The sequence below is a fragment of the Dasypus novemcinctus genome, chromosome 24 (genome assembly GCF_030445035.2).
Source record: "Dasypus novemcinctus isolate mDasNov1 chromosome 24, mDasNov1.1.hap2, whole genome shotgun sequence".
Taxonomy (NCBI): domain Eukaryota; kingdom Metazoa; phylum Chordata; class Mammalia; order Cingulata; family Dasypodidae; genus Dasypus; species Dasypus novemcinctus.
The window spans coordinates 806,475-878,563 of NC_080696.1; the positions used below are offsets into that span (position 1 = coordinate 806,475).

The 72,089-nt window shown below is 41.4% G+C and overlaps 1 protein-coding gene across 4 annotated transcripts; it reads left to right on the forward strand.

Moving 5' to 3' along the window:
* The first annotated feature begins 11,119 nt into the window (after positions 1 to 11,119).
* LOC131275863 (zinc finger protein 709-like) lies at positions 11,120 to 56,802 on the forward strand. Of its 4 annotated transcripts, XM_058287424.2 has the most exons (6): positions 11,146 to 11,233; positions 13,421 to 13,481; positions 24,424 to 24,509; positions 26,579 to 26,705; positions 36,643 to 36,734; positions 37,180 to 53,752. In XM_058287424.2, exons 3-6 carry the CDS (start codon positions 24,477 to 24,479, stop codon positions 39,223 to 39,225), a joined length of 2,298 nt encoding a protein of 765 aa, XP_058143407.1. In that variant the 5' UTR covers positions 11,146 to 11,233; positions 13,421 to 13,481; positions 24,424 to 24,476; the 3' UTR covers positions 39,226 to 53,752. The 4 variants fall into 4 exon arrangements, with proteins under 4 accessions (XP_058143406.1, XP_058143407.1, XP_071067604.1 ...); XM_058287423.2 differs by lacking the exon at positions 13,421 to 13,481 and having other exon boundaries at positions 11,120 to 11,233; XM_071211503.1 differs by lacking the exons at positions 13,421 to 13,481; positions 37,180 to 53,752 and adding an exon at positions 56,491 to 56,802.
* Positions 56,803 to 72,089: the final 15,287 nt, after the last annotated feature.

Below are 72,089 nucleotides of genomic sequence, written 5' to 3' on the forward strand. Positions count from 1 at the left end.
ACTGTGGTTTGTGTTAAGGGAGTTTAACCCGTATAACTTGGTTTTGAGTCTATGGTTCAGAAGTCAAAGGAAATTGAAGGATTCATCAGCAGAAAGATTTGACAAAGAGCACCATCTGATGTCCAGACAGGAAAGTGAAGAAAGACAGACTTTGTTGCCCCTGATTCTTTCCCAGTCAATTTGATCTATTCTATGCCACATTATTGGATCCCTGACCCTGTTTTGAGAACTTAAACTGGGAAAAGTTAAAGTTTTAGAAAAAATTGTACCAGAAATCAAAAAAGAGCTGTGGGAAAAAAAAAACACTAGACAAGAGAAACAAGTTGATGAACAGAGTAAGATCACCAACATGATTAGATGCCCAGATATTAACAAAAAGAAAATAACAAAACATAAAAAGAGGAATATATGGCCAAGCAAGGAAACAAACTAGGAATCCAGATAAGACAGAGGAGTAAAGATAACCAATCAGTGATGTTAACAAAAATCTTCTTAACCAATTCCAGAAGTTGAAGAAAGATGACTAATGAGATAAAGATATTAAGATGACACTGTTAGGTGCATAAATGTTTATGATTGTTCTTTCTTCTTGAAAGATTATCCCTTTTACTAATATGTAGTATCCATCTTTGCCTCTCACAATAGCTTTGTATTTTAAGTCTATTTTGTCTGATATTAACCTTTTTTGTTTATTGTTTGCTTATAAGATTGTTTTCCAGCCATTCACTTTCAACCTCCTTGAATCCCTGGCAGTTTCTTGTAGGCAGCATATAGATGGGTCATATTTCCTTATCCATTGTACTAATCTGTGTCTCTTGACAGGTGAGTTTAATCCAGTGATATTCAGTGTTAATACTTCCAAGGAATTACTTATATTAGCCATATTTTCTTTGGATTTGTGTATGTCATATTTTGTTTTTATTTCTCTTTTTGTCTTTTTACTTGTTTTTTTTTTACACTCTCCCCCAACTCTGTCTCTCCTGTTTTATTCCTTCCTCCTGCAGAACTCCCTTTAGTAATTCTTGAAGGACAGGTTTCTAATTGGCTTACTCTATTAGTTTCTGTTTATCTGTGAATATTTTGAAATCTCCAACATTTTTGAATGACTGCTTTGCTGGATAGAGTATTCTTGGCTGGAAATTTCTTCTTTTAATACCTTGACTATGCCATGCCACTGCCTTCTTGCCTCCATAGTTTCAGATGTGAAATCAGCACTGAATCTTATTGAGCTTCACTTGTGCATGATGGTTCTCTTTTCTTTTGTTGCCTTCAGTATTTTTCCTTTGCCTTGAGCATTGGATAATTTGACAAGCATATGTCTTGGGATAGTGCTGTTGGCATTTATGCTGTTTGGGGTATGTTGTGTTTCCTAGACATGTACATCCATCTTCCTCAAAAGGTTTGGGAAGTTTTCAGCCATTATTTCCTCCAACACCCTTTCTGTCCCCTTTCCTGTCTCTTCTCCTTCTGGGATGCCTATAATGTGTATCTTTGTGCATTTTGTGTTGTCATTCAAATCTTCAAGTCCCTGTGTATTTTTTCTATCATTTTATCTATCAATTCTACTATCTGTTTGATTTCAGATGTACTGTGTTTCCATATCACTAATTCTTTTCTCTGTCTCTTCAAATCTGATGTTATTTGCTGGGAGTGTATTTTTTATTTCTTTGATTGTGCCATTCATCACCATCATATCCATTATCTTTTTGCATATGTTTACAATTTCTTAAGTATGCTTTCCAAGTATTTTTTTTTTTTTATATTCTAATCTGTTCCTTCACTTCATTAAGTTGGACCATGATATTTGTTTGGAGAATTTTGATCAGTTGTTCAATGATTTGCTCCACTTCCTGGTTTTTAGCTTGTTCATTGTATTGGGCCATGTCTTCTTGATTATTAGTATGGTTTGTGTTTTTCAGTTGCTATCTGGTCATCATTTTATGTTGATGGTTTTTTGGTTGATTATCTTCTCTCTCTAGTCTCAGGTTTTATTTAGGTGCTGTTTCTGTGCATGTGTTAAGTCTTCCTTTTGATAATTTGTTCTTTATTTTCTATTTCCTTGTTGTTGTCTAAGTTCCTTAGACCAAAGGAAAAAGATTAGGGCCAGGGAAAGCAACAGAGGTAAGAAAAGAAATAGTATAATAATAGTATTGATAGTAAATACTAGCAGAAGAACCATATAAGAACTAAGTGAATGAATATTAAACTCATGTGCAACACAAAGAGTGAATCCTAATGTAAACTATGGACTATGGTTAATAGTATAATTATTTTCATCAATTGTAACACAGGTACCACACTAATGCAGTGCTAATAATAAAGAAACCTCTTATATTTTTAATGTAAAAAATAAATAAACTCATGTAAGTTCTGTAGAGTTACAGTAATAAAAAGTGGAGTTCTTACAATGAGAATGGAAACTGAATATTGAGAAGAATACAGTGTGAATTAAAAGGCCAGTGTGATCAGGAGAGAGGGAAAGAGTAAAAAAAGGACAATAACATAAAGAGTGAATAAAAGTAGAAAACAAAATAGAGGAGCTGGAAATAAAATGCCAGAAAATTTGTGGCTAAACAAAGAGAGGTGGAATGTAAGAGCAACAACAGAAGATGGAAGATAGAAAGATGTAAAGGAAAGGAGATAGTGTTGGTAGCCAAAATCGGTACACACAGAAAATTGAGGGAGTGTTGAATTCCCATCCAGGGGAGCTTTTTTGCATTCCCCAATGGAAGAGAAAGAATCCCCCAAGTACAAGGGCAAAGTGAAGTGAAGAATGATGGTCCAATGATGGTCCATTCATGCTGATAAGCCCATCCTTATGAGCCTGTGTACTTAAAATTTCTATGTGTCCTAGAGCTGCTGTGTGCCTATGATTTACCTCCTGAGAGCTTCTATGTAGCTCAAATGTGGCCACTTTCTAAGTCAAACTCAGCATATAAATGTACTACCTTCCCACCTGCCTATGATATGACTCCCAGGGAGGAGCCTCCCTGGCACTGAGAGACTACTACCAATCCCAGCTGGTAATGCAATGAGAAAAAGACCTTGAGTAAGAGAGGTAAATGGTAAAGAAAAATGAGTTGATTTGGTCAAGATACTTCAAAATGAGTCAGGAGGTCATCAGAGGGGTCACATTTATGTCTCAGCAGGATCCCAGAGACAGCCAAACAAATACAATCCAGGGTAGTGCTGCTTTTGAGAGTTACAGAGATACACAGGTTCTACAGTCATGGCAGATGACTCTGGAGTTCAGTGCCTTGCCAGCGGGCCCTACTTTGGAATTTGTGCTCCTCAGTGTGAAGGGGTTGGACTCAGATGAGACTTCTCTACACATGCCTCTTCTGTCACATTTACTGAACTTGTGGTTGTCACTGGAGTTGGTGTATGCTCAGGAGACTTGAATCTCTGCCCTGTGCATGTGCCACTGGGCCCTGAAGCTCAGCAGAGTTGCAACACATACTCTCTTGTTCAATGGACTTACCCAAGTCTACTAACAGGGAGGTGAGGATAGTCAACCACTACACCAGGGAACTGAGAGTGCCCATAACTCCAAGCAAGAGAATCACATCCATCAGTCATATGGGACCTAAGTCCCCTCTTGATTTATAGGTGGAGTGGGCATCACCATCCCAGGGTCCTCAGGATGGAGGAAGAAAATATGGATTAGAGTGGACTTCCTGGTATTCTATTATAGAACTATTGTGACTCTAGCAATGGAAGAAATTGCATCATTGATGTGGAGACAGTGGCCATGTGAGTTGCTGGGGGCAGGGAGAGGGAAGAAGAGGTGTGATATGAGGGGATTTTTGGGACTTGGCGTTGTCTTGAATGATACTGCAGGATCAGTTGCAGGACATTATATATCCTTCCATAATCCAATGAATGGACTGGGGAGAGTGTAAACTACAATGTAAACTATAATCCATGTGGTGTAGCAGTGCTCCAAAATGTATTCATCAAATGCAAAGAATGTGGCACACGATGAAAGAGGTTGTTGACATGGGAGGAGTGGGGGGTGGGGAGTCAGGTATATGGAAAACTCATATTTTTAATGTAACATTTTGTGTGATATGTGTATCTTTTTAAAAAAGACAACAAAAAAGAAAGGAATTTTGAATAAAAAAAAAAAAAGACGGTACTGTGTGAGCATAAAGAACAATTTTAAAGCCTGTAAAGAAAAGTACATAACATATAGAAATGAAAGAAAAAATAGAATAGATTAAAAATACATTAATGTCATATAATAACAGATTTGATTTGGTTGAGGACAGAATTAGTGAAGTAGATGACAGAGCATCTGAACTTAAAAAGACAGAAGTACAGAAAGTGAAAAGAATTGAAAAGATTGAACATGGTTTCCAGGAATTGTATAATAGCATGAAACACACAAACACATTATAGGATTCCATGAAGAAGAGAACAGAAAATGGAGAAATAATTTTTATGGAAATAATGGCTGAAAATTTTCCAAACCTTATGCAAGACATGAATATCAATATTCCAGAATTACAACATATCTTAAACAGAATAAATCTGAATATATTTAATCTGAGACATATTCTATTTAGAATTTAGAATGCAAGAAATAAAGAGGTTTCATAGAGCAGCAAGAGAAAAGCAATTTATCACTTACATAGAAGCCTCATTAAGTCTAAGGACTGATGTCTCCACAGAAACAATGGAGGTAAGGAAACAGTTACACAATATATTTAAGGTACTGAAAGAAAAAATTTCCAGCCAAGAATTCTGTCTCCAGCAAAACTACCCTTAAGAAATATTTAAAGCCTTCACAGACAAAGAAAATCTGAGAGTATGTCACCAAGAGACTGGTTCTACAAAACATACTACAGTGTATGTTACAGGCTGAAAAGAAACAACAAGGGTGAGAGACTTGGAGAAGAGTTTAGTAATGAAGATAGTAATTAAGGGTTACTGGAAGGGTTAAAAGACAGAAAATAGTAAAATATGACAACAGAAATCCAAGGGATAAAATGGACAAGATAAGTAAAGCTTTATAGTAATATTGAATGTTAATGTGCTGAATTTCTCAATCAAAAGACATAGAATGACAGAATGGATTGAAAATATGAGCCATCTGTTTTTTTACTGCAAGGGGCTCACTTTATTATTATTTTTTTTTTAGTTTTTTAAGGAAGTCCTGGGGATTGAACCCATAACCTCATACATATGAAACAGGCACTCACCCACTGATCTACACTAACTCCCCCAAAGACTCACTTTAGATGCAAGGACACAATCAGCCTGGAAGTGAAAGTTTGGAAGGAGCTATTCCATGCAAGTAGTAATCAAAAAAGATCTGGAGTAATGACATTAATATCAGACAAAATAGATTCTAAATGCAAAGCTGTTACAATGAATGGAGAAGGTAACTATATATTAATAAATGGGAAAAGTAAACAAGAAGAAATAACAATAATAAATATTTATGCACCTAACTTAGTTCCCCAAAGTACATGAGGCAAACACTGGCAAACCTGGAGGGAGAAATTGGTGTTTCTGCTTTCAGAACTGAATAAAACACCTGGATAGAGAATAAATAAGGAAAAAGAGAGCTTGAATAATATGCTAAATGAAATAGATCTAACATACATTTATAGAACATTACACCCCAAAGCAACATGATATACATTCTTCTCAAGTGCTCATTAAACTTTCTCCAGGACAGGCTTTTTGTTGGGACATGAATCAGATCTGAATAAATTTACAAAGATTGAAATTAAAGAAAGGACTGTCTCTGATCAAAATGGAATTAAGTTGGAAATTAATAACAAGTTGAAAAAAAGAAAATTCACTAATACATTTAGATGAAACAATACACTCTTAAATAATCAGTGATTCAAAGGAGAAATTGCAAGCAAAGTCAGTAAATATCTCAAGATGAGTTAAAACAGAGACATAGCATATAAAAATTTATGACAGGGAAGCAGATGTGGCTCATACAACTGGGCTCCGGCCTACCACATGGGAGGTCATTGTTTCAGATCCCCATGCCTCCTGAAGAAGACAGCGACCTGGCATGATAGATGGGCATGGCCAGCTGACATAACAAGAGACACAAGAAGAAAAAACATGTTGAGAGACACAAAAAAGTGTGAGCAGAGGTTCCTGGTGCCTCCTAAAGAAGACAGTGAGCTGATGTGATGGGAAGGCATGGTGAGCTGATGCAACAAGATGATGCAACACGAAATGTGGGGAGGAAAAGCAGAATAAGAGACACAACCAAGCAGGGAGCAGAGGTGGCTCTAGCAATTAAGCACCTCCCTCCCACATCAGAGGTCTGGGGTTTAGCTCCCAGTGCCTCCTATAGAATCAAGGATGATGAACAGGCACAGTAAGTGAAAAACAACAGGGGGTGGGGAGAAATACATAAATAAAGGAAATTTTAAAAAAACTTATAATAGGGGAGCAGATGCAGCCCAATTGTTTGAGTAAATTCTTCCTATGTATGAGGCCCTGAGTTCAATCTCCTGTACCTCCTAAAACAATTATGGCACTGTTCACAATGAAATTTATATCCTTCAGTGTTTACTTTAAAAAAGAAGAAAGAGCTAAAATTAAAGACATAACTGTACATTTGGAGGAACTAGAAAAAGAGCTGCAAACCAACCCAAAAAGAGTAGAAGAAAAGAAACAATAAGATTAGAGCATGACTAAATAAAATGGCTAATAAAAATAGACAAAAGAGAGAATCAACAGAACCAAAAGATGGTGCTTGGAGAAGATTAGCTAGTTTAAACAAAGGAAAAAGACAGACAATGTAAATAAATAAAATTAGAAATGAGATGGGGCATTAATGCTACCTGAGCAGAAATTAAAATATCAAAAAAAGATAATATTAACTGTATGCAAACAAACCTGACAATATTCATGAAATGGATGAATTCCTAGAAATCCATGAACAACCCACACTGACCCTAGAAGAAATCAAAGACCTCAACAAGCCAAACACAAGTAAAACAAATTTAACAGTCATCAGAAACCCCCAAAATGAGAGGCCCAAGGCCAGTTGACTTCACAGTGAATTCTGCTAATCATTCAAAGATGATCTGATACTGATCTTTCTCAACCTCTTCCAAAATTTGAGCAGGAAGGAACACTATCAAACTCTGTCACTGAAGCCATCACCTCAATACTAAAGCCAGACAGAGGTATTATGAAAAAAATTATAGACAAATATCTGTAATGAATATAGATGCAAAAATCTTCAAAAAAAAAAAACAACCTTCCTGACCAAGTTAAAAAGCACATTAAAATTATGCATCATGATCATATGTTGTTTTTTTTGTGTGAGGTACTGGTGCCAGGGATTGAATGTAGGACCTTGTATATGGGAAACCAGTACTTAGCCACTGAGTCACATTGGCTTCCCTGAGTTAGTTTTTTTTTCATTTGTTTGCTTGTTTGTATTAATTTTAAGAGGTACTGGGAACTAAACATGTGGGAAGCAGAGACTCAACCATTTGACCAACATCTACTCCCTGATCATATGGGTTTTATAGCAGGTATGCAAGGATGGTTCACTGTAAGAAAATCAGTGTATTACACTTCATTAATAAATTGAAGATAAAAAGCACTTGATTATTGCAATTGAGCTGAAAAGACTTTTCACAAAACACATCACTTCTTGATAAAAACTCTCTGAAACATAGCGGTAGAAGGAATCTTTATCAATAGGATAATGGTCATATGTTAAAAAACCCAAGACAAACATTGTAGTGAATGGTGAAAGACCATTCTTTTCCCAATCTCATTGGGAAAAAAACAAGGATGTCCACTATTTCTTCTGTTAATCAGTATTGTGCTAGATGTTCTAACTAGAGCAATTATGCAAGAAAACATACAAAAGGCACCCAAATAGAAAGAAAGAACTAAAATGTTCACTATTCCCTGATGATATGGTCCTCTCTTAGAATATCCTGTAAAATACACCACCAAATTACTAGAACTAATAGACATTTTTAGCAAAGTGGCAGAATAAAAGATTAATATGCAAAAAGTCAATACAGTTTCTATATATTACTAAAGAGCAAACTGAGGAGGAAGGTAGGAAAAAAATTCCATTTACAAGAGTGACTAAAAGAATCAAACACTTAGGAATAACCAACCAAAGACATAAAGGGCCTGCATTCAAAGAACTACAAAATATTTTTAAAAGAAACCAAGGAAGTCTTCAATAAATTGAAGAACATTCCATGTTCATGTGTTGGAAGACTAAATATCACTTGGATGTCAATTTTACACCAACTGAACTATAGATTTAATGCAATGCTGATAGCTGACTTGGACCAGTGGTTAGGGTGTCCGTCTACCATATGGAAGGTCCGCAGTTCAAACCCCAGGCCTCCTTTACCCATTTGGAGCTGGCCCACACGCAGTGCTGATGTGCAATGAGTGCTGTGCCATGTAGGGGAGCCCCATGCATAAGGAGTGCTCTCCATAAGGAGAGCCACCCAGAACGAAAGAGAGTTCAGCCTGCCCAGGAATGGCTCCACACACACGGAGAGCTGGCACAACAACAAGATGATGCAACAAAGAGAAACACGATTCCCGTGCCGCTGACAACAACAGAAGCAGACAAAGAAGAACACGCAGCAAAACAGACACAGAGAACAGACACCTGGGTGGGGGGGGGGGGTGGGGTGGAAGGGGAGAGAAATAAAAAAGAAAACAATCAGTGTTCTTAAAAAGAAAAAAAAACCTTTTTAGTATAATTGGAAAAGCCAATTATCAAATTTATCTGGAAATTATGGGCCCCTGAATAACCAAAACTGTCTTAAACTAAAAGAATGAAGTTGAAGGACTCTCACTTCCTGACTATAAAGCATATTATTTACCTAAAGTGGTTAAAAAAAAAAAAAAACAGCATGTACTGGTGTAAAGATAGATTGATGGGATCAAATCAAGAGTTCCAAAATAGACCCTCTATCTATGGTCAAGTGATTTTTGACAAGACTGTGAAACAAACCCAGATGAATCAGAACAGCCTGTTCAACAAATAGAGCTGGGAAAACTGGATAATCATATCTCAAAGAAAGGAAAGGATCCCTATCTCACACCTAATACAAAAATTAACTCAAAATAGGTCAAGGACCTAAATGTAAAACTAGAACCACAAAACTCCTAGAAGAAAATGTGGGGAAACAACTTATAGATCTTGTGTTAAGTGGTGGTTTCTTGGCCCTTACACCCAAAACACAAGCAATGAAATAAAAAATAGATTAAAAGGACTTATGACTTCCTCAAAATTAAACATTCTTGTGTTTTAAACAATTTTTCAAGAAGGTTAAAAGGCAGCATATTCAATGGGAGAAAAACCAACAAGGTTTTTATTTCCATGTTTTATAAATAGATCACAGAAGTCAATGACCAAAAAACAACCACATTTAAAAATGGGCAGAAAAATTGAATAGACATTTTTTCCAAAGAGAAAATACAGATGGCCAAAAGAGCACACGAAAAGATGTTCAGCATCACTAGCTATTAGGGAAATGATCAAAACTGCAATGTGATAATGTTTCAAGCCATACAGAATGGCCATTATTGAAAAGATAGAGAATTACAAGTGTTTGAGAGGATGTGGAGAAATATGAACAATCTTTCACTGTTGATGGGAATGTAAATGGTGTTGCCTCTGTGGACGATGATTTGGTGGTCCCTCAGGAAGCTAAATATAGAACTACTCTATGATCCAGCAATCTTACAACTAGGAATATATACAGAAGGACTGAAAGAAAGAGTGCTAACAGATATTTGCACATCCATGTTCATAGCGGCTTTACTCACAATTGCTGAAAGATGGAAACAGCTTAAATGCCCATCAAACAATGAATGGATAAACAAAATGTGGCATAAACTTGCAAGATAATACTCTTCACATGTAAGAAGAAATGAAATCAGGATGCATGTGACAACAAGGATTAACCTTGAGGATACTATGTTGAGTGAAAGAAGGCAAAAACAAAAGGATGAATATTGTATGTTCTCACCGATATGGACTAACTACTATTAGTAAGCTTATGTAATTACACTATAGAGTACAGGTTAGTAGGAGATAAAATGCTGACTAAAAAGGGGAAGGTGTATGGAATGTACGTAAAATGTTTAATAAAGTCAGTTGTAAATATGTTGCAATGGAGAGAGTTGAAAGTAGCACATTAAAAAGGCTATTGCATACACTGCTTATTTATAACTTGTGGTTGTAGTTGAGAGAAGTAGTCTAGGGAGGTTAATGTTAATTGAAAGACAGCTATAGGATAGTCTACATAGTGATTTTGGTGGTAGATGAAGATTCTGTTTAATAATATAAATGCAAAAATGTTCTTCAACTACAAGATATTAAGAATTTGTTGATAAATAAGAAAAATACAACTAATATAGACTATAATTACACAACAATATTGTAATATTTTTGTAGGAAAGGCAAAGGAGGTACTATATCAATGCTAGAGGTAAAAAAAATGAGTTTAGTTTTATGAGAGGTGAATATGAGTAAACACTTTTTTCTTCATTTCCTCCATTAAAAAGGATATGTGGGTCATGTCATTTAACCAATCTCTGCTCATTTATGTATCTTTCTGAACACTGGAGAAATAATTGAGTTTGCTTTAGGATTAAATATGATAAAAGTGACCGGAGAGAAATTTTTAGATTAATGCTTTCATAATTTGTTAAGCCTCCTTTTGTATATTGTTTTATTTTTTGAAGTAGAGATAAAGTTAGAAAAAAATTAATGAGGGAGTAGATGTAGCTGAAGCGGTTAATTTCCTGCTTCCCATGTATGAGGCCCTGGATTCAATGCCTGGTCCTTCTAAAAACAAAACAAAAAAGTGAAATAAACCAACTCTCATTGGAGAGTGGACGTAGCTCAATGGGTGAGTTCTTTTTTTTTTTTTTGTCTTTATTTTTTTTAATGTTATATTAAAAAAATATGAGGTCCCCATATGCCCCCCCCCCCACCTCCTCACCCCAATCAGCCCATAACAACAACCTCCTCCATCATCATGGGACATTCTTGCTTCCCACGTAAGAGGTCATGAATTCAATCTCTGGTACCCCTTGAGAAAAAAAAAAAGCAAAACTGTGGCGGCGGGGTGACGTCATCAACCAGCGACGGAAGCCATACCCTGAAAACACCTCCGCAGATGCTCTGGAGGATGGTAGAGACTGGAGAGGGGCTCCACAAACGCGAATTGAAGACAGAGAAAAGTGTCAGGTAGGAAACTTCTACCCGGGACCAGCTGGTCCTCTTCGCTTCCCTCTCAGCGGGGGCCCTGCAAGCTTCTGGGCTCTGCAGCAAGCGGCCTGGACCCCTCTCACCCGGGAAAGAGATTTTCAAGGAACTAACAGCAGTGAGCTGGGGCCCCGTGCGTATCCAGGCACAGAGACCCAGTGCTGAGAACAATTTGCTGCGGGGTGCTGGAAGAAAAAGGGCCCCCATTTTGCGGGGGGGGGGGGGGGGTAGGGAATAAAATCTTAGCAGACTGGCTGTGGCTGAGCGGTGCACTCAGTATATCCAGTTTCTGCGGGTTGAATTCCCTAACTGCAGAATGGACCTTTCTGAGGGTCCCACCTTTCTGCAATGACGCTGTCTGAGTATCCGAGGCAGGATAACCTAGCAGGGAAGAAACTTTAGGCAGAAAAGTCTCACAGAGGAAAAACGGAGAGGGAGGATTAAACTGAACACCTACTGGACTGGAGAGTTCCAGAAATGAAAAGTGTAAGGAAAATGGGGCACTGGGTGAGGGAGATTAAACAAATCTTAGGATCAGGGGACAAAATTCTATACAGAAACAAAGAGAACAGATCAAGATTCCTGAAGAAGGAAGAGAGGAAAAACTGGCAAATTATGGCAGGCTGTTATGTTTCTTGTACTGGGGAAAGGAGCGCTTATAAGAGATAGGAATTAAGTTATTCAGTTTGCTGATGTAGGGCTTAGCATAAAGGTCTCCATCTAGGGTCTACTTAATTTATTTAACTTACCCCAGTTTGATATGGCTGTCAGCCATTGGGAGTTGTGATAAAAATTTTAGGTGTTGAACCCGTTTTCATTTACTGCCTAAGGCCTTGGGGTAATATTTGCTAGTTGTTTTCATGTTGGGCTCATAGATGGTCATGATATCAGTTTTAACATGATCATGATTTTTAGGTCATCCCAGACATAAAGAAACCATTTGCTGGGTCACAAGTGGTTGGTGACACACATTCAAATCTTTGGGACAGTCCACCAGGGAGATTATAATGAATATTATGAGTGATAAAAGGGCCAAATGCCCACCTCATAGTATATGCCTAAGCCCAGTTGCCATATTTTGACCCAAGTGAAATCAAAGTGATCAAAAGAAAGGCCTTACCTGTTTAAGTAATGTAGTGCATTTAATTATTTCATTTAATTTTACCTTAACTTCCACAGAAGTGTGTACCCAAATACAACAGGTGGTGTTGGCAATGACAAAAATGCCTCCTTGTTCAACTATTAAGTAACAAGTTAAGCTATTAAATCTAATGAGTTGTTGTGCCCCTATAGCTTTAGCAGTAGATACAGTAATTTCTCCTATTGTGATTCTAATCCTGTTTTCATTTGTGTTAGCCCCAAGCCAAGGTAGCAGCAATCTGCCCAAAGACCCAAACCCAGAATCATTACCTCCCTGGGTAAATTCTCTTTCCTCTGAGACTGTAGCTTGAGGAGAGTAGTACAGTGAGAAGTTTCAGATTTGTTATAAATTCCTAGGGACTGTGAGGTGACCAAATGCACATTGCCCAGGCATTTTATCAACTGTAAAGGTACAACCCAGTCAAGTATCTGATAACATTTCCAAAACAAAAATACTGCCTGGGGAAATGGATATGGCTCAAGTGATTGTGCTCCCACCTACCATATAGGAGGTCCAGGGTTTGATTCCCAGGGCTGCCTGTTGAAAGGCAAGCTGGCCACAATGGTGAGCTGGCCTGAGTGGAGTGCTGAGAACTGGCCCATACAGAGAGCTGGCACAGCAAGGTGATGCAACAGAAAGAGGCACAGAGGAGAGACAATAAGAGATGCAGCAGACCAGGGAGCTGAGTTTGCACAAGAGTTTGAGCACATCTCTCCTACTCTTGGAAGGTTCCAGAATCAATTCCCAGTGCCACCTAAAGAAAAGACAAGCAGACATAGAAGAACACATAGAGAGCAGACAGTAAGTGCAAGGCAATGGGGTGGGGGAGAAATAGATAAAGTAAATCTTAGAAAAAATTTTAAAAAATTATTGCCTGGCAGAACAATGTAAATACAGTCAATGTGATGTTGTTTATATTTTTATTAGTAGGAATACTATCATTTGTCCTTAGTATCCAAGGGTCTGTCTTATTGAGACTATAAATGAAAAGCTTACTGGAAATTATTTGTATTTTGAATATTTTGCAGATCCAGTAACCTAAACCTGGAAGTAGACATGCATTGTTAATGTAACTTGTAGTTTGTGGAGGTATGTGGACTATTATGGCAAGTTTTCCAAACTCTTCTATGATATCTTTATAATTCTCTCAATCAGTTGTGTCTATTGTGTGGTTTACACTGAGCAAAAACAGGTTGTTTCCTTCCAATACACTTTAAAGACCAATTCCTGAGACACTGGGTGTCCAAGTGAGAACGTTTATTTGCTAGGCAAGCAGAGAGATCATTGGTCTAGCAAGGGCCCAAAAATCTGCCCCCTTGATTTTGAGGAGTTTGGGGTTTTTATGGTTTCAAACAGGGAGGGTGGAGTAGTTATAATCACAATAGTAAATATACACAAGCCTAGTTTTCAAATAACCATAAACAAAAGATCAGACTGTAATAACCATCACAATAGTATGTGTACACAAGGGTGTGCCTAATTTGAAATAACCATAAAGAAAGGTGAGGTTGACCTAGCCAGTTTCGGTAATTTCAGGTATTAGCTTTAGACTATTCTATAATATAGTGAAAAAATAAGGGAAAAAAACATCTGTATAATGATTCATAAATTTAAATTTAAGCTAATTCTTAATTCTTGGTTACAAGGTTCCAGGTCCAAGAAATTTTGAAGCAGAGTAAAGAAGAGTAAAGAAGACTTGGGTCTAGTATTCATATCTGATATGAAACATGGTGCAGTTTGATCTGAAGAGAGTGAACCATTTGGGATAAAAAAGAAATTTGTTATGGGTAGAACTGTGGGGTCCCTTGCAATGTGCATATATCAGGGTTTATAGTGACAATTCAAACAGTCTATAAGGTTACATTCCTTTGAAAAGTCCTTGTAGAAACAGACAATGACATTGTCTTTCTAAGCCGGTACGAGGGCAAAGCATAATGAAATATAAAGATTTTATATGAATATTAGTAAGGTAGCATCTATGCTATTATTTTATCTGTCACCTTGTGAATAGTAGTCTACTTTGTGACATTGCCTACTTCCCTTCCTGGCTAGTTGAATTTTTAACTCCCCATAATTAGTCCAGGAGTCTGATAGAACATTTTTTTTGTTGAGTAATGTGGACCCATGGCTCAACACCCTGTATTAAATTTGCATTACCAGAAGATAGGACTACTTGGCAGGATTCCTTTTAGTCAGGATCTGTATTTGTATGTGTGATTTCCAGTAGATCCATTATCCTGGTGTCATATTATGATTAATGGAGTGTCTGTCATGTGAGACAGGAAAAGTGTCCTTTACTTGTTGAAGGTAATCTTTGGCATAATGCATTAAGGATTTTCAAATTGGGTCATGTCATTGTGTAACAGTGTTCTCAATTTATTCCCAGAGATAGGTCTGCCAGGAAAAATTTCATATGGGGAGAATTTGAATTTCCTAAAATAAATGCTATGAATAAACAGAGGGCCTAAGGTAAAATTTTGGGCCTGTAAAGGCTAGGTTCTTCAGTTAATTTAGACAGCATTAATTTAAGTTTATAATTATACCTGTTTTACTAGTGTCTGTTTTTGCATGAAAATATGCAACTGCATTTTTAAAATATTCACGCTCAGTCCTTTTTGCTTAAGCCTTTATCTTAATGATAGCAACAGTAGATGGGAATAAAATGGCAGAAAGGAGATAATTCACTTGTCAACAATTTTCAACTAGCATGCCAGATATGAGGAACCCTCTTTGCTTCCAGAGCATGCTGAAAATCACTGTAGATCAGGGGCTCTACACCAGGGTCTGTGGAGATTTCAGGGCAGGTTTTCAGGGGGTCTTTGAGTTTGAATTGAAAATTTTAATTTAAAGACATGGCGATGTTGAGTGTCATAAAATTATCTGCTGCTACATTCTGAGTAGGGATCCATGGTGTTTACCTGACTGGCAAAGGGGTCCTTGGAACAAAAATGGTTAAGAACCCCTCTTATAACTGGTTACTGATGGAAGGCAGGGTTGGGTAAGAGTACAGAATTCATCCTTTTTGGTGGAAGAAAATTGTGGATGGCTGTCTTATTTAGTCAGTATGTGGTTGATAGTAAAGTATACACACTCTAGAACAATAAAAATTTTCCTTGTTTCTTTAGCACAAATATTTCTACTTATATAGTCACATGGGTGACTCAAAATATTGGTCCATTCCCATTCCTCTTAGATATACAGATTAGTAAGGAATTTTTTGTTATAGGTGCTTTAGAGTAGTTGCCCAAGACAACCAAAATCCATAAAAGTGTGACATATCTTAGAAAAAGCAGAAAGGTGTTTTTTTTTTAATCTTTATTTTTTTAATGTTACATTCAAAAAGTATGAGGTCCCCATATACCCTCCACCCCCTTTCCCCACTCCTCCCCCCATAACACCATCCTCCTCTATCATCATGAGACATTCATTGCATTTGGTGAATACTTCTCAGAGCACTGCTGCACCTCATGGTCAATGGTCCACATCATAGCCCACACTCTCCCACAGTCCACCCAGTGGGCCATGTGAGGACATACTATGTCCAGTAACTGTCTCTGCAGCACCACCCAGCACTACTCCAGTTCCCCAAAATGCCCCCACATCACATCTCTTCCTCCCACTCCCTACCCCCAGTAGCCACCATGGCCACTTTCTCCACACCAATGCCACAATAGTTCATGAATAGAATATCACTAAGTCCAATCTAATCTGTACTCTATTCCTCCATCCTGTGGACCTTAGAATGGTTGTGTCCACTCCATATCTATTATCAAGAGAGGGCTTAGATTCCACATGGATGCTGGATGCAATTCTGCTTTCAGTTGTAAGCACTCTTGGCTCTCTTATGGTGGTTGACCTTCTTCGACTCCATATCAGCTGAGTCGGGTAAGTCCAATAAACCAGAATGTAGGAGTTGCAAGTCTGTTGAGGCTCAGGGCCTGGCCATCTCATGGTCAGTCCAGAGATTCAGGTCCCCTGGGTATACATTAAACCCCAGCACCAACTACAGTTCTGGTAAAAGTAACAGGAGACACTTGTGGACAAAGATCACATCTGAGTCCAGCTTCATCACACAGAAACACAAACTCCAAAGTAAGGCTAACTGACATGGCACTGAGCTCCATCTGCCATGATCATAGAACCTGTGGGTCTCTGTATCCCTCAGAAGAACCAATACCTGGGGTGGTATCTACTTTATCTGTCTCTGAGACTCTGCTGAGGTGTGCATAAGGGCAACCCCTCTGATAACCTCCTGGCTCTTTTCGGAGACTCATAACCATATAAACTCATTTATCCTTTCCATTTCCCCCTTTTATTCAGGTCAAAAAGCATTTTTAACTCCTGGTATTATATGTAGACTGAGATATTCTGCTAGTCCGAGTTGACCCTTTTATTCAAGGTCATTTTCTAGTTACATCATCAGCTGGTACTTGGTAATAATCCCTTGGCACCAGGGAGGCTCATCCCCGGGAGTCATGTCCCATGCTGGGGGGAAGCAACACTTTTACATGCTGAGTTTGGCTTCGAGACTGGCCACATTTGAGCAACACAGGCTCTCAGGAGGCGACTCCTAGGCACCCTGCAGCTCTAGGCCTTGTTCTTATTTCAGGTGCACAGGCTCACAAGCGTAGTCATTAGTATCAAGGGCTCATTGTTCGACCTTCCTTCTTTTTTGGTCTTTGCCATTGCACTTGGGGGATTATTGCTGTTCCTTTAGGGACTGTGATAGAGCTCCCCTAGTTAGGAACTCAGCACTCCCTCAGTTGTTCTTATTAATTGTAACCACTATGAAAATATCCAAACAATTTTATGTACCCTGGATATATACCCTGTAGAACTCACTGCCAAACATGTGTCCCCTGTCAATATACTGGGCTTCACTTTTGAAGAAGTTTTGGATAACAGAGAGTTTCAACAATGGCAGGGAAGGGATACTGGTATGAGAAAGGTTGTTTTTGAGAGTTTTAGAAGGAAGTGAATGATACAAGGTGTGTCGAGTAGATTTATCTTAACTAACATCTGTGTTAATCTAATTGTGTCTTTTGAATTATAGGACTGATGCTATTACAACTACATTGAAAGAGAGTTTGCCATCAAAATGGTGTTTTTCTAGAGACAAAGAAGCTCTGAACTCCACTTGGAATGAAAGGAGCCTCATTAATACTTGGGCTCCCTGCATTCTCAGTCCATTTGGATTCTCATGAATAAGGGAGAGAATTTTAACCAGTTGGGAGAGTCCTCATTTATTTTGTAAATGATTTACTTTTTAATCAGAATGTGTTATTTAATTTGACTGCAGGCAGTTGGATAAAGGCTATCTGAGGTCAGGTAAAATTATTGTGGATATATAATATTTCTGGATTTATAATTATTTGCTCATGGCCAAAGGGAAACTCGTTTAATATATTACCACTCAAGGAAGGGTTTTATGCATTTAGACCAGGGGAGAGGTCAAAATAGGAACAAACAAATGAATAATTTTACAATGAAAAATGATATGAGTGACCAGAAGGAACAGTAGAATTTTAATATAGGCTATAGGAAGGGCAAAAGATACTTTTGGTTGGGGTTCAGGAAGAGATCTCTGAGGAAATGACAAAACAAAGACTAAAAGAACATGAGGATGATGTGGGAAATTTTTTGAAGTGATTTCCACAGAAATGAAGGGTGGTTATAGTGTTCAGTGCTGAAATAATAGCTAATATGAATGTGTTTGAGTGTTTCTGAGAAATGAATTCTTATTCAATCCTTGGATGCCTAGAGGAGTCCTAACTCAAAATTACTTAATTTGAAGGAAATATTTTGTTAAAGTGGCATATCTCGATTATATTCATCTAGATTGACATTTAGGTTAATCAGAGAGTTAACTCTAGAAAAAGAGAATTTATTTTAAATTTCTGGGCTCATGGTGGTAGTATTGTCTTGAGTTATGTTGGTTTTTTTGCCTCTAGCTATGTAAATAGAGATGTACACGCTCAGTTTTGAGCCACAGTGGAGTATATTGAAGTAATTGAATACATATGTGATTGTCATGATAGTGTACAGAAGTGGGAGAGAAAGGGGGCTACATACAATTCAGCCTCGAGATGCTCTAATAATACTATTTGAGTACGGCCATGCAGAACACAAGAAGAAGGAATACACTCAGGGGACTGAGATGTCAGAGAAGTCTAGGAAAAAGAAAGTTCCCAAAAGGTCCAGTTCTTTACTTCCAAGTTATAGACTGAAGCACACACATTGAATTTATTCATGGGGAGCTTATTGGAGATGGTAGCATGATTTACGTAAGGGGAAGCCTGTCATGTTACTAACTCATCCTTTAAGGTTTGTGAGTAAAGCATAAAAGTGCTCATGTAGATTGATTATGAAAGAGGGAAAAATAGATAGGCACAAGGGGCATTTGGGTTCATAAAAGAAGAGAAACAATAAGGTTAAATGATGAGGTGATTGAGTGTGATAAGAGAGAGCAGTTGCTGGTAATGACTTAAAAAAGAAACAGGAAAGCCTACAATTCAGTTGGAGAGGTTAGTAATGTGCTATGTCACATGCAGTAATAAACATGACAGAAAATTAAAGTCACCTCCTATGTGGGCAGATATGGAAAATAGTAAGTTATCTATTGACACATCAGGCAAATACAGTGACATCAGAAATGTTCTTGGAAGAAGACCTTGACCAAAAGGGGGAAAATGTATAAGACAAATGAGTTTATATGGCCAAGAGACTTCAAAGTGGGTTGGGAGGTCATTCCAGAGGTTATGATTATGCATGTCTCAGTAGGATCTCATTAACTGCCAAAGTAGATACTTTTCCAAATAGCAGGGCTCCTGAGGTCGATGAAGACATCCAGACACTATGGTCAGGTCAGATAGGTCAGGAGTTTGGTGCCTTGCCAATGTACCCTATTTTGGAACTTATACATACTCTCCAAGGTGATAGAGTTGGACTCAGTTGTGTTTTCCCTATACATGGCTCTTCTGTCCTTATATTTGAACATATAATTAGTATTAGAGTTGGTAGGTATACACCCAAGAGACTTAAATCTTTGGTCTGTCCTGTTCCATCTGGGCCCTGAATCTCAATGGAGTTGCAACATTTACTCCCCAGTTCATTGGTCACACCCAGGACAACTAACAAGGTGAGAATGGACAATTTCCGTACCAAAGAACCAAGAAAGGCTGCAACTGCAAGCATGAAATTTCCACTCATCAGCCCTACTGGATCACAGCCCTCTCTTAATTTGAAGTGGAATGGACATCACCATCCCAGAATCCTCAGGATTGGGGAATGAACTATGGGCTAAAATAGACTTACTGGTATTCTATTATAGACCTATTGTGATCCTAGCAGTGGAAGAAATTATATCATTGCTGTGGAGACAGTGGCCACTGGAGGTTCTGAGGGATGGGAGAGGGAAAACAGATGTAATATAGGGGCATTTTTGGGAATTGGGAATTGTCCTGAATAACATTGTAATGTCAGAACAAGCTATTACTTATCTTGCCATAACCTACAGAATTGTGTGGGAGAGAGTGTGAATAAACTACAATGTAAACTTTAATCCATGCTTATTGGCAGTGCTACAAAATGTGTTCCTCAGTTGCAATGAATGTACCACATTAATGAAGGATTTTCTTAATGTGGAAAAATGTGGGATGTGTGGGGATTAGGGCATATGGAAATCACCTGTATTTTTTATGTAACATTTACATAATCTAAATATCTTTAAAAAAATAAGTGCAGTATGGTGGCATTTTTGGGACATTGGAATTGTGCTAAATGATGTTGCAGTGACGGATACAGGCCATTACATATCTTGTGATAACTTACAAAACTTACAAAAATGTGTGGGACAGGGTTTAAACTATAATCCACACTTAGTGGCAGTGCTCCAATATGTGTTCATCAATTGCAACAAATGTACCACACTAATGAAGGATGCTGTTAATGTGGGAAAGTGTGGGAGGGAAGGGAGTGGAGCATGTGGGAGTCTTCTGCATTTTTTAAAAAGATTTATTTTTTATTTTATTTCTCTCCCATTCCCTCACCCCCAATTGTCTGCTGTCTGTGTCCATTCACTGTGTGTTCTGTGTGTGCTTGTATTCTTGTCAGCAGTACTGGGAATCTGTGTCTCTTTTTGTTGCATCATCTTGCTGTGTCAGCTCTCCGTGTGTGCGGTGCCACTCCTGGGCAGGCTGCACTTTTTTTCATGTGGCATGGCTCTCCTTACAGGGTGCACTCCTTGCGCGTGGGGCGCCCCTTCACTGGGGATGCCCCTGCATGGCATGGCACTCCTTGCGCATAGCAGCACTGTGCATGGGCCAGCTCACCACATGGGTCAGGAGACCCTGGGTTTGAACCCTGGACCTCCCATGTGGTAGATGGACGCTCTTATCAGTTGAGCCAAATCTGCTTCCTTCTCCTACATTTTTTATGTAACATTTATATGATATAACATTTATATGATATAAGATAAAAATTAAAAATTTAAAAATTTAAAAATTTAAAAAAATATTCTCATGAAACATGTGCTGAAATATGTGTGCTTGGAATACATCTGTCAGTAAATACTACATAAGTTGGGAGGTAATGTTTGGGAAGTAGATTTGAAGCAGGCAAGTTAGGGAATCAATAGATGGATCTGGAACCTGGCAGAAAAACCACCACCATTGCACATGTGGAAATTGGTACTCCCAAGATGGCTGCTGGAGAAACTTGCAAGAATCCCATTCTAAATGAGATTTCCTCTGGAAGCTAGGAGAAGCCCTGGGTATTCTCCAGGGGCCTTATCATAGGTCCCTCCTGGGGGATTGGTTGGTGGGGGAGTCAATTAAAACAGCAAACAGCTGGGACTACCTCCTGTCATTAGCAAAGGGTGTTATAATTAATGGTTCTAAAAGCAAATGCAAAGGCCAACTGACCCTTTCTTGCCATTTGACCCCTGTTCCTGCCTTCTGCCCCCTATTCTAGCCTTTTTCACCCCTCAGCTGGATCACTACACAAGTAAATCTGGGGATTTATGATCTGTAATGGGGAATTGTACTCTGTCAACCCTTTTTATCACTCTTCAGCCCCTTCCTCTTTACTTGGGCCCCATGATCTGTTATTTTTACCATTTCCCTTTTGATCATTCCCTAATAAGTTACTGGCCTAACTAACCCAGCTTGCTCTTGAAATTAATTTCTTACAACTTAGCCAAGAACATAGAGAAAATCTGACAACAGGTTCAATGAAAAGGAGATTTCCTTGAACAGGTTTGCTCTTCATGGGTGTAAGTAACAAACTCTATGAAGAGGAAGTTTTGACAACAGGGTGAGGATCTGAATATTGAAATGAAAGGTGACATTCCATGTAATAACTGGGTATGATATGTAACCCTTAAGATATTTGAAATTGGGATACAGGAAGAAAAAATTCAAACTCAATCTGTGTTTTTCAGTGGCCATATAAATTTGTCATTTTACTTCACCTCCCTGAGCCTTAATGTAGGACATTTGTTAAATGAGTAAATTAGACTTTATCAGTTGGGTTACTGAGAAGATTAAATTTAAAAATATATATAATTCTCCAGACATGTTGAATATAATCATTTTCTTCCTGGAATTGAGGTACAAATGATTAACCTTGGGTCTGATCAACCTCATAATAATATATATATTCTTTTTTTCTTTTTTCTTTTATTTTAATAGTATATATTCTTAAGCTTCTTAGTTGATTTCCAAATATATTTGGGTGGGATGTAGAACTCAGTGTTGAATGGGCTGCATTGTACATATGGAAGAATAAAGATGTTGTAGGACAAATGTATCCAGAAGGTCAGGTTCATGGTAGAGCAGGAAGGGGGAATCCAGAAATCAGAAATGCATGTGAGAGAGCTGTTGGAAACTGAGGCACAGTGGCCTCACAAGGAGAGATGTGCTGTCTCCATGGCTACACTTGCAACCTAAGGAATGCGGTAATTAAGAGTTCCCAGCAAATGGGATGAAGCTGTTAAAGGCTGAAAGAAAAGATGAGCACATACTTTTTATAGGGAATAAAACACTTAGACTTTGTTCCTTGAGATAAGAATTTTTAAAAAATTCCTTAGACTATGGGTAATGCTAATAGTTAATGCATGTTGCTGCCTGTTGTCACCTAGGCTACATGTTGCTGCTTGTTGTCATGCAGGCTACGTGTTCCTGCTTGTTACGTAGACTAGGGTATATAGAGAGCCCCTTGTAAACAATAAAGTTGTCTGCTGAGTCTCTACTTGCAGACCCCCTGATCCAGCTCTCTCGTTCTTCCTTTTTCTTTCTTTCTCTTTCTTTAACTCTCTTTTTCTCTTTCTTTCATTCCCAATAACCTTTGGGTCCAAATCTCCAACAGAGAGCCAGTGCTATTTCCAAAAATCAGTAATATTTATAACAGATTCCAGTATGCTTCCTCTTATGATGAGGACCCAATTACAGGTGTGATTTTGGTTAGGGATACCTATGTTTTGGAATCAGCAATGAATTAAAAGTCTCCAGTGAACCAGAGAGCAGGTGTTACAACTGTGCTGAGGCTCAGGGCCCAGCTGGCACTGGACAGTCCAGAGATTCAAGTTTCCTGAGCATACACCAACCCCAGCACCTACCACAGGTTCATTAATGACAGAAGAGGTATGTGCAGAGAGGTCACATCTGAGCCCAACTCCATCACATTCAGGAGCACAAGTTCCAAAGCAGAGCCCACCTACAAGGCAATGAATACCATTTGTCATGACCGTGGGACCTAGGTGTCTCTGTAGCTCTCAGGAGCACCCCTATTTGAGGTTGTATCTACTTTGGCTTTCTCTGAGATCCTGCTGAGATGTGCATAAATGTGATCCCTCTGATGACCTTCTGACTTATTCCAAAGTCCCTTAACCATATAAACTCATTTGTCTTTACCATTTCCATGTTTTAATCCAGGTCTTTTTCCAGTTGCATCACCAGGTGGTATTTGGTAGTAATCCCTTGGCACCAGGGAGGCCCATTCCTGGGAGTCATGTCCCATGCTAGGGGGAAGGAAATACATTTACATGCTGAGTTTGACCTCAGCAGAGTTGTAACACCTGCTCTTAGGTTCATTGGATTTACCCAGGTCAGCTAACAGGGAGGTGAGAATTGTTAACCAGCACACCAGGGAACTGAGAGTGTCTACAATTGCAAGTAGGAATCCCACACAACAGCCATGTAGGAACTAAACACCCTCTTGATTTAGAGGTGAAGCGGACATCTCCATCCCAAGGTCCTCAGAATGAATGAATAAAATATGGATTAAAGTGCACTTACTGGTATTCTGCTACAGAATTGTGACTCTAGCAATGGAAGAAACTGTATCACTGATGTGGAGACAGTGACTGTGGGAGTTGCCAAGGCTAGGGAGAGGGTGTGATAAGGGGGTATTTTCAGGACTTGGAGTTGTTCTGAATGATATTGCAAGGACAGATGCAGGGTATTATATATCCTGCCATAACTCACTGAATGGACTGGGAGAGAGTGTAAACTACAATTAAACTATAACCCATGCTGTGTAGCAGTGTTCCAAAATATATTCATCAAATGCAATGGATGTGTCACACTGACGAAAGAGTTTGTTGATGTCGGAGGAGTGGGGGTGGTGGGGAGTGGGAGTATTTGGGAACCTCATATTTTTTACTGTAACATTTTATGTGATCTAAGTATCTTTAAAAAAAGCTGTTACAAACAAAAAAGGAGTAAAACTGGCATATTTTTAAAAAAGTCTCTGAACATCATGGGCTAATTAATAAATGCAATTCATGGATTTTCATCTTCTTATCTATATAATATGAAGATAATCATATCTTTTTTAGCCAGAGAAGATAGGATCTCCAACATCTTGACCCTGGGAAAGGAGAGTCCTTTATTATTTCTCTTGAGCATAACTTATGTTCTGTTTTGTTTGGGCAGAGGATACTCCTAGGTGAAAGTTTTGGTTATTCAAGATGGGGGGGCCTAGAAAATTGTGGTCAAGATTTGAATCTTAAGATTTCTTTCTCCATTCTCAGCTTTGCTGTCCTTCTGCTTATCTGGTTGTGAATGAAAATCCAGAGGAAGATAGATGCCAGCTAAGGTTTTGGCAATGCAGTCCCATGTGAGTAGGTAATTCTTCTTTGCACCTCTGTTGCCAGCAGATGGGAAGATTTCTCCTATTGGTGTGACTATTCCAAGTGTATGCAAGAGTTATTCAAGGATCTTAGCTTAAGTTTACATAGGACTCTTTATTACTTATGGTATGTTAGGTACAGATCAATGAGTAATCTTCCAAGGTAATTACAAGAGTTGGTTAAAGCTACTATTAAAGCTGTGTATTCTCTGAGAAGATTTTAGAAGTTTTCTTTTTCTCACCCATCCCATGGCCTCATTGAATAATGAAATCACGGATCATGTTATTGCCTGAATTTGGCCTGGCCATATCATGAATAGTGGTGACAGGTGAGTAAGAAGAGATGTTTACAGTCAGAAGGGATGCTGAGTTTTCAGCTGTGCATGCAGTCAGCCCAACATTACAGGTACTGGGGTGTAGGGATAGATATATTTGTCAGAAGTACATGAGAAGTTTTGTAAATTAAATGAAATTAGGAATAATGTATTCGTTTCCTCCAATTTTAATGTTCTTAAAGTTTTGATGGAATATATTTTACATTTTGAAATACTTTTTAAAAAGATTTTAGAAATATATTCATTAACTCCTCATTGTTTGCACTCACTAACTCTCTTTGTCTTTTCATTGTGTGCTCATCTTCTATTTAAAAGAAACCAGGAACTGAACCCAGGACCTCCCATGTTGGAGGGAGACAACCAATGACTTGAGCCACCCCTTCTCCTGCTGGTTTTATCTCTCACTGTTTCCTATTTGTGTCTCTTCATTGCATCATCTTGTTGCATCAGGTTGCCATGCCAGGCCGTCACATCATTGTCTCTTCATTGCATCATCTTGTTGTGTCAGCACACTATGCCAGCCCATAATGACAGCTTGCTGTCTTGCTCATTTTCTTTAGGGGTACACCAGGAACCAAACACAGGGCCTCCCGTGTGGTAGGCAGGCACCCAACTATTTGAGCCACATACACTTTCCTTGAAATAATTTTTAAAAAACTGCAATTCTCCTTACCACTCTTGCTCAAATTTCCCCACTTCAATTTTCTAAATCAAATTTATTCAAATTTTATAAGTGGATGCTATGTATAGGAATTATTTCTTCCTTCATTTTGTCTGTGGTTTCAGAAGCTGTATAATAGGTAGAATAAAATTTATGTCTCAGTGAAAATTTTTAAAGATTAGTAAAGGCCAGAGGCAACGAACAGGATTGTTTTAATGTTTCACAGACAAATGAAATGAAGATAAAAGTGAGACAATGAAACTGGTCTTTGTACACTCCAGAAAAAGTTGAGATTGGGTGGTCTCCTACCACAGGAATGGTCAGTCTAAGGCCATGTATCAGTACAACTCTCTCAGAAGTCCCTGGCTTGTGACACTGAACCATCTGTATTTATGCATTATAATGAATACCTGAGCTATGTAGCACTGAGGAAAGCAGGACTTACTGATTTGAATCCTATTCAGTTTTGCAGAATTCTGGTTATGTTTTCAAGGGTCCCTGCCATTTTAATGAATAATAGACCTGTGAATTGAATTTAGATAGAAAGCATTTGATACCTGAACTTACATTTGCCAAAATGTACAAAATATTCTTAAATTATTTTATAGGTGAGAGGAAAGTGAGCTCGTCTATATAGGGGAGTAACCTAACCATACCCATTTTTCAAAATGATATGTATATAATGCATATTGCTTGCCTTATATCTGTAAATTTACTTAAAATTTACTAAAATATTGATTTATTAATGCTCAAAGGAAAACAATAACTAGAAAGAGGCATAATTACAAATTTAGTGGGATACTTCAGATGTATGTCATACTGTATGTCATGTGATTTTCTTTTACAATGGGGTATTTTGGGTTCAGAGTGTGTCTGTGCCTGTGAGTGCATCTGAAAGGCAATGGAAGTTCAGCATAGATAATGATGTTACTGGAACCCCAACACCTTTCGAGTTTTACATACATAGTTTCTGCTTCTTTAATGCTGTTATTTTGTACATCTCTCTCAAGACATTGGTAAGGGTAGCCCTGTGTGAACACAAATTTCTGTGATTTTTTTAGGCGTTAGTGACCTTCAAGGATGTGGCTGTAGACTTCACCCAGGAAGAGTGGGACCTGTTAGACACAACCCAAAGAAAGCTGTTCAGAGAAGTGATGCTGGAGAACATCAGTAACCTGGTCTCAGTAGGTGAGACTCTCAAACTTTATCTACCACCTATATCTCTTTTCTGTGTAACATCTATCTAATCTACCTATATATTCATCATAAATCATCTTCCATTTTTTAATTCAGGTATCTAAATCAGCTTCTCCAAATTGTATAATCTTTCTTACATTATATTTTTATATTTTATAATGTTAATACATTTATATTGTGCTAACAATCCCTAAATGAATTTGTTTCTTCATTTATTTACATCGAGTTCACCCCAATAGAATTTAATCTTCTTGACCACATTTTTTTGTCTTTATTTTTTCATTATTACATTCAATACATTTATTATTATATATAATAAATACATTTATTATTACATCCCCCCATAACAATAATCTCCTTAATCATCATGAGACATTCATTGCATTTGGTGAATACATCTCTGAGCAATGCTGCACCTCATGGTCAATGGTCCAGATCATAGCCCACACTCTCCCACATTCCACCCAGTGGGCCATGGGAGGACATACAATGTCCGGTAACTGTCCCTGCAGCACCACCCAGGACAACCTCAGGTCCCAAAAACTCCCCCACATCTCATCTCTTACTCCCACTCCCTACCCCCAGCAGCCACCATGGCCACTTTCTCCCCACCAATGCCACATTTTCTTCGATTACTAATCACAGTAGTTCATGAATAGAATATCAGTAAGTCCACTCTAATCCATACTCTATTCCTCCATCCTGTGGATGTTGGAATGGTTGTGTCCACTCCACATCAGTAACAAGAGGGGGCTTAGATTCCACATGGATGCTGGATGCAATCCTCCTGCTTTCAGATGTAGGCACTCTGGGCTCCATGGTGTGGTAGTTGACCTTCATCTCCATGTTAGCTGAGTGGGGTAAGTCCAATAAACCAAAGTATAGAAGCTGCAAGTCTGTTGAGGCCCAGGGCCTGGCTATCACATGGTCAGTCCAAAGATTCAGGTCCCATGGGTATACATTAAACCCCAGCACCAACTACAGTTCCGGTAAAAGTAACAGGAGACACTTGTGGACAAAGATCACATCTGAGTCCAGCTCCATCACACAGAAACACAAATTCCAAAGTAGGGCCAACTGACAGGGCCCTGAACTCCATCTGCCATGACCATAGAACCTAGGGTCTCTGTATCCCTCAGAAGAACCAATACCTGGGGTGGTATCTACTTTATCTGTCTCTGGGACTCTGCTGAGGTGTGCATAAGGGCAACCCTTCTGATAACCTCCCGGCTCTTTTTGGAGACTCATAGCCATATAAACTCATTTGTCCTTTCCATTTCCCCCTTTTATTCAGGTCAAAAAGCATTTTTAACTCCTGGTATTATATGTAGATTGAGATATTCTGCTGGTCTGAGTTGACCCTTTTATTCAAGGTCATTTTCTAGTTACATCATCAGCTGGTACTTGGTAATAATCCCTTGGCGCCAGGGAGGCTCATCCCTGGGAGTCATGTCCCACGCTGGGGGGAAGGCAACGCATTTACATGCTGAGTTTGGCTTTGAGACTGGCCACATTTGAGCAACACAGAGGCTCTCAGGAGGTGACTCAGGCACCCTGCAGCTCTAGCCTTGTTCTTATTTCAGGTGTACAGGCTCACAAGCATAGTCATTAGGGTCAAGGGTTCATTGTTGGACCTTCCTTTTATGGTCTTTGCCGTTACATTTGGGGGATTATTGCCGTTCCTTTAGGGACTGTGATAGAGCTCTCCTGGCTAGGAACTCAACACTCCCTCAGGTGTTGTTTTTAATAGTATACACTATGAATATATCTATTTTTATGTACTCTGGATATATGCCCTGTAAAACTCCCTGCCACCCATGTGTCCCCTGTCAATAACATCCCACACCAGTATTCCTCCCCTGCCATTATTGAATCTCTTTGTGATCCAAAACTTCTTCAAAAGTGAAGCCCAATATATTGCCAGGTTCCATTAATACTAAAATGGAATATAGTGATGAGTTTGAAGGTTAGATATAGAATACATATTAATTTAGAAAAATAAATTGGGGTATCAAAAAATTTAAAAATGCAAAAGCTTATTTTTGATGTTTTACCTTCCATCACTGCAATAAGTGTTGCCCTGTATGCAAATTGGCAAGGCAACTATTTCTGTCTTTTCCTCAGTGTGTAAGTCCTATCTTTTCCTTTTCTTTTTTCTAATTATTAAGCTTATCTTCAAAATTTTAGATCACAGTAATTCATATATACAATATACAGTACTTCCACTTATCCAACATAAAACCCATTTCCCTTCCACATCAATAATCATTTTACATGTTCATACTATATTTACTGAAACTGATGTACAGATATTGAGACAATAGCTTTCAAATAAGGTAACATTTGGGTTTACATTGTGGTTTATATTTTATCCTACACAATTTTTTAAGTTTTTAGCTATCTTATGTTTTACATTATGATTTACATTTTAGCCTATCAGCCCCTATATATTTTTGGTGTAATTTAACATGTCTTATATCCATCCTTGCGTACTCTTGTGGAACACTTCTATTGCCTACACGGTTCCATTGGTTCCATCTATTCATTACCTCTCTCCCCCTCTTCTTAGGGCCCACAGTGACAGTCAGTCTTCATTGCTTGAAGGGTCATGTTAGAGATATTTGCAACAGTGTTGAGGGCTTGACATGCTCAACTGCCCTAATGCACTGGGAGCCACCATTTCTCTTGAGAGATAACAATTCCCTCGATTTGAGGGCATCAGTCCTCCCCAGAATGTGGGTATACCTTCACTCTCATTATATGGTTCTCTATCCAATGCTATAACCCACGATGGCAAAATGAGCACTCACATACTCCCTAGGAGCCTGTTCTGCCTCAGATTATCCCCTTTAAGCATCTTAAACAGGTAACTTTCCTTATTATATTTTTGAAAAAGTTGTCTGAGCATTATACTCTCAACCAAATACCTGACAATCTCCTATGTTTGTATGTTGCCCCACCCTCCCCCCAATTTCTTGGGCAATATTACCCATCCTCCCATCCCTAGCCCCCCTAAAGCCCCCAAAGCCACACCTAAAGGTAACCCTATTCCCCCATTTTATCCCTTCCTTGTACAAATACTTACCTCCAGCCTATCATAGATTTCACTCATGTAAGTGTCAGCTTACATCCTTCCTCTGCCCCACAATTTCCTTTAAGCCTATCATCTAGTCTCTAGCTCTCTGAGGCCGCTTGGTTTACTTATTTCATATCATTGAGGTCATGTAATATTTGTCCTCCAATGCCTGGGTTGCTTCGCTCAACATAAGGTTCTCAAGATTCATCCATGTTATCATGTGTGTTTGTAGTGTATTCATTCTTAAAGCTGAGTAGTATTTCATTGTATGTATATACCACATTTTATATATCTATTCATCTGTTGATGGGCATTTGAGTTGATTCCAACTTTTGGCAATAGTGAACAATGCTGCTATGAACATTGGTGTCCATATATTGGTTTCTGTCCTTGTTTTCAGTGGAATTGCTGGGTCATATGGCAAATATATGACTACGTTTTTGAGAAACCGCCAAACTGTCCTCCAGAATGACTGGATCCTTCTGCATTCCCACCAGCAGTGGATGAGTGTTCCCATTCCTCCACATCCTCTTCAGCATTTGTAGTCTTCTGTTTTTTTCATAACTGCTAATCTTGTGAGAGTAAGATGGTATCTCATTGTAGTTTTGATTTGCATTTCCCTGATAGCTAGAGATTTGGAGCATTTTTTTCATGTGCTTTTTAGCTATTTGTATTTCTTCTTTGAAGAAGCATCTGTTTAAATCTTTCTGCCATTTTTCAAATGGGTTGTCTTTTTATTTTCAAGATATAGTAGTTCTTTATATATGCAGGTTACAAGTCTCCTAACAGATATATGGTTACGAAATATTTTCTCCCTTTTGTGTAGGCTCTCTTTTCACTTTCTTGACAAACTCCGTTGAGGTGCAGAAGGCTTTAATTTTGAGGAAGTCCCATTTATCTATTCTTTTGCTGCTCGTGCTTTTTGTGTGAAGTTCACGAAGCCATTTCCTATTACAAGGTCTTGTATATGCTTCCCCACACTGCTTTCCAAAGTCTTTATGGTCTTGGCTCTTATATTTAGGTCTTTGATCCATCTTGAGTTGATCATTGTATAAGGTGTGAGTTGGTAATCCTCTTTCATCCTTTTACATATGGATATCCAGTTCTCCAGGCACCATTTGTTGAATAGGCCATTCTCTCCGAGTTGAGAGCTTTGGTGGCTTTATCAAATATTATATGACTATATATATGAGGATCTATATCAGAACTCTCAATTCAGTTCCACTGGTCTGTGTGTCTCTCCTTGTGCCAATACCATGCTGTTTTGACTACTGTAGCTTTGTTGTATGTTTTGAAGTCAGGTAGTGTGATTCCTCCGATTTCGTTTTTCTTTTTCAATATGTCTTTGGCATTTCAGGGCCCCTCTCCTTTCCAAATAAATTTCGTAACTAGTTTTTCTAGTTCCTTAAAGAATGCTATGTTGATTTTTTTGGGGATTGCATTGAATGTGTAGATTCGTTTTGGTAGGATAGGCATCTTAATAATATTTAGTCTTCCTATCCATGAACAAGGAATAGCCTTCCATTTATTTAGGTCTTCATTGATTTCCTTGAACAGTGTTGTGTAGTTCTCTGTGTATAAGTCTTTTACATCTTTAGTTAAATTTATTCCTAAGTATTTGATTTTTTTATTGACTATTGGTATTTGTTTTATTGACTATTTGTTTTATTGGTATTGTTTTATTGACTATGGTATTTGTTTCTTGATTTCCTCTGAGCTTGCTCATTATTGGTGTACAGAAATGCTACTGATTTTTGCATATTGATCTTATAACCTGCGACTTTACTAAACTCATTTATGAGTTCTAGAAGCTTTGTTGTACACATCTCAGGGTTTTCTATGTATAAGATCATGTCATCTGCAAATAATGAAATTTTGACTTCTTCCTTTCCAATTTGAATGCCTTTTATATCTGGTTCTTGCCTCAGTGCTCAAGCAATTTTCTAAGTGCTTCTAAGAAAATTTTAAATAAAAGAGGTGATAGTGGGCATCCTTGTCTTGTTCCTGATCGTAGAGGGAAGGATTTTAGGATTTCACCATTGTAAACAATGTTAGGGGTTTTTCATATATACTCTTTATCATGTTCAGAAAATTTCCTTGTATTCCGATCTTTTGCAGTGTTTTTATCAAGAAAGTGTGCTGTATTTAGTCAAATGTTTTTTCTGCATCTATAGATATAATCATGTGATTTTTTTCCTTCAATCTGTTTATATGGTGTATTACATTGATTGATTTTCTTATGTTGAACCATCCTTGCATACCCGGAATGAATCCCACTTGGTCATGGTATATAATTCGTTTAATGTGTTGCTGAATACGGTTAGCAAATATTTTGTTGAGGATTTTTGCATGTAGGTTCATTAGAGAAATTAGTCTGTAATTTTCCTCTCTCGTGGTGTCTTTGTTTTGCTTTGGTACTAAGGTAATGTTGGCATCATAGAATGAGTTAGGTAATGTTCCTTTTGTTTCAATTTTTTGGAAGAGTTTCAGCTGGATTGGTGTTAGTTCTTTCTGGAATGTTTTGTAGAATTCACCTGTGAAGCTGTCTGGCCCTGGGTTCTTATTAGTTGGGATGTTTTTAATGACTGATTCTATCTCTTTACTTGTATTTGGTTTGTTGAGATCATCAATTTCTTCTTTCATCAATACAGGCTATTTATGTGTTTCTAGGAATTTGTCCATTTCCTCTGAATTGTCATTTTTGTTGGAATATAGTTTTTCAAAGTATCCTCTTATGATAGTCTTTATTTCTGTGGGGTCAGTGGTGATATCACCTTTCTCATTTCTTATTTTCTGTGTTTGCATCTTGTCTCTTTTTTTCTTTGTTAGTCTAGATAAGGGTTTGTCAATTTTATTGATCTCAAAGAAGCAGCTCTTGGTTTTGTTTATGTTTTCAAATGCTTTCTCATTTTCTATTTCGTTTAGTTCTGCTCTTGTCTTTGTTATTTCTTTCTTTCTTCTTCCTGTGTAGTTACTTTTTTTTTTTTTTTTACTAATTCCTCCAAATGTGCAGTTCTTCAATTTTTGCTCTTTTTTTTTAATGTAGGAATTTATGGCTATAAATTTCCCTCAGTACTGCTTTTGCTGCATCCCACAAGTTTTGGTATGTTGTGTTATCATTTTCATTAGTTTCAAGGTAGTTTTTAATTTCTTTTGAGATTTCCTCTTTGACCCACTGTTTTTCTAAGAGTATGCAGGTTAGTTTCCATATCTTGGTGTGAAATCTGGGCCTCTTGCCCTTGCAGATTTCCAGTTTCACTCCACTGTTGTCAGAGATATTATTTTGTATAATTTCAATCTTTCTGAATTCACTGAGCCTTTCTTTGTTGCCTAGCATGTGGTCTATCTTTGAGAATGATCCATGTGCACTTGAGAAAAATGTATATCCTGCTGTATTCTGGTATAATGATCTGTATATGTCTATTAGATCCAACTCCTGTAATATACTGTTTAAAGTTTTTGTTTCTTTATTGATTCTCTTTTGAGAAGTTCTGTCCAAAGTTGATAGTGGTGTCTTAACGTCTCCCACTATAATTGTAGAGGGATCTATTCTTTCACTTAGTTTTTCCAGTGTTTGCATCACGTATTTGTAGGTGCCCTTTTTAGGAGCATAAATATTTGTGATTGTTTGTTCTTCTTGAAAGATTATCCCTTTCACTAATATGTAGTATCCTTCTTTGTCTCTCACAATTGTTTTGCATTTAAAGTCTATTTTGTCTGATATTAATATAGCTACTCCTGCCTTTTTTTTGTTATTGTTTGCTTGTAAGATTGTTTTCCAGCCATTCGCTTTCACCCTCCATGAATCCCTGGGTCTAAAATGTGTTTCTTACAGACAGCATATAGATGGGTCATATTTCCTCATCCAGTCTTCCAGTCTGAATCTTTTGACAGATGAGTTTAATCCATTGACATTAAGTGTTATTACTTTCAAGGAATTATTGATGTTAGCCACATTTCGTTTGGTCTTGTGTTTGTCATATTTTGTTTGTTTTTTTCCTTCTCTTTTTGTCTTTTTTGTTGCTGTTACACTCTCCTCCAACTCTGCCTCACCTGTTTTTTCTTTCTTCCTGCAGAACTCCCTTTAGTATTTCTTGAAGGGCAGGATTCTTGTTGGCATACTCTTTTAATTTTTGTTTATCTGTGAATATTTTGAACCCTCCATTATTTTTGAATGCTAGTTTGGCTGGGTAGAGTATTCTTGGTTGGAAATTTTTTTCTTTTAGTGCCTTGACTATATCAAAGCACTGCCTTCTTGCCTCCATAGTTTCAGACGAGAAATCAGCATTTAATCTTTTGGAGCCTCCCTTATATTTGATGGTTCTCTTTTCTCTTGCTGCGTTTATAATTTTCTCTTTTTCTTGAGCATTGGATAATTTGACAAGTATATGTCTTGGGGTGGGCCTGTTGGGATTTATGGTGTTTAGGGTACGTTGCGCTTCCTGGACATGTTCATCCATCTCTCTCAGTAGATTTGGGAAGTTTTCAGCCATTATTTCCTCCAACACCCCTTCTGTCCCCTTTCCCTTCTCTTCTCCTTCTGGGATGCCTAGAATACATATGTTTGTGCATTTTGCATTGTCATTCTGGTTCCTAAGTCCTAGCTGGATTTTTTCTATCTTTTTATTGATCAGGTCTACTATGTGTTTGATTTCAAATGTACTATCTTCCACGTCGCTAATTCTCTCCTCTGCCACTTCTAATCTGCTAATTGCTGAGAGTGTATTTTTGATTTTTGAACCGTGATGTCCATCACCATCATATCTGTTTTCTTTTTGCATATGTCTGCAATTTCCTCTCCAAGTGTTTTCTTTGTAATGTTAATCTCTTCCTTTACTTCATTGAGTTGGTCTCTAATATATGTTTTGAGATCTTTAATTACTTGTCTGATGTTCTGCTCCCCTTCCTGGTTTTTAGTTTGTTCATTGGATTCAGCCATGTTTCCCTGATCATTGGTTTGGTTTGTAGTTTTTTGTTCCTTACTGGTCATCATTCTATCTTGACGGGTTTAATCAGTTCCTTAGCTTCTTTGTCTAAAATGGGGATTAATTAGTTATTGTTTGTGTGTAAATGTTATGTCTTCTCTTTGTTACTTTCTTCTTTTTACTCTATTTTCTTGTTGCTGGCTAAGTTCACTCTTGCAAGAATCTCCTCTGTCACCATCCCACTAAATCAACGTCCAGACACCTCCTGTCCTGCAAGCACCCAAAACAACCTGGTCCAGCAGGACTCCAACCCTACTCAGCCGCTTCTTTGCAGGAGAGATTGTAAGGTGCGCTCACTGAGACGCCATCTTGCCCCGCCTCCTTGACCACAATTTAATGTCTTTCTTGAATTTCAATTTCCAACACTCAGGGCTGTGTTGAAATAAGTATTCTCCTCCAAGTGCTATGCTGAGGCTTCAGAACACAGTAGTAGAAACATTGCTTATATCCTTTTCCATATAGAATTTAGATCATTTTTTGGAAATTTATTTTAATTGGATTATTTTTGAACATAATATTCAATGACTTTGAAAACAGATTTAAACCATTTAGAATATAGACAATTCTGCAGTCTCTCTTTTTACTAGTAAATGGGTAACAACAAATAGTGGTCCTCATTGAAATGGGAAAAAGGTCAGGAGTTACAGATTCTGTTGAAATATTGTCAGTCATCTAAGTTCAAGTTATTGTTGCATTGCTGACCTTCAATGCTCACCCTATTCTTTGGTAACTTGTGATGTCCATCATGATCATGACTTGTTACTACCATAACTCAAATCCGGTAACTTTTTTTCATACAAGTAGGACATCCAGTCTGCAAAAGAGATGTGCTTTCCCAGTTGGAACAGGAAGAATTGTTGAGAGAAGGAATAGGTTTTCCTCAATACCAGAATCCAGGTGAACTGTAAAGACCTCTGCATTAGAAGAGGGGTCTCATGATAAAGTATGTGCTTGAATATTTTAACTTCAGAATTCCTTAAGTGTGTAATGATTTCTTTTTTTTTTAATTAGGTTTTTTAATAAAGATTTATTTATTTATTTCTCTCCCCTCCCCCCTCCACACCCCAATTGTCTGTTCTCTGTGTCTGTTTGCTGTTTCACCTTCTTTGTCTGCTTCTGTTGTTGTCAGTGGCATGGGAATCTGTGTTTGTATTTCTTGAATCATCTTGTTGTGTCAGCTCTCTGTGCATGCGGTGCCATTCCAGGGCATGCTGCACTTTCTTTCGCGCTAGGCGGCTCTCCTTATGGAGTGCACTCCTTGTGCGTGGTGCTCCCCTATGTGGGGGACACCCCTGCGTGGCATGGCACTCCTTGCACGCATCAGCACTGAGCATGGGCCAGCTTCACACAGGTCAAGGAGGCCCGGGGTTTGAACTGCGGACCTCCCATGTGGCAGATGTACGTCCCAACCACTGGGCTTAGTCTGCCGCCTGTAATGATTTCTTCAGTTTTCTTTATATGAGTTATGATTTCTAAAATGTAGCTGAAGATGTTGGGGAAATTTTAGTCACGTGTTTGTTCCATACATTTCTTAAGCTTTATTGAGTGTCTTGGCATTGGGAAAGGGATATTCATTTGTTATTGTAATTAAACTGTCACATAATAATTCTTGTCCTGTTCCTATTCTTGGAAGATTTTTTTCCTCTTTTTTACCTCACCGACATCCCAACTTTTTTCTCATATTGCGTGTCTCAAAATCCTTTCTGACTTTTATGTTCTAGAATTATTTTATTTATGACTTTGGTATTCTTCCCCAGGTAATTGTGAATGTGGGAAACATACTGAAAGGGATATTTGGAACTTTCTAAATTTTTCTTCCCTTAAAATTATTCTAACAATTTATTCTGTCTTTTTTCAATTACTACAGGGAGGCAATGTGCCTTTAAAACATGGGAAATGATAGAAATGATATTCAGTCAACCTACCTGTAGGAAAGACACTTCTAAAACCTTGTCATTGGTAAGTTCAACTTTATATACCCGAGTGTTAAAATAGATACCAAAGGATGGAATAAATTAGGAATTCAGTAAATCATGAAATTAAAAATAATGTTAGAATTAAGTGCTAATCCAGCAAAAATTTGTGATAGTTTGAATTTTCAGTAAAAACCTAAACACAAACTCTATCCTGAGTTCACATAAAAATCAAATTGTATAAGCAGGTTTTTATGAATGTAATCTTTGAAACATGAAGCTCAAAATTGATCAGATACCTCTGCAATTAGAGTGTTATAATAGAGAAAATCTATGTGTATGGATTAGAATACTTTTATATGAAACCAACATGGAGATATTTTAATTGGAGACTACCACTAGTGGATTAGTCTAGGTTTCATATATAAGGAAATGTAGGAATTCATTTAAATGGACAGAAGTTTTACAGTCTCTCATCTAATTCCCCACAGCACAGATCTCACACCCAAAAGAATTCCTTTAAATGTAATTCTTTGCAAGAAGATTCCTCTCACACATCCATAGTGAACCAATATGCATTGATTCACTTAACAAAGAAATCCTATTTCAGGAAACCATCTCCAGCAGTCCTCAGTGACTATTCATATGTTAAACAACGTAAGCATCTTCACCATACAAGTAAATCATATGAATGCTACCAAAATGATAAAAATTGTATCCAATGCTCTGACCTCAGGCAATACAATGTAACTCCCATTGGAGAGAAACCCCGTGAATGCCATCTAGGTGGGAAAACCTTCACTACATCCTCTTCCCTTAAACAGCATGAGAGATGTCACACTGGAGGAAAACCACATGAATGTCATCTGTGTGGGAAAACATATAGTCATTATACTTCCCTTAAATATCATGAGAGAACTCACACTGGAGAGAAACCCCATGAATGTCATCTTTGTGGGAAAGCCTTCATTCAGTCATCTTCCCTCAAAAAACATGAAAGAACTCACACTGGAGAGAAACCCCATGAATGTCGTCTATGCAAGAAAGCTTTCAGTCAACATTCCCATCTTCGACAACATGAAAGAACTCACACTGGAGGAAAAACCCATGAATGCCATCTCTGTGGGAAAGCCTTCACTACATTATCTTCCCTTAAACAACATGAGAGGTGTCACACTGGAGGAAAACCACATAAATGTCATCTGTGTGGGAAAACCTATAGTCATTATACTTCCCTTAAATATCATCAGATAACTCACACTGGAGAGAAACCCCATGAATGCCATCACTGTGGGAAAGCCTTCCCTAAATTATCTATCCTTAAACAACATGAGAGATGTCACACTGGAGAAAAACCACATGAATGTCATTTGTGTGGGAAAACCTATAGTCATTATACTTCCCTTAAATATCATGAGAGAACTCACACTGGAGAGAAACCCCATGAATGTCATCTTTGTGGGAAAGCCTTCATTCAGTCATCTTCCCTTAAAAAACATGAAAGAACTCACACTGGAGAGAAACCCCATGAATGTCGTCTATGCAAGAAAGCTTTCAGTCAACATTCCCATCTTCGACAACATGAAAGAACTCACACTGGAGGGAAAACCCATGAATGCCATCTCTGTGGGAAAGCCTTCACTACATTATCTTCCCTTAAACAACATGAGAGGTGTCACACTGGAGGAAAACCACATAAATGTCATCTGTGTGGGAAAACCTATAGTCATTATACTTCCCTTAAATATCATCAGATAGCTCACACTGGAGAGAAACCCCATGAATGCCATCACTGTGGGAAAGCCTTCACTAAATTATCTATCCTTAAACAACATGAGAGATGTCACACTGGAGAAAAACCACATGAATGTCATTTGTGTGGGAAAACCTATAGTCATTATACTTCCCTTAAATATCATGAGAGAACTCACACTGGAGAGAAACCCCATGAATGTCATCTTTGTGGGAAAGTCTTCATTCAACTATGTCACCTAAAACAACATGAAAGAACTCATACTGGAGAGAAACCCCATGAATGTCATCTATGTGGGAAGGCTTTCAGTCAACTTATCTCTCTTAAACAACATGAGAGAATTCACACTGGAGAGAAACCCCATGAATGTCATCTTTGTGGGAAAGCCTTCCATCAATATGCTAATCTTCAACAACATGTGAGAACTCACACTGGAGAGAAACCCCATGAATGTCGTCTATGTGGGAAAACCTTCATTCACCTTACTAGCCTAAAACAACATGTGAGAACTCACACTGGAGAGAAACCTCATGAATGTCATTTATGTGGGAAAGCCTTCATTCATCTACATAACCTAAAACAACATGTGAGAATTCACACTGGAGAGAAACCCTATGAATGTCATCTTTGTGGGAAAGCCTTCAGTCAATATGCTAGTCTTCAACAGCATATGAGAATTCACACTGGAGAGAAACCTTATGAATGTTGTCTATGTGGGAAAATTTTCACTTTGAGTTCTGCCCTCAGGAAACATGAGAGAATTCATGCTGGACAGAAATCATAATATATGTATGAGGAAACATTAATTATTCTAACCTTGGAGAACAGATTATTCAAACTGGAGAGAATCCCTATGAATGCCAAAAATTTGAGAAAGCAATCAGTCAATATTCTTACTTTAAATGTAGAAACTCACAGTATAATAGTTTTGGGTATGAAAGAGACTTCAGCCATAGATTTAACCTTTAAAAATACCAAAGAACTCACATAGTGAATAAACAGTGTTTTTAATCTGTTCAGTTGTTCCTGTAGTCATCCATACTACTTCAATAGCTTGCATGTATACTATAAGCCTCTGAACCCCCACCATTTTTTATTTGTTATCACATATATTTGTGCATTGAATATACCAAAGACTTTATTTATCACTACCTTTTTTACATTTGCATTTAGGCACTTGTAGGAAGCAAGATGTGGAGTTACATACCGTACAATACAATAATGCTGGCATTTACAGTTATTGAAATGGTTACCTGTACTGCAGATCATTGTTTCTTTAGGGTGTTTTGAAGTACTACCTAGTGTATTTTCATTTCAGTCTGAAAAACTCACATTACCATTTCTTGTGAGGCAGGTCTAATAGTGATGAATTCCATCAGCTTTCGTTTAACAGAGAGTTTCTTAATTTCTCCCTCATATTTTTCTCCTGTCTCCCCTCCACCCTGCTCTTTTTGCTGCCTGTGTCCATTTGCTGTGTGATCTGTGTCTATTTCTTTTTTTATTTTTGTTTTTGCTTCTCATTTTCTCCTCTAGGATGCACTGGATTTTAATCCTGGAGACCTCTCATGTGGAGAAAGGTTCCCTGTCACTTGTGCCACCTCAGTTCCTTGTTTCTGTTTTCTTGCCTTGACTCCCCTTCATCTCTCTTTTTTTGTTGCATCATTATCTTGCTGCATGGCTCACTATGTGGGCACTTGCTCACCACATGGGCACTGGCTCACCATGCACTGGCTTACTGTGCACTGGCTCAATGCATAGATTGCCATGCAGGCACTGACACACCATTTGGGTCACTGCATGGTCACTGGCTTGCCACATGGGCCTGCCTCACCATGTGGGCATGCCTTTACCAGGAGGTCCCAATGATCATACCTGGGTCATTTTTGAAAGAGCAGCTGACTATATAAATTCTTGTCTGGCATTTGTTTTCCTTCAGTACTTTTAGTATTTCAACCTTCTGTCCTCTTGCCTCCATTGAGTTCTGGTGAGAAACCAGTTCTCAATCTAATTGTATGTAAAATTTTCCTTTTCTCTTGCAGCTTTCAGAACTCTAATTGTCCTGTGCATTTGGTAGTTTAATCAATATATGGTGGAGTATATTTTTTCATGGTTATCCCATTTGGTGATCACCAAGCTTCTTGGATTTGCATAATCACACCTTCTTAAATGTTTGTGAATGTCTTTTTTTTTTTTTTAAATATCCTTCTGCCCCTTTTTATCTTCTCTATCTGGCAGAGCCAGATATATTGGTATGCAGTAGGTGTTTTAGGCTATTTTCACTTTCAATATTTCTTTTCTCTTTGTCCTCCTCAGCCTAACTCACTTAACATGTTTTTATTCAAGACCACTGCCAGCTCCAATCTACTCTTGAAACCTTCCAGAAAATTTCTCATACCAGGTACTGTGGACTTCAATTCCAGTACTATTATTTTGTTACTTTTACTTAAAATGTCTACATTTTTCTCTGTACTTAAACTTTTATATTGCTCATTTATTGTTTTTCTGATATACTTTAGTTCTTGGACTTTCACTCATCCTCTTTAGAGTTTTTAAGACCTCTCTTTAAAATACTTTTTTCATTATGTCCACATTCTTGTCTTCATTGGAATTTTCTGTATTTTTATCTGCTTCCCTTGGATGGATGATCATTTCCTGTTTCTTATTTTGTATTTTGTTTTTTTCTTGTACATTCTATGTGTTAATATTTTAAATATCAATTCTTGTATTTATGCCTGGGATGGGTTTTTTTTTTCATTTTGTAAAAAGCTGGTGAGAGGAAATTTTCTTGGGCTTCAGCCCTCTTATCAGGAAGGTTTGTCAAGGCAATTATACTGTGCAGGGTTTTCCTTGTCTTTCTGGGCCTCCATCTTGTCCTGTGTCTTTGTTTGTTAGTTGTTTTGGAGTTTAGTTTTCTGCTTTTTTTACACTATTTACAGGAGTTTGGTTTTCTGCTCTTTTCCTAGTATATAGACAGCCCTCTCCTGAGTATTTGAAGCTGCAGGCCTTTGTCTCAGACTGTTCCACTTCTATAGTTTTTTACACTCATTTCATTGTCTCATGCTGCTTTTGTGTAGAGTGCAAATTCTGGTAGGAAGGTCACCCCAGAGATGAATTTCCCAGGTTGTTCTTTCCTAGCCATAACAGAGCCAGGGACTAATGAAGGGTTGCAGGCTTGCTCCAATGTGTCCTGTGGAGATGGAGATTAAGGACAGCAAAACTTGAATGTCTTCCTAAAGCTGAGCTTTTCTAGCCTGGAAAGCAAATGCAGCACTTCAGTTTACTCTCCCCCACAACCCTGGGGAACTGCTTCTTTAAATCACTACTGCCTCTGCCTCTGTCCAGGAAAGGTTTGTAGATGCCACCATGTTTGTGCAGAGCAGGTTGAAACAATAACTTCCTCCAGAGCCATTACCCAGTGATCTTAACTCAATAATAAAAAGCTGTGATCAATGATCAGGTGTGCCTCTCCTGTTCTTGGGGAATAGGATTTTTAAATACCTTTCTGCCAGTGGCAGCTAGTAAGGGTCTCTACCCCATGGGGGTTGCCTTTTGTTAGACTGTATGATGGGAACCAGTAGCTGCCACTCAAAGACTAATTACAGTTTTTTTAATGATAGCTTATTGGCCTTTTCCTCCTGCTCTTCCATGAATATTGTACAGTGTTATACTGGACTTGGGCGTTTGAAATAGGTGTTTCAGATGTTCCCTGCCTGTCTTATAGTTGTTGGGGAAAGATTGAGTACTGGAACTCCCTACTCTGTTATCTTTCTAATGTCTCATAATTTTGATTTCACCTGCAGGTCTCCATCTTCAATTCTTATAATCTCCTAAACAATGAATGCCTCACACTCACAACAATATTATTCTTAGAGGCCTGATTGTAATCCTGGTTCCAGAATGAGAAGAGATATAAGAAACCATGAACCAGACACTGGTAGCCCCAACTCATTGATCTCAGGATTAAGCCAGTTTGACAGCTCCCTGGTATTCATGGGGGATTCTTAAAGTCCCATTTATTGATACCCTTCCTCAAGAGGATGTAGACAACATGCCATAGGTACCTGAAATGTGGGGCTTTATCTCTACCCAGGATTGTAGACAAGGTTGAAACATTGGCTGCCACCAACTTTGTGCAGAGGAGGTTGAAATAAAAACTTCCCCCAGAGCCATTACTCAGTGATCTGAATTCAGTAATAAAAAACTGTGATCAGTGATCAGCTGTAGACAGTTTACTAAACAAATGCTTCAGTCCTGTATTGCTCAAGACACCACCATACAAAAGATATGAAAGAAAGTTTAAAATAATGGCCAAAAAGTCAACCAATTCCATTCCATAATTTGTAAGGTACTCTGCTTGCAGCCCCCTAAATCAGTGGAACAAGTTGTTTTGTAGTGCATCTTGGGAACATAGGCTTAGGCACAAAAAATCTTGTAGTAAATGAACAGTTTATTAGCACAAATGGCCATAAGAGGAGGCAAAAAGATACAATCATGGTCAGTCTCCCAGGCAGGTCTGCTACTCAGGCCAGAGTTAGTAGATACCTGCTCTACATGCTCCACTGGGAGATAGTGACTCTGTACTGTTTCAGTGTTGAGTATTTATATTCTCAGAGGGAAGATGACAATAAATCTTAACACGTTTGATCTTACTCATTTCACAATTTGGAATGTTGTGCACCTATACACACTGAAAAACTGGCATTATGGTAAATCATTGTCACCTTGATGGTGCTTTGTTCACAGCAGGCCTAATTAAATGCCAGAAAAGAAAGCCATTGTTTCATGCAATGATTTCAAGGAATTAAAAAGAGAATTATTGTCTGTAGACTTTCATTAATAGCAATGCTTCAATATTGGTTGATCAGTTTTAGCAAATGGACCACACTAATCTGCAATGTCAATAATAGTGGTAACCATGTGTGGATGCCAGGATGTTGTATGGGAATTCCCTAAATTGTTATAATTTTTCTGTAAATATGAATCTAAACATCTCTAAATATAAAGTTAAAACATAATCACACTAAAGAAAAAAAGAAAGACTACTATGATCACTAATAAAGTACAGGTGGTTACAGAGATATCCTTTCATGTGAGGAGGTGAAGTGAGCTTCAGGCTTAGTTATGAAGAATTTGAAGGAGACAGCCATTCAAAGTGCTAAGGCAAGAAAGAAGTTCCCCAGTTCAAGGAACGGAAGAGAGAGTGGGGAAAATTGGTTGGGAATGCAATTGGAGAGCTGAGTAGAAAACAGATCACATGGGACTCTGGAATTTGTATGTAGAGTGGTGGGAGCAGGGTAGATGCAACAGGAGGAACATGGCATGTTTCTGGGCAAGTTAACCCTTATTTGTTCTACTAAGGTAAGGAATAGTCAAATGGGTAAGAAGATGTTTCTGCCTAACTTAGTGAATCTATCCTAAATATTGGGCTTTAGGAAAATAATGCCAATTAGTGAACAATATACTTGAATAAGCAAATATTAATAGGCCTATTTCAGTTGGCCTTGACTATGTTGCTTTTCATCTTGCCCCAACAACCCTGCCCAATCCCTTCAGATGTCTCCCCTCCCTCCCTCTGGCTTTCCCTTGGCACATAAGCATGCTCTTCCCTCTCTTTATGTTTCATCCAAAACTGAAATACCTACTTTGCTGAAGATCTTCACCACTGTAAGTACTGCTCCCTCAATCTCTCAGAGCTAAGGTTCTTAGATGAGTCTGTCATTACTTGACACTACTTACTCATTTCCAATTCAATTAGCTGTGATCTTATCACTCTTCAGCCAACTACTCCACTGAAACAGCTCTTCTAAGGACGATTTACATTCAAGTTCTCAATTTTAATGGACATATTCCTCTTTATCTTCTTGATCATTTCTTCCTGATTTCTCTTTTCATTATTTATATGTTTGATTATATTTTTCCCTACTCCCACCTTGGCTTACCCATATCATCCATTTCAACTTCCTTCCTACCCTTTGGTTTCTTCCTTCTCAGTGTAGTCTTCCACCATTTATCCCTTTCCTGTTGATGCCCAGAGTTTCAAACTCCTGCCCATATATCTCTCACTCTAATACAGTTTGGAGTGACCACTCCCAAGTTACGGATTTAACTGAATCAAAATACAAGTGAACCTAACTCTTCACATCTAGTGAGAACTGTCTCCTCAGCCCCATATCTGAATTTCCAGTTGAACTCCCATAGACACCTCAAACTAAAGCTCTTCATACAATGTTCTTCCCCCCCTTTTCCCTCAGGGTGCAGTCACCACCAATGCTCTAAGCCAGAAGATAGAAGATTTCCTTGACCTGTCCTGCTCTCTCATTCATTAATGCACTTAGTGATGATGTGTCAACTCTACTCCCTAAATACATTTTCTTAATTTCCCTCTTCCCTATTTTTCCTGCTATAGACTTATCCCAAGTGTTCATTACTTGTATCCTGGCTCTCTATCACAAGATTTCTGCTAGTTCCTCTGCCTCTTAATGGAACATTCTCCAATTCGTCCTCTATATTGATGCTATTAAAAATATAACAACCCCATTAAAAATCTTTCACATGTTTATGTAGTCTCCACAGTAAAGTCCAAATTCCTCAACACTTCATACCAAAAATCTCATGGTCTGGCCACAGTTCATCTCTCCAGGCTCACCCCTACCATCTAGTCAGAGTTATGCTACACTAGATGTCAGGATATTCTAAAAAGGTTCTGAGGAGAAATTCACAAGTTATTAATAAAATTCTGAACAAATAATTTTAATTTGTGAAAGTGGGGAAATTGGTTTAAACACAGTAATGGGCATTAAGAATAGTCATGAAAAGAATAGAATGTAAATTTTGAGTACTGAACTCCTGTTTTTCATGAAAACCCATTAACATCCTTAGGATTTCAGTTTAGAAAATGCTACTGAAAGCATTTGGAACAACTTATAACAGGTCCTAGAATATGCTGTGCTCCCTTGCTTCTCCATCTCTGTGTGGGATACCATGCATTCATTCATTTACATTTTTAGTGCAAAAACATTCATTGTACGTCAACTGTATATACTAAAACTAGTATAGGTTGGACATTCAGAGGGAGAAAATGATCTGCATGAGCCAAATTAGAAAACGTGCTTAAAAAAACCAGGCTGAATATTATGAACTTGGCAGTATGAAGTATGAGGAACTTAATTGGGAAAGATCATGAGACAGTAATCTTGCTCCTTCCTTCTTCTACTGTCTCTGAGGTAGGTGTCAGAGTTTTATTTTAGGTATTTTGAGGCATAGATATTAAGTATGCATATATTTAAAGTTATATTTTCTTCATGTATTCATTCTTTTGTGAAATATCCATCGTTGTCTCTAGTAATGTTTCTTGTAAAGTCTATTTTGTCTGATACTAATATAATTACTCCAGTTCTCTATTGGTTTCTGCTTGAATGATATGTCTTTTCCCATCATTTTATTTTCACTCTATTTGTGTCTTTAAGATGGGTCTCTTGTAGACAGTACATAGTTAGATCTTGTAAATTCATCCAGTTTGATGATCTCTAACTTTAGGCTACTTAGGCAATTCACAATCAATGGGTTGTTGGCATTTCTGGAATTATAAACCTATATTAGTAGTTATTTATTTTCTATGTCTTCTCTCTTGTTTGTTCTTCTGTTTTTGTATAAGTTTTTAGTGTACCCTTTAAATTGATTTGTTTACTTTTAACATTTCCTGTAGTTATTCCTTTCAGATTTTAATTGAAAGATTGGAATACAGCTTATTTTATACATTCTACTTCAGATCAATCCAGAAATACAGACACTTTTCTCCAATGTACCTGTATTTCTTTTTCCTTTTCTTTAGGTTGTTATGATATATATTTTTTATATGTTACAAATGCTCCATGTAATAATTACTGACTTATACAATTTTCCTTCTTATAAATTAAAACAAAAAAGAAGAAAATGCATACCTATAGAGCTTTTATATTAACCCACATATTTATCATGTCTTGTGCTCTTCATTGCTTCCCAATGGAATAAGTTCATTTCAGTCTGGAGTACTTCCTTTCAGTTTTCTTGTAAGACATGTATGGTAGTTAAAATGATGTGTCCCCAGAAATGCCAAGTTCTTATTCTTAATCTCAATTAATTTGGGTATGAACCTATTGGTAAATAGAGTCTTATTACTGGATCCTTTATAAGCAGAGTTAATTTGGCAAACACCAGGAGGGGAAACTCAGAGGCATAGATATAAGACACCATCATGTGATAAAGCTCTGCTATCATCAGAATGACTGACTTTAGATAGCACAGCCTTGCTGACATCTTCATTTTCGATGGCTAGTTTCTGAAATTGTGAGTCAATAATTCTTGTTATTTAAACCAACAACTTAAATATTTGGTATTTGTCTATCTTGGATTATCTTTATTTGACTTTCATTTTGCTAGATATAGAATTCATACTTGACAGTGTTTTTCTTGCAGTGCTTTGTCAATGTCATTCCACTGCTTTGTGGCCACTCTCCATTAATTTTATTGATACTCCACTTTATGTAATGCATCATTTTTCTCTTGTTGCTTTCACGGTTTTCTCATTATACTTGATTTTGTTTAATTTTCTTTTTCTTCTGAATAAAGGAAGGGAGAAGAAAGAACAATTCTACTCAAGTAACCACTATTTAAATGACCTACCTACTAAAATAAGTAACATTTTACAGGAATGATTAGGCATACTGTATAATTAAAAAGTATATATTGCATGGGGACAGTAGCAGGGGAGGTTTTTGATGTGGCAGAATCTGTTTTGAGATTAATTTTCTAGTGGGTCCTCACATGGCAGTGATATGTAGAAGACTGGCAGTAGCTTCTCTGATACTCTCATGAGCTCACAAGTTTGTTGACTGAACGGCTTTTCACATGTGCACACTTGAAGGGCTTCTCCACTTTGTGAATCTTCTGGTGCACATTGAGGTCTTAAGTCTGGAAGAAACCTTTCTGACACATAGCACAAACAAATGGTCTCACATTCCTGTGTCTTCTCTGGTAGGTGTCTAGCTGAACTGGTACCCTGGGACAGTTCTCACACTTGTATGATTTGGGGTAGCTATGGACACTTTCTTGGTTTATTCCATGTCTGGATGTTCTATAATTGCTTTGGTTGGTAGGGACAGGTTTAGAGCTGGCTAGATCTATCCTGGGAAGAAACTGTGATTCTACCTCCATAGGGACATCTTGAGAAGAAGGTCCTCCTAGGGATCCTTTCTGGGATACAGAGGAACCAAGCTCTGCTCTTCTGGAGTTATGCAGGTTCTCCCAAGTTCCACACCCCTCTTCAGGCTTAAGGCTATTATCTTCCTGAATAATAACCAGCGTAGGTAATTGATTGACTCATTTAGTAATACTGTCATTTACTTGATGGAATATCACAAGCTGTTGATATTTCTCTGCTTGTTCTGTTTGAAGGGGAATATTTTGGGGGCCATGGAATGGTGTCCTCATGCTCCTCTTGGGATTCCTGCTGAGATTTTTTCCCATGAGATGAGTACTTAAGGTCATATTCTCTGAGAAATGGGCTTCCTGTTCCTGCATGTGGACATGAACAAAAGCAGGTGACCTCATGTAATCATTGATCAGACCTTCCATGAGTTTATCCAGGATCCTTATGCTTGAATTGCAGTTCCCTTTCCAAGTGGACCAGTTTTTGCAGTATCCATTCATCATAAACTGTTCCAGGAGCAATTGAGAAATGATTTCTTCCTTGCTGTGACTATCTGGGCTGCAGCCACAAGTGAAATGCCTTACAGAATATTTTTAATTCCTCCTTTTCAAATGAGCCATTGTTGGTTTGATATAGACTGAGCTCAGGACACTGAAACTTAGAATTCACATCTCTCTTCTAGACATTGGTTCCTTGTATGGGTCCTATATTTGTTTTTCATAGTTTCTCTGTGATGTGTGGATCTCTTTGTATACATCCTAGCAGGGTTTGTTTTTAACTTCCTAGATATGAATATTTTTTATCATTAAATCTAGGTCATTGTTGGTCTTTATTTCTTCAAATATTTTTCTTCCCCTTTCTCTTCTTTCCTTCTAGGAGTCCAATTACATTGGAAGTTGGTATATTTGATGTTTCTCACAGATGACTGACATTCTCTTAATTTTCCCTCAGTAATTTTTAGTTGGGCTCTGAAGAATGGATTTTATTATTAGTTCAAGATTCATTCTTTTGCCATCTTGAATTATCTGTTGCATTCCTTTACAGAATTTTTCATGAGTTACTGTTTCACCAACACTAAAATTTCTTTTTAAAATAATTATCTCCTCTTAGAAATTCCTTTTCTTGCTTCATTGTAGCCATACTGTCTTTTCATTCATTAAATAAGATCTTCTTTAGTTCTTGGAACACATTTATAATAGCTGTTTGATATCCTCACTTAAAAGACTTCTGGAGATAGTTATGGACCAATCCTCTTCACTGCATTTCCCCCTGTGTATGAAACACTTTCATTTTCTGAAAACTGATCATTCTGGATGACTTAAAATATTTTACCATGTTTGGATTCTTATTTTTGTTATGGTGCTTACTGCTGCTGTTGCTAATATTTTTATTCATATTTTTTATTTTGGTCTTGCTTGGACTAAATCTATGGCTTCTCTCTCCCCTGTACTATACAGCAATATATGTCTGTTCTTGATATATGTGTGTGCATATATATGCATAAACATACAAATATGTAATATATTTTATATACTATATATTACATAATTCTTGCTGTCTTCCTGTGGGTTGCACCTCTTTCTTTGTGAATTAACTGTGAGCTAATAAATGGGCAGAGGTTGTTCTTAACCACTGTGGACCACTAAGGCTTCAATCCTTTGCTCATCAGTCTATGTGGGAAGAAGATTATTCAAAGTTCCCTGAGATTACTACCAATCTCTAACTGGTGATGCAACTAGAAAGAGGCTTTGAATAAAAGGGTCAACTCAGACCAGCAGAATATCTCAGCCTACATGTTAAATCAAGTATTAAAAACTGCTCCTTGACTTTGAATAAAAGGGGGAAATGGCAAAGACAAATTCGTTTATATGGCTGAGTCTTCCAAAAAGAGTCAGGAAGTCATCAGAGGGGTCACGCTTATGCACACCGCACCAGGATCCCAGGGAGAGTGAAAGTAGATACAACCCCAGGTGCTGCTGCTCCTGAAGGCTATGGAGATCCACATGGATTTGAAATTCTGAGGCATGTCAGAGGGCCCTACTTTGGAATTTGTGCTCCTGAGTGTGATGGTGCTGGTCTCAGATGTGGTCTTCTTGCACATGCCTCTTCTGTCACTTCTACTGAACCTGTGGTTGGCAGTAGGGATGGTGCATACTCAGGGAACTTGAATCTCTGGACTGCCCATGTGCCAGCTGGGCCCTGAACCTGAGCAGAGTTGTGACTCCTACTCTCTGGTTCATTGGACTTACCCAGGTCAGCTAACAGGGAGGTGAAGATGGTCAGCCACCACACCAGGGAATCAAGAGTGCCAACTACAAGCAGAGGGATTGCATCCATCATCCATGTGGAATCTAAGTCACCTCTTGATATAAAGGTGGAATGGACATCACCATCCCAGGATCCACAGAATGGAGGAAAATATGGATTAGTGGACAAAATGATATTCTACTATAAAACTATTGTGACTAGTAATAGAAGAAATTGTAGCATTGAGGTGGAGAAAGTGGCCACAGTAGTTTCTGAGGGCAGGAAGAGGGAAGAAAAGATGTAATGTGGGGGCATTTTGGGGGCCCTGAGTTATCCTAAATGATATTGCCGTGTCAGATGCTGGACTTTATATATCCTGCCATAACTCACTGAATGAACTGGGGGAGAGTGTGAACCACAGGGTAAACTATTATCCATGCTGTGCAGTAGTGCCCAAAAATGTGTTCACTGAGTGTGGGGTGTGCCACAATGATGGAGGAGTTTGTTGGTGTGGGAGGAATGGGGTGGGGTGGTGGTATACAGGAACCTCATATTTTTTAATGTAACACTTTTTTGTGATGTATATATCTTCAAAAATTACAATTTACAAAAATGATGGGGTGGGCAGTGGGGTATATGGGAAGCTCATGTTTTTTATGTTTTTAAAATGTTTAATGTAACATTCTTTGTGATCTATTAACTTTAATAAAAAAAGTGTAAAAAAAAAAAAGGAAAAAGAAATCTGAGATATCCAAGAATGAAATGTTATGCAGGAAAGAGAGTTCTTTGTTATTAGAGTTAGTTATAACAGATACTAAAAGTGATCATCTTTATCTTCTTGATCTTAATACTACCACACAGTAGTATTAGAAAGAATAGGAGAGGGAAGTGGACTTGGCCCAGTGCTTAGGCATCTGTCTACCACATGGGAGATCTGCGGTTCAAACTCCGGGCCTCCTTGACCTGTGTGAGCTGGCCCATGTGCAGTGCTGATGCATGCAAGGAGTGCTGTGCCACACAGGAGTGTCCCCCCATAAGGGACCCCATGCACAAGGAGTGTACCCCATAAGGCGAGCCACCTGGCATGAAAGAAATTTCAGCCTGCCCAGGAATGGCACTGTACACACAGAGCTGACACAAGATGACAACAGAAAGAAATACAGATTCCCATGCTCCTGACAACAGAAGCAAAGAAGAACATGCAGCAAATAGACACAGAGAACAGACAACTGGGGGGAGGGGAGAGAAATAAAATCTTTAAAAAAAAAAAAGAATAGGAGGAGACAAAAGTAAGCAGATCACTGTGTAATTGAGGCAAAGATTTATTACCAACAAGCCACCACCAGAACACTGCAGGCTTTGGAAGAAAGATGGCCTGGTTTAGTACTCTAGCCTCCAAAACTATGATAGCAAATTCCTGTTGGTTAAGCCAGCCAGGATATGGTAGTCTTAAAGCATCCCTGGAAAACTAATAAGATTGATGAGTCTAGAATGATATCTGTCACTCTACATTCCCCATTGACTCTGGCAAGTACACAGATGTGAAATTTTATGAAACAATAAAAAGTTTAGAATAGTTCCAGAAACTTTATCTTGGAGACAATTGGAGGCAATTATCCTTCATAAGCTATATAGATGATTTCCAAAAATTTTGCTTCTGTACTTACAAAAGACATTTTAAAAGTTGTATAACCCTGGCACATTTTTAACTTGACTTCTTAAAATTTTTCTCATAAATTTACATAGCTCCAAATGATATATCTAATACACTGCATTTACTGCAGTTTCTAAAATAAGACTTCTATATCATTCTTTTAAGTGAATCCACTATCATCTAAATATATACTGAGTTCATATCACTCTTTGTTTAAAAATACACAAATTGACTTCATAATCGAACAGAAATGTGTGTTCCCATTTCTTCTTGAACTTCTATTTCCATTTTATGTCCTGACAAATGTCATCTCAAATTAAAATGTCATATTAAAGTAATATATTTACATTTGAAAATATTTTGTTCACCCAACACTACTTTGCAAGAAATGTTTGAATGTGGATTAAATCTTATTTTAAGATGTCCTAGTTAAAAAAAAAAAAAAAAAAGGAAAGTTCCCTATATCCACTGTGATGTTTCCTTTGCTGTGCATTTTCAGTTCTCCTAAGTGCATGTGTACAGCATCAGGATCAGCTAGGATTATATGGATGATAGGGCCTGCATTAGTCATCCAAAGGGGTGCTGATACAAAATATCAGAAGGCTGTTGGCTTTTTTAAAGGGTATTTATTTGGAGTAGGAATTTGTAGACACCAGGCCATAGAGCATAATTTACTTCCCTCACCAAAGTCTGTTTTCATGTGTTGGAGCAAGATGGCGCTGACATCTGCAGGGTTCAGGCTTCCTGGGTTCCTCTCTTCCCAGGTCTTGCTTCTGTCCAGGATCAGGGTTCCTCTCTTCCCAGGGCTTACTTCTCTCTGGACTCAGGGTTCTTCTCTTCCTGGGGAATGCTCCTCTTTCAACTGTGTGCTTACTTACCAGGGCTCCAGCTTAAGGCTTCAGCATCAAACTCCAACATCAAAACTCCAACATCAAAACCCCTAACTTTTTGAATTTTTAAATTTTATCTTCAAAAAAGTTTTAGATCACAGTAACATCACATATACACTATAGGGGACTCCCATATATCCAACATCAAACTCTTTTCCTACTTCTGCAGTAATGATCTTCTTACATGGTCATGTTATATTTGCTACAGCTGATGTACCAATAGTGAAAATAGCTACCAAAAAATAAAATAAAACAAACTGAAAAAAAAAAAAAAACACATATATAAAAGAAAATAGCTACCAAACATGGTTCCATTTTGGTTTACATTGTGGTTTATATTTTAGACTGTACACCTTTCTAAATTTTTAGTCACATTATGGTTTACATTATGGTTTACATTTCAGACTATATACTTCTCTAATTTTTTGGTGAAATTTAACATTTCCTATATCCATCATTTCATGGTCTTGTGGAACACTATGCTTATGAGCCTGTGTGCCTAAAATTTCAACTAGGCCTAGAGCTGCAGGGTACCTAAGAGTTACTTCCTGAGAGCTGCCATGTTGCTCAAATGTGGCTACTCTCTAAGCCAAAATCAGCATGTAAATGCATTACCTTCCTTCCAGCATGGGACATTACTCCTGGGGATGAGCCTCCCTGGCACTGAGGGGTTACTGCCAATCACCAGCTGGTGATGTAATAGAAAAAGACCTTGAATAAAAGGGAGAAATGGTGAAGACAAATGAATTTATATGTCTAAGAGACTTCAAAATGGGAGGCCATCAGAGGAATCATGCTTACACATGTCTCAGCATGATCCCAGATACAGCCAAAGTAGATAGAACGCCAGGTACTGGTTCTTCTAAGGGCTACAGAGATACACAAGTTCTATGGTCATGGCAGATGGCTCTGGAGTTCAGTGTCTTGCCAGTGGACCTACTTTGGAATTTGTGCTCCCATGTGTGATGGTATTGGACTCAGATATGAACTTTCTACACATGCCTTTTTCACTTTTACTGAACCTGTGGTTGGCCCTGGGATTGGTGTATACTCAGAAGACTTGAATCTCTGGACTGGCCATGTGCCAGCTGGGCCCTGAGCCTCAGCAGAGTTGCAACACCTACTCTTCGGTTCATTGGACTTACCCGGATCAGCTAACAGGGAGGTGAAGATGGTCAACCACCACACCAGGGAACCCAGAGTGCCTACAGTTGCAAGCAGAAGAATCACATCCATCAGTCATGTGGGATCCAAGCCCCATCTCGATTTAGAAGTAGAGTGGACATCACCATTGCAGGGTCCACAGGATGAATAAAATATGGATTAGCATGGACTTATTGGTATTCTGTTATAGATCTATTGTGCCTCTAGCAATAGAAGAAATTGTATCATTGATGTGGAGACAGTGGCCACAGTAGTTGCTGAGGGCATGGAGAGGGAACAAGAGATGTGATGTGGGAGCTTTTTTGGGACTTGGCATTGTCTACATGATACTGTAGGGACAGATGCCAGACATTATATATCCTGCCATAATCCACTGAATATACTGGGGGAGAGTGTAAACTATAATGTAAAGTATAATCCATGCAGTGCAGTAGTGCTCCAATGTATTCACCAAATGCAATGAATGTGCCACAATGATGAAAGAGGTTGATGATGTGGAAGTAGTGAGTGGTGTGTGGGGTATATAGGAACCTCGTATTTTTTAATGTAACATTTTTTTGTGATCTATGTATCTTAAAAAAAGAAAATTAGAGAAATTTTTTTCAGTGTTTGATTTTTCCCTCTTTAGTTTTTTAAAAAATGTTACATTAAAAAAAATGAGGTTCCCATATACACCTACCCCCTCACCCCACTCCTCCCACATCAACAACCGCTGTTATCTTCATGGGACATTCATTGCATTTGTTGAATATATTTTAGAGCACCATGTCTTTTACTTGTGAGTCCCCACCCACCAAGAGGTGGGGACTCAACACCCTACTTATTGAAGCCCAATCAAAGCCCTAATCATAATTTAATCAAGTACAGACCAGTTTACAAATATAGCCCAATATCTATTTTTGGAATTAATAACTAGATCAAACTGCTACAGGGCCCTACTTGCCCTCTACTTCTCCTGCACGAAGCCCTATCTGAACCTGTGCTTCCCTACAACATATCCCTAGACCCTCCCCAATTTCCTCTTTCTGAGATTGTCATGTCAACAGATTATGCTGCTAGGAATGGGTGTGCTTACTACTCCATATTTAATGAGACTCCTCCCTTTTTTAGGAGTTACCAGGGGTTAAAACTGGGACCTCAAACATGGGAGGGAGTTACTCAGTCACTGAGCTTCATCTGCACCCAGTGAGCCCATTTTAACTGTGTGAGAGGTGCTCCTGGTCTGATTGCCTATCCTGCCTTCATAGCACTTCTACAGTGACCAAGCTGGAGTGGGGGAGTGATTGGGAGCAAACTCAGATCAGATGCCAGACTTCCAGCCTTCTTAGAAGCAAAAATGGTACTAAGATTATTGTATGCCTTTGATGTCTTCTTAGAGAGCTTAAATGATTGGTTAAATTTTTCAGCTCAAGGTCATGTTTTGGAGAGAGAAGTCCTGGAGGTAAGCTTTTTAGTTAAAAATGGGTAGGTCCTTTGGGGAAGGTTAGTTGAGTTGGCACAAGAAATAAGGAGTGAAAGACTAAATAGTAGCACAAGATCAGAAGTTGAGTGATTGGAGAAATGTTACAGCCTGTCCTGGTTTATCGATCACTTTTGGTTACTTGTGCCATGGGTTTAAAGTATATTCCCAAATCATTAGTAGGCATGGTTTGGACAAGATTAAATATCATTAAAGCCCTTACTGAATTCAGAAGAACCGGAAATTGTAAGGAGGGAAAGCTGAGGGTAAGACACTATCTTGGACTTTTCACGTAAATGGCTGGGATTCATACAGAAGAGCAAAGAATGGCTTTATCATAAGGATAAGTTGCAAGGAAATAGATGAGATTGAGTGTAGGAAAATTAATTTTCTATTTCAAAATCTATGTCTCAGGACAATATTGATATCCTTTTTGAGGGCACAATTTGTATAATTTATGGTATATAACCTTATGTGAGAGTCACCTGTGCCCTTGTGCAAAAGCCTGGTACTTAAACCAGTATCCCCACATATTCTTGCCAAAAGTGGAGATTACTGTACTTACTGATAGTTTGTGAGATGGGTGGACTGTTTTTGAATTATTCTCAAATTTTAACACAGTTGGTGGGAATAAACAAACCTTAGTTCTTCACCTCTATTTGATAGATACCCATTCTTTGAAAATGCAAGATTATTGCTCTGACAGATAATAAATATCTTTTGGGTTGTAGAGCTATCAATCCATACTATTTACCTAGTTACCAGTGTACACACAAGATCGAATAAACTCCTGTGTCTTATTCTGACATTTCTCTTTGTATGATAAGTATACTAAGGGTTTAAGGTACTTAGAGTTAGTGAATAAGTAAATGAAAAACTGGAAAACTATTACAAACAATACAAATATGTTAAAAAGGAGTAATAAAATGTTAAAATACAATGACAGCTTTAAGAAGCTATCACAAAAACTGAAGGAATGATGTAAAAAATTACAAACTCTAGGTTAAAGGAGAAAGCAGAGGGAAATGATGTAACTCAAGCAGTTGATCTCCCACCTACCACATAGGAGGTTGCTGGTTTGGTTCCTGGTACCTCCTAAAGAAGACAGTGATCTGGCATGATGGGTAGGTGTGGCAAGCTGACACAAGAAGATGATGCAGCAAGAGACACAAGAAGGAAAACAATGAGAGACAACAAAGCAGGGAATGGAGGTGGCTCAACTGATTAGGCACTCCCTCCCACATCAGAGTTCCAGAGTTTGTTTCCCAGTGCTTCCTAAAGAAACAGTGAAGAGAAAGAGACACAGCCAGTGCAAACAATGAGGGGATGCAGGGAAATAAATAAATAAATTATATCTTTTAAAAAAGAAAGCTGAGACACCTTGAACTGCCAAACTGGGAAAATGATCATTTCTGCTTAACCATATTCATTCTTTTTTAAATCCACAGTCATGTGCTCAGCAGCCATCTTGAGCCTCCATGCATCCTATAAGCACTCTTTCCTCGACTCTGACTTTTATTCACACCTCTTGCAGCTTTGCTATCTGTGGGTTGGCTTTCAAAATGCTTTGCAGAAGCCTAGAGAGCCTTATAGTCTACAGCTGACCTTGTGGAGAAAACAGAGGAGCTGAGCCCAGAGGAACCCAGGAAGCTTGAACCCTCACAGACATTGTCAGCCGTCTTGCTCTAACACATGAAAAGACTTTGGTGAGGGAAGTAACATGCTTTATGGCCTGGTGTATGTAACCTACCCCAAATAAATATCCTTTATAAAAACCAAAAACAAACAAACAACGCTTTGCAGCTCAGATCTATGGCCCTGGGGTTTGCAGTAGGGTTTGGGCTCATGCTGCCCCAACACCCCCCACCCAGCAAGCTAATGCCAATCCCATCACAACCCCCACCCAACAGCATTTCAGATAGGACTTAGTGCAACAGTGGATTCTGATTAAGGTGGGGACAGAGATCCTGAAGTTCTGCCCAAGGGAGAAGAGAAAATGTGTCTATTTCCAAGACTTTGGGAAAGCTTAGATTGAGGTGCTTCCAGGCATTTAGGTGATCTTTCTTTCAGTGGGCTATTACTTGGGCATAGAAGCACTTCTTCATTCTCCCCTGAAAAAGAGCTCAATTTCTTTAAACATACCCTACCCTAGAGTGACTTTCTGCTCTGTCTGTTGTTTTTCACCCACTCACCTCTTAAGTTCCATGAAAGTAAGCCACTCAGCCAGCTCTCCTCTCATTCTTGAGAATGGATCTCAGCACAGGGCAGATATGCAGCCAGCCTGGGCCCTCTGATCTGGACGAAATGAAGCTCAGATCTGCAGGCCCTGGACCTCAGGTCTAATCCAGTGGGTGACTGGTGGACAATGAGGAGAACTCAGGATGGGGAGGGACTGCTGAGCAAGGAGCTCACGCTTGGGCTGGACCAATAGAGGAAGGCACCGGCCTGGGGCTGGGAATCAGTGAGGTTGATTCCCCAGGATGTGCCACTGCTGCCACCAGTAGTCTCTCATGGCATTTTCCCTTCTGAATCCTGCCAGTCTGTGCAGGAGAATGGGCCACTGGCATATCTGTGTGCTTGTATTTCTGTTTCCCAGAGTGTTGTTTCTCCTTCATCTACACAGAAGTCCTCTGGAGTTGCTGAATGCCATGAGTGTTTGCTAGAGATCAGTGGCCATGAACATGTCTAAGGTGGCCTGAGTGATTGGTCTTATACTCTGGAGACTGAAGAACAATGGGAGTGTGTAGAGTGGGGCCCAGTTGCAAAGGGAAGGGATAGTTCCCTCATCTCATCACTGTTGTACCAGTGAAGGCAACAAAGGACAAAGGTGGCTCCTTTTGGGCACTGTTTACATGTAGGTGCCAAGGGGACTTAGACCAAGAAGAGGTCTAGTATGTGAGGGTTCTTTGCTTCCACAATTGGGATCTCTGCTGCCCCTACCATACCTGGGCTTGTGCTGATTGGGGAGATCCAATGAGTGGTTGAGACAGTTACCTACCTGTGCCCCAAAGGACATGGAGTGTGGTAGAGATGATGGTACTAGTGCAGGTCTATTGCAGAGGGACAGGAAGCATTGGCTTAAGGGAGCTATGCTCTGGGCAGGTGCCACCAAAAAAAGGGGGGAGAGAAAGAAAGAGCATGCATGTATGGGAAAAATGCTGCTGTCAAAAGCCTACAACACCTAGTATTCCCAAGCAGTCTCCAAGTACTAACCAGACCCCACCCAGATTAGCTTTAGAAATTAGATATCAGTCTATATCAGACATGTTCAAGATGATATAGCCATAGATGCTGGTTGTCACAGCCTGGAGCCTCAAGAAACTGTGCTGTGCATTCCTGCTGAAATTTGTCCAGCTATAGGGTCTTTGGACCCCTGAAGCCCAGATCTGGGCCACTGGATCTGCTAACTGCTACTAGACAACTGGGTGCCCTGGCCACTGTGGTACACCTCACTCTTGGGTTTTACTCACACCCTGAGGACCAGGGTGGCAGCCAGAAGGCAGGCCAGGCATTGAGATGGCTCTGACAGTGCCCAGCTACCCATATAGCAAACCAGAAGCTAAGGGCTCACTGGGATACCAGGTCCTTTGCTAGCCAGTTTCCAAAGAGGCCTCCACTTGGATTCTGACATCTCACCAAGGAAGAGATCCTCAAAGTGTGTGACCTTGGACCGTCTGTTCTGCCCCAGTGTGCCCAGCCTGGCTTAGTTCCTAGAAAGCCCCCATACCCACCCAACAGCCACACACCCCCATTCCCAGCCCTCAAGTGCCCCACACACATCCCTGCTGGGTCCAACTAGAACCACTAATGTACCCTGATAACCTGACCAGTGGGCAGCTGCCCAGCACTGCAGACCCTTCCTAGAATGTCCTTGGGCAGCCCATCTGGTCAAGGCTCCACCAACCCAGTAGACTTGACAGAATGCACCAAGCTAGTGTCAGAAGGATTCCCAAGGCCTCATTTTCCACCCAACACTCAGGGACATCACTCCTCTAGAGAGGCCAAGCTGTCTCCATGCCTGTCTTTCCATAGGGTGCACCCATCCCACAAGGTGTCTTCCCACCCTTGTGGCCACAGCACTCTTGCTAGTGGTCTCCATAAAATGACTACACCTGTTATGGTCCAGGCTCTGTCCTCAGCCATTAGAACCCAACTGGAATTGCTCAAGGTGGAAAGCTGACATCTATTCAGAAGTCTGGGGCTGGGGGAGCCACTGGTACCAAGATCCCACGTGGTCCTCCCGTGCAAATTCAAACAACACACACTCACTATGAAAAGGGGCATCTGTTCAACTCAGCAGCTGGAGCCAAATTGTGGCTCTGTTGCTGTCCACTATAGTGGGAAACCCCAGTCACGACTGGTAGAGACTGGTGGACTTGGACTTGGAGGCAGGTCATTGAAGCTATGAGTGACTGAGAGGAGATGCCTCTGGAGCTGCGAACTGGGTGGCCTTGGATAAGCATATTTCAAGGGGTCTGTAAGGAGAGATGGGGCTCTGGAGTCTCCAAAGGCACTGTTGGAAAGACCCTTGAGGCTTAGGCTATGATCCTGGTGGTACAGTTGAGTTAGGCATGGTGCTGCCCTAACACTCCACCCCACCCAAAAGCCCTCACCCACAACATCCACACCCCCATGGGCACCACCCCACTATGCTTCCCTGCCACGGTGGATTCTGCCCTGCGTGGTAACAGAGCTCCTGACCATCCTTCTAAGGGTAACTGGAATACATTTGATGCTGTTTCCAAGACCTTGGGATTGCATCGGTGCGACGGCTTGCTCAGTCGGTAGAGGTGGGGTCTGGCTGCAGATGAGGGGTCGGTCCAGCTCTGGACAAGGGGTCGGTCCCGCTTGGGACGAAGGGTTGGTCCCACTTGGGACGAGGGGTCAGTCCGGCAACAGACGAGGGATCGGTCTCACAAGGGGTTGCGCAGTTCAGCTGACGGGGTCGCCCGGCGAAGCTGGCGACGAAGGGGTCGCCCGGCGAAGCTGGCGACGAAGGGGTCACCCGGAGAAGCAGGCGACGAACTGGGGACAAGGGAGGCCAGGCCCTTGTCGGGGGCTCTCAGGACTGGAGGGCACACGGCAGAGAAACTACCGCGGAGACAAGGTAAACACGCAAGTCCACTTTACTGAGGGAGAGGCAACAGTTTTATAGGGGCTGGGGAAGGCTGATTGGTCGAAGCCACGCCCTGTTCTGATTGGTTGCCCGCGAAAGGTCAGTGGGCGGTACTGGATGGGGGAGGGGTGGTGGTTAGGGATTGGCTGTTGCTGTTGCTGGGGGAAGGGGCAGGGTTTAGGGATTGGTGGCTGCTGTTGCTGGGGTGGAGGGCAGACTTGAGTTTCCCGCCCACGCCTGGCTGTTGCTGCTGTCGGGGGGAGGGAAAAGGGCAGACTGGATTTTTCCGCCCATGCCTGGCTGTTGCTGCTGTCGGGGGAGGGGAAAAGGGCAGACTGGAATTTTCTCCACCCACGCCTGGCTGTTGCTGCTGTCGGGGGAGGGGAAAAGGGCAGACGAATTTTCTGCCCTGCGCCTGCACAGGGAGAAGGAAGAAGAAGGGTGCCGCCCCACAAGGCATCGGGTGGTGCCATCTGGGAGGAGGGGCGGCCGCGGAAGCATGGCTGCCGAGAAGGGGAGACCCGAGGGCACTCTGCGCCCATGCCGAGCTTCCTTCAGGGGTGGCGGTGGGCCCGACCAACTACCCTTTTATGGGGGCAGCGGAATTAGGCCTACCGTGGCCGCTCCCCTCGCCAGGCCAGCAAACCACACTTCAGCCCGATGGGCGACCGCATTTCCCCCTTCTTTTCAAATAAGGGCCAGGATGGCAGCAGCAACAAGTAGCTGAGGCCCAAGAGGCAGTAAGCAATGAGGGAAGCGGGGCTGAAGAGGGAGGTGAGTATGACGGGGATACAAATGTACAATTTGGGGGGCGGTATCTTGCCGTTGCAAGCAAGGGTGGCCAATGTCCAATTCTCATTGATCTCGGTGGCTATAAAGTCTATCTGTTGTTAAAAGTCCCAAATGACAGCGCGTTACAGGTAGTTGATCTCTTCTTGGCGGCGAAGAGCGGTAGAGGCAGACTGTGTGATGGTCTGGAGGATCACAGCGGTGAGGACAAGTCACGTCAGGGCACCAGCGACGGTGGTGGCGGCAGCATTGGGAGTGGTGGAGACGTAGGCGAGGACAATAAGAAGGACAAAGTCTTCATGGGTGTGAGAGAGGCCGATGTTAATGGGGCGGGCCGACATGGGGCGGCCCAATCTGCAACGCAGTAGGGGTTCAAGCAAAAAAAGGAGGGGGGCGGGGGACGAGAAAGGACGCTTTGGATGGCTGAGAAGAGGAGTGAGGTCGAGACAGGAGGAAGCTCCGCAAGCTGCGGGCCGGGGAAAGCGGGTTGCGGGCCGTTTAGCGGGGCTGGTGAGAGGGGTTAGCTTGGCCAGAGGTGGCGAGGGAGAGCATAAGGAGAAGGAGAGAGACTATGTTAATTGGCTCGGCAGCATGGCGAGGGTTGCGGCGTCTGCACTGACTGTAGACTGCGAGCAGTGAACGGACTTCAGGGTTGGATGGTTGCCTCTCGGGGTGGAGGGTGAGCTGGCTCAGTTGGTGCTGGATCACTCGCATCTGGCGCCGTGCCCTGCGGGACATCCGCTGCTGAGGTGGCGGGTTTGACATATCTCCCGGGGACCCAGATTGGCTGAGCGGCATCCTGCGGGAAGACACAAGCGAAACCTCGGCCCTGGGTAAGAAGGGGGCACGGGCCACGCCACTGACCTGTTTGAGGGTCCTTCCAAAGGACCAGGGGGGCCTGTGTGGGGCGATACGAGGGGCCCCAATGCCTATGGACTGCCGAGAGACCATCCTTATCAAAGGTCAAGAGATTTAGATGGATTAGGACAGCGGTGATGATGTCTCCGGGAGGAGCGTGAGGGAGGATTTCCCTCTGTTTTTCAATTTCTTGTTTCAGACGGCGATGGGAGCTCTCCACAATGGCCTGTCCTTGTGGGTTATATGGGATACCAAAATGGTGGGTGATTTGGTAGAGCTGAAGGAACCTCGCAAAGGATTCACTGCAATAAGCAGGGCCGTTATCCGTCTTTAGGTCCCAGGGGACCCCCATGAAGAGAATCCCTTGCCGAAGGGCCTTAATGCAGTGCTTAGCAGTCTCCCCAGGCAAGGGGACTGCATAGCACATGTGGGAGAAGGTGTCAATTATAACGTGCAAGAACTTAAGGCATCCAAAGGACGGGACATGCGTGACATCCATCTGCCACCTGGAATTAGGCCTAAGGCCACGGGGATTCACCCCCTGTGGTTGCAGAGGCCCCAGAGGCAGGAAGGGGGCACAGGTTTTGCATGTCCGCACTAGGTGCTTACAAGTCTCAATTGGCAACTCAGGCAAAAGGTGGTGGAGTGAGGCGGCAGAAAAGTGAAACCTCGAATGTAAGGACTTAGCCTGATTGATAGCATCTCCGACCGTATCAAGGGCAAGGGCGGAGACCGTCTGATCCGCGGTGTCGTTGCCTGCCGCTAGGGGGCCAGGCAACCCGGAGTGGCTCCGGATATGAGCAATATACCAGGGTGCCATGCGTTTTTCAAGAAGGGTCTTAAGGGCATCCAGTGCCTCATCAATAGGAGAGGAGGTCGGGAAGAATGTAGCTAATGCCAAGACCCTGCAGACTTGCAGAGAATAGAGGCTATCTGTAAAGATGTTAACAGGTTCACAGGGGAAGGCGCGAAGCGCTTCTACAATAGCCAAAAGCTCTCCCGTCTGGACGGAGTGTAGGTTAAGATGTGTAAAGACTTTCGGCTCTGCGACTCCGTCCAGGTACACAACCATGGAGTACTTAGTTCTAGACGCATCCGTGAAAATAGTGACGGACCTCGGAAAGGGGGAGGAAGACGGGAAGGGGAAAAAAGGACTTCGGAAGGGAAATTTGGACACGCCTTGGAGTAGGCGGTGACTAGGGAAATGGCAATTGAAATCGCCTGCAAATCCCTCACACAGCACCTGCATTTGCTCATTATCCCTAATGAGGGAGGTGGTTTCTTTCACATTAAGCGGCCAAACAATTACAGCAGGCTGAGTTTCAAACGTATGGACGGACAGCTGCACTAAATCGGCTGCGAGAGCGATCCATAGTCTTACTGCGGGGCAGATCTTTTGCATCTTGCTTTTAGAAGGATGGAGCCAGAGGAGGGGCCCGTCCTGCCAAAGAACTCCGGTGGGCGTTCCCTTGGTGGGGAGGACCAATGCCTGGAGAGGCCGCTGGGGATCGAACCGCTGGAGGCAGCAGTTATTAAGGGCCTTATCTACAGCGGCAATGGCGGCTCGAGCTTCAGGTGTGATGGCTATCTTTGCGGACACGGCAGAGGGGGGTTTATGACTGGTTTGTAAGAGAGCAAATAATGGCTGGAGCTGTGCCGTGGTAACAGACAGAGCCAGACGGACCCAATTGATATTCCCACACTGCTGCTGGAGCTCTGTGAGGGTGACTCGGTCTGGCACATTTAGTCGCACAGCCATTGGGGTTACATTGGGAGATATGGAACCCCAGGAAGGTTAAGGGGGGTTCAAATTTGACCTTGTCATTCTGGATTGTTAAGCCAATGGCGGACAGATTATGCCGAAGTTGAGAGAGGACATACTGCAGCTTCTCATGGGTCTCACATGCGACCAGGACATCATCCATATAGTGAATGAGGTAGCCCAGATCTCGCAAGGGGGCGACTGCCGCGTTCACATACAGCTGGCAGATGGCCGGGCTATTGCGCATGCCTTGTGGAAGGACTTTCCACTGATACCTATCGGCTGCCCCTCGGTGGTTGGGGACAGGAACAGTAAAGGCAAAGCGCGGGCGGTCCTTTTGGTGAAGCGGAATGGAAAAAAAAGCAGTCCTTAATATCTAGAGTGGCCACAAAAAAGTGTTTAGGAATGGCCACTGGGTGAGGGAGTCCCGGTTGGGGAGTTCCCATGGGGAGGATATGCTTATTAATCTCCCTCAAATCATGTAGGAGGCGGTATTTGCCAGTGGCCTTTTTAATGATAAAAACGGGCGAATTGTAGGGACTTGTGGACGGTTCTATATGTCCAGCTTCAAGCTGCTCTCGAACCAACTCACGAAGAGCTTGGAGTTTGTGGGATGGCAAGGGCCACTGCTCCACCCAAATAGGCTCCTCTGTATCCCACCGCAGAGGAGTGGGTGTGGGAGGTGTTAATTGAGCAGTGGCACAAACTATTGGGGGGGCTGAGTGGTTAACTGAACACCGCACTCCTCCAGGACATCTCGCCCCCAAAGTATAGTATCAACGGTGCTAAGGAAGAGGGGCCGGAATGTGCCCACACGTCCCTCACCATCCTCCCAGGCAATAGGGTGACTGGCGCGAAGGGAGGTAGAGGAGCCAGTGGCCCCTTGGACGGAAGGGCCTTCTTGAACAGACCACTGGGCGGCGCAATGAGCAGGGAAACAAGAGACCTCTGCACCCGAGTCGAGGGTCCCAGAATACCAGCGGTGGTGAATCTTAAACCTCATGGTAGGCCTGGTGGACGTGATGGGGACTGTCCACATCAGGGCTTTGGAAGGTTGGGATGGGGAGACTCTTTGGGGTGGGGCTAAGGCCTGCCCCTCCTGGAGTTTAAAGATGGCTGTTGCCGCTGCAGGGGAGGCTGCATACGGCAGTCGCGAGCCCAATGGTACCCCCGGCCGCAGCGGGGGCAGGGGGTAGAAGGGCCCCATCGGGGCGGTGGGGGGGGAGGAACAGGAGGGCCCGGCGGTGCAGAGACTGCCGGGCATTCACGGGCGAAATGTCCTGGCTCGCCACATCTAAAACAAGAGGAGTTAAGTGCCATGGCTGTCGTGACAGCCTTGGCGAAAGAAGCAGCCTGTTGGTCAAGGCCGTTACAGGCAATTACCCAATCGTCTATCGACTTTTCTCTCATGGGAGCGATCGCCTGTCGACAAATGGGGCTGGCCCCTTCAAGGATAATTTCACGGGTGAGGGCGCACTGAGCCTGTTCATCGTGGACCCTGCGCTCACATGCCCGGAGGACTCTGGAAACATAGGTAGAAAAGTCCTCATCCTTGGTCTGTGTGAGCTTAGTGAACTTGTCAGCACTACTGGCAGTGCAGGCGCGAAAGGCCCGTAGGGCGACCTCGCGAATCTGAAGCCAGAAGCCAACTGGAGCACGGTAGTAGGCCGCAGCCTGGCTAAACTGACCGGTGCCGGTGAAGGCTTCTGGTGGGTGATTAACACCCCTTGTGACATTGGCCGCAACCTGCTTTTCAGCCTCGGCATGAAAATGGGCGCGCCAATTTATAAACTGGCCAGGCGTGAGGATGGCACGGGCCAGTTGGAGCCAATCGAGGGGGATGCACAGAAGGGTGGACATCTCCTCTAACAAATGCTGAGCATAAGGGCTGCCTAACCCGTCCTCCTTAACGGCCTTGCGGAGCTGTTTAACACTTTCCGCATCATGTGGGTACCATGGAAAGGGGTGCTGAGGGGTGGGAGTTACGTTAAGGGGAAAGCAGGTGGTAGGAGGCGGCAGGGAGGTAGGCGGAGGTGCCCCGACGGGGGAGGAATACGGGTCCAAAAATAGGCTAGAGGGGGCCGCGCATGCGGCAGCTTGCCACGGATCAGATGGAGGGGGCTGCCAGGGGGAGGTGGAGCTGGGGGGGGCCACTGGCGCGGAGGGCGCGAGAGGAGCCGTTGCCCATGCAGTGTTACAAAATGGCTGCGGGCCGTCCCCAGCGGTGCTACAAAATGGCGGGGAGGGAGCTTCCGGTCCACCCAGGCAGGAAGTCGTCGGGGGGAGGGAGGGGCAAAGGGACCTCCCCTTTACGAGCGAGGAAGAAGGCAGAAGTTCGCCATCTTTACCGGCGCTTGGCACTGCGAGATTACATTGTTTAGGGGGACAATTTTCGAGCGCGTTATTAAGGCGCTCAACAAGCGACTCAGAGTCGGAATCGGAGTCGGTATCAGAATTCCAATCAGGGTCCCTGTTAAAGTCGCCATCCTGACAATCACGGCGGTGGTGGTGGCTCGGCCGGGGGGAGTCGATGTTAGGGGCGCCTTGAAGGCAGGAGCGGATGGTAAAAAGCGCCGGTAATAAGCCAGGAGGGAATCTTTTACCTTCCTGCTCCACAGCAGAAGTGACCCTATCTATAAGGCGAGTATAGGTGTCTGGGTCCCAAAGCTGACACGTGGTAAGCCACGGATTAAAGGGGAGAAGAAGGTCCCAATACACTTGAAGCTGTTTCAAAGAGATCTTACACTGGTGAGTGTCTAGGAGACCGGCGAGGGCCCAAACTTGTGGGGCTTGCTTAGCAGATAGGATGTTACCCATTGCTAATGGCCTTTTGGAGCCGATAAGAAAAGGGGCCCTTACCTTGAGAGCGCAGCGATGGGAGCCGAGGTGCACGGTGAGACGAGGGGTCGGAGCTGGTGGGGCTCCGACGGTGGTTGCGGGCCAAGAGAAGGCCCCGACGAGGGGAGGGCGGGATGACAAGCAGTGGAGCAAGGCAAAGGGGAGCAAGCGCAGAGGGGAGGAGGCAGAGGTGAAGGCAGGGGTGGAGGTGCTCAGGCACGCGCTTCTGAGAGTTTTATTGGCACCTCTTAATCATAGCGGGTCGGTATAAGCCCCCGACATGGAAGGAGAAAGCCATCCAGCGATTCTCCCAGACCGCCGTGGATCATATGAGGTCACCAAGGTTCAGGAGCAGCAATGCAGAGCGAAAAGATAGGGGTGAGAAGAGAGGAGAGCGTAGGGCTATGGTAGGGTTACTTCAGACATGCAAGCGCGTGCTCCCGAGAAATCCAAGGCTCCTCTTAATCATAGCGGGTCGGTATAAGCCCCCGACATGGAAGGAGAAAGCCATCCAGCGATTCTCCCAGACTGCCGTGGATCATATGAGGTAGCCAAAGCTCAGGTAGCAGCAATGTTGCACGAGAGAAGTCCCAAGGTGAGAAGAGAGGAGGGGGTAGGGCTGTGGTAGGATTACTTCAGACATGCAAGCGCACGCTCCCAAGAAATCCAAGGCTCCTCTTAATCATAGCGGGTCGGTATAAGCCCCCGACATGGAAGGAGAAAGCCATCCAGCGATTCTCCCAGACCGCCGTGGATCATATGAGGTAGCCAAGGCTCAGGTAGCAGCAATGTTGCACGAGAGAAGTCCCAAGGTGAGAAGAGAGGAGGGGGGGGGCAACAGGTTATGGAGTGAGGCTGTGGTGGAGTTGCCTTGCCCCACGTTGGGCGCCAACTGCGACGGCTTGCTCAGTCGGTAGAGGTGGGGTCTGGCTGCGGACGAGGGGTCGGTCCAGCTCTGCACGAGGGGTTGGTCCCACTTGGGACGAGGGGTCGGTCCGGCAGCAGACGAGGGATCAGTCTCACAAGGGGTTGTGTGGTTCGGCTGACGGGGTCGCCTGGCGAAGCCGGCGACGAAGGGGTCGCCCGGAGAAGCCGGCGACGAACTGGGGACAAGGGAGGCCAGGCCCTTGTCGGGGGCTCTCAGGACTGGAGGGCGCACGGCAGAAGAACTACCGCGGAGACAAGGTAAACACGCAAGTCCACTTTACTGAGGGAGAGGCAACAGTTTTATAGGGGCTGGGGAAGGCTGATTGGTCGAAGCCACGCCCTGTTCTGATTGGTTGCCCGTGAAAGGTCAGTGGGCGGTACTGGACGGGGGAGGGGTGGTGGTTAGGGATTGGCTGTTGCTGTTGCTGGGGGAAGGGGCAGGGTTTAGGGATTGGTGGCTGCTGTTGCTGGGGTGGAGGGCAGACTTGAGTTTCCCGCCCACGCCTGGCTGTTGCTGCTGTCGGGGGGAGGGAAAAGGGCAGACTGGATTTTTCCGCCCATGCCTGGCTGTTGCTGCTGTCGGGGGAGGGGAAAAGGGCAGACTGGAATTTTCTCCACCCATGCCTGGCTGTTGCTGCTGTCGGGGGAGGGGAAAAGGGCAGACTGGAATTTTCTGCCCTGCGCCTGCACAGGGAGAAGGAAGAAGAAGGGTGCCGCCCCACAAGGCATCGGGTGGTGCCATCTGGGAGGAGGGGCGGCCGCGGAAGCATGGCTGCCGAGAAGGGGAGACCCGAGGGCACTCTGCGCCCATGCCGAGCTTCCTTCAGGGGTGGCGGTGGGCCCGACCAACCACCCTTTTATGGGGGCAGCGGAATTAGGCCTACCGTGGCCGCTCCCCTCGCCAGGCCAGCAAACCACACTTCAGCCCGAGGGGCGACCGCACATCGGGTACTTCCTGCCTCTTTTGGGTTCCTTTTCCTAATTGATTTTCTCTTGGGGGGCACTTTAGAATTCTCCCCATCAAGGGAGCCCTCCCTCTGCAAACCTCCCAGTTGGCCAGAATGATTCCATGCTCTGTTTCTCAGTGGTCTCCACCCACTTGACTCTAAGCTCCATTAGCTCAGGCCACTCAGCTTTCTCTTACCTCATCCTGGAGAACAAATCCCAGCACATGTCAACCTGCATCCAGGTTGAGCCCTCTGACCTAAGGGAAGGAGGCCCAGGGGTGTAGTCTCTGGACCAGGAATTAGCAGAGGTTAGGGGATTTGCCTTTGCTGCTGGCAGTCTCTCTTGGCATCTTCATGCTGGAATCCTGCTGTCTTGTTTAGGTTGGGGCCCTTGGATATGTCTGTCTCCCTCTCTGCTTGCCAGTCTGCCTACCCACCTGTCTGACTGTTTTCTGGGCAATTTGTTCTTTGTCTGAATGGAACGGATTTTGCTGGTGCCACCATGCTAAGAAAAATATGTCAGCTCTGTTAGCATTTAACCATCACTCCACATCATTCCAGTGGAAGTGTCAATATGGTGGACCACACTGGCCTACTGGATATTTTGCCTAGTGTCTCAAGGAAACCACACTATAGATAAGAGGGATAGAGTCCACTGGCCATGGGAGACATCTTTTGAAGCCCAAGGACTTCCCATACAGAGTGCCTCAACCTTGGGGAAGAAATGCTTCCTTTGTATTGAAAGCCTAAATGTCACCAGGACATCCCCAGAAGTTCCACATGACTACTGTTACAAAATGGTGGGTTTGATTCTAAGGATTGTTTCCTTTGAACTCACCTGAACTTAATGTTACAATGGGCAACATTATTTCAGGACATGACAGAATAGCCTAATATACAATAACTGGTACTTACAGGGGGGCACACTGGGGAATCTAATATGCTGGGGAAGTCACAGGCACACCTAGAGACCATCTCCCAGACTTGTCTACTCCCAATTATATTGTGTATGCATGCCTCAGTATGTTTCCATTCCACAGCCTGGTGCATATGTTAGGTCTAATGGAAATGTCTGATCATCCTTAAATGCAGAAACTGGAAATACTTAGCCCCAGATACTTATCAGGGAGAGAACTTTCATTGCCAGAACCTCATGTGCTGTGGTGTATAAATACTGAACATTCAAACAGCACAAGTCTCTCATCTCCAAGGAGAAGCATGCAGAATTGCCAACTTCTAATACTGGCATAAGATGTTGGCCTTCCTGGAAGACTGGTCATGATGGAATCTTTTGCCCTACTGTTTTGGACAATTTGGACCACTTTGTTCTGTGAAAGGAATAAAGTGTTCATTTACTAAAAGTTGTGCCTGAGCCTGTTTGCCATTATGCACCATAGAGCAAATTACTCCACAGATTTTAGTCTTGCAAGCAGAGTGCATGGGGAAGTACCAAATGGAATGGGGTGTTTTCTGTTGTTGTTGTTTTGTTTTTTGGTCATTCTTTTCATTGCTCTTGCATTCCTTTTGTACAAGAGCATTTTGGACAAAACAAAACTGATGTCCTTGTGGGCTAAACTGAAGTTTCACCCCTGCCATACCAGAATGGGTAGAGGTAATGGCCCACAGGTGGAGGACCTAGACATGTTGTTTCCATCCAATGGAGGAAGGGTGCTAATAAATGGGACTTTGAGAAACCTACCCAGGAATTCTAGGGAGTTAGCTGGATAGTGATGCACTGAGGTCAATGAGATTGAGATTTCAACTACCTGGAACACATAGATGAGAACTCCAGTGGAGAACTTTGGAAAAAATATAAGCTAGAATAAGATCCACAGGCTCAGTAGGGACAACCTTCCTCTTCCAGTTCCCCTCCCCTCAATTGCCAAATATGGAGAATAGCGGGGGAAGAGCAAGTTGGAAAGCTCTTGCCTCCACCTTCAAATGTGAGGGAAGAGTCTGGCCCCTGGAAGATTTCTCTTAATTGAATTGAAATAGCAGAGAATTATGGCCAAGAGACCCAATAATCCTCCAGGACCATAGGTCATATGCCCCAGTGCATATACAATTTGGGGACAGTGAACAAAGCTTTATAGCATGGTTGTATACAGACATCCAAGTCACTATCATTCCAGGAGATGAAGAGGGGAGACCTTGGGCATTTCACAAGTGTATGTGGATGGGAGGTTAGTGCCACCCTGTTCATTGGTCCATTTGGTTTCTGGCCACCTCTGTGGTCATGCTTCCTGCTGCAGAATACATCGTAGCTATTGATATCCTGCTCCATTGCACACTCCAGGCATGACAACAAGTATAAGCTTCCCAATCCTGGCAAATTCTGGTTATCATGGTTGGGGGAGAGCTGGGCTCAACATCTCTCATTGCTCCCACATCTTTGCATTGTTCAACAGTGGCAATACTCCTTCCTGGTGGAGAAAAGGAACTCATAAAAGACCTTGCTTCTGCAGATGTCCTCTGTTCCACTATCTCCACCTATAGTAGCCTGTTGTAGCCATTGGAAAACAAGTGGAGCATGGTAACTAATTGAAGACTACTGGCATTTGAGTGCAGAAATATTGCCTTTGGCAGCTGCAGTACCAGACATTGTGACACTCTTGGAAACTGTCATGGCTTCCCCTGATGTTTGATATGCAATTTTGATCTGAATACACATTTTGCCTTCCCACTCTGAGAGGAAGACCAGATGAATTTTCTTTCCAATGGCAAGGCCTACAGTGGATCTTCATTGAACAACCACATGGGTATTTAAACTCAACCACTATCTGCCATCAATGGGTGGGACAGGATTTGAGTAAGCTACACCTTCCCAAAGAACTTCAAGTGCTCCATTATATTGATGATCTCATGTTGGTGGGCCAGTGTGAGGAACAAACTACCCAGGGACAGTATGCATTGCTAAGTGGGAGTTGACAATTTAGTTTGGCCATAAATTCTAACAAGAGGCAAGTTCCAGCTTAACAGGTGAATTTCTTTGGTGGTATATCAGCCCAAGGCAGCACTGGATCCCTGAGGCAGGTCAAGAGAAATTAGTGTTCCTAAAGTCACCCACTTCCAGAAAGGAAGCCCAGTGTTTTATTAGGCTATTTGTATATAGGTGCTGGCATATTCCATATCTTCACATCCTCCTGGCACCGCTATATTGGGTCATATGAAAGCAGAGCTACAGTGCTTTTATGCCATCAAGTTCCCAGACAAAACCCAGAATTTGTCCTTCAAAAGGAAACTTCTGATATGCTATTGGGCCTTGATGGAAATGGAAAAGGTAAGGATTACAGAGAGCTCTCAGATCCTCCTGAGCCTCGAAATCCTCATCAGACACTGGGTCCTGGGTAATCAGTACACTATTCAGGATGTGCCCAATGACAGAGAATCATCAAGTAGAAGTAGTAAATTAAAGACTGTTCTTGCCAGGGCCCCCAAAGAATGACATGCTTTCATGAAGTGGTGGTAGAAGCATCCCTCAACAATGATCCTGTTGTAATGTGAGATGAAGGCCCTCCACTGCCTGCACTGGAATAGAGAGGGCCCCGATTCAAGGAAGCCCACCAGGTGCTGTTTCATTGATGAATAAGCCTAGCTGAAGCCCTTGGCATCCCGTTGGCAGCAGCTGCTGTGTACATAGCCTCAGAAAGACAATAAGCCACTTATGACATGGAAGAAAGTACCCCATGTGCTGAACTATGAGTGATGCATAATCCTAGGACACTTCAACCCAAGAACCCAAGCCCATGATGTAATTGTTTACTGCGTCATGGTGGAATCAAACAATATCATGTCAGGAGCATGGACAGA

Coding starts and splice junctions, on each gene's coding strand:
- LOC131275863 (XM_058287423.2), top strand. CDS start 24,477: ATGCCAGCTAAGGTTTTGGCAATGCAGTCCCAT. Junction 24,510..26,578: donor TTTTGGCAATGCAGTCCCAT/GTGAGTAGGTAA, acceptor TGATTTTTTTAG/GCGTTAGTGACCTTCAAGGA. Junction 26,706..36,642: donor CAGTAACCTGGTCTCAGTAG/GTGAGACTCTCA, acceptor CAATTACTACAG/GGAGGCAATGTGCCTTTAAA.